Below are 72,089 nucleotides of genomic sequence, written 5' to 3'. Positions count from 1 at the left end.
GGGATATTCATACTTTTGACCGGTATATAAAAGAAAAAATTGTTCCGAGAAGACTTAGGTGGGATGTTCCCCCCAATGATGGTCTCTTGGACAAACAATCTATGGATGAATGGTTCCACTTTTATAATGATAAAAGTTTGGAAGCCATTCATTTTCTCCTTAAACGTAAACAAAAGAAGATGCGGGCCATGGATGCTATAATAGGAGAAACTAAAATTCTTTTGGAACCATTCAAAGATTCAACTGATTTCAAAAAATTATCCACTCAATTAAACAAAACATTAGCCACCAAAGATCGTGAAGTTCAATTAAGAAAAACTAAGAAATACCAACGAGACATATCAGATTACAAAGTAGACCAGGTGTTCAAATGGCAGGCAAAACATACGCCTCCATTACCTACTTCAACATATTCGACACCTGAGAAAGAAGAGTATATTGAAGATTTAGGGACAAATAGACCTGACAAACATTTAGGTTGGCAGGATCAAGCTCCTCCACCTGTAAGAGGAGGTCAAGAGCAAAATAATGGTGAAGCACAACGTCACCAAACACCTCAAAATGCACGTTCAAAAAAACCTTTTTAAAAAGCCTTTCAAGAAACCGTACTGGAATCGTCGTAACTCGGAGAGGGATTATAGGGATAATAGGGGGCCAATATACTATCCACCGCCCCATAATTCCAACCCTCACTATCCCCAATATTACAATTATCCGCAACGGAGTCCTATTCCTACACATAACCGATTTGAACCTTTGTGACAATATCAAGACCACCACTACCATGCACCTTATTATGGGCACAATTCCCATGAGTCCTTTTTAGACAGGGATCGGAGGAATTATTCTCCGAGACGGTACCCCCAAGACCCTTACTTATCTCCAAGGAGGCAGACACGGGAGGATCAATCCCCAAGAAGAACAACGGAATATCAAAGATCCCCAAGAAGACCTCACAACGAAAAGGAAACCCGAATTCCCAAAGAAAACGGGGATGTAGAGGAGGAAAGAGATCCAAAAAGGAAAAGAGTGGAAAAGGGGAGGGGGTCTTCAACCTAAGTGGCAAGGAGCTTACTGCAGAAGAAATTATGGTATTAGAGGGTGGTCTCAAACATGCACCTGTGAAGAACTTAAATAAATTTGAAACCTTTATAGGCATACAAAAGTACATTAGGAAAATGAACATTAAAAAGTACTTTTTGGGTAATCCAATCAAACATGGATCATCCACATTGACATCCATAAATCCCATTCAACATAGTACACTGCGCAATAATTCTGTGTTTAATCCACAGGTCAGCAATAATCCAAATATTGAAGTTTTCAAAAAATTAGTCCTACAGGACCTTGATGGACTAAAGCTGAAAAAAGCGAGTGACCCTATACATCTTAAAAAGGGAATGCAGTCCCTGAAAAAACACAAAGACATTGTAATTAGACCTGCCGATAAGGGAGGAGGAGTGGTGGTTCTATCTAAAGAACAATACAATACAGAACTCCTGAGACAATTGGCAGATACTGAGACCTATACTAAATTATTAGGAAATCCCACCTCTAAATATAAAGAACAATTGAAACAACTTATTCATTTGGGAGTCAAAAGTGATATCTTAAACAAAAAGGAATCTGTATTTTTATTACCGGAAGTTTGCAGAATACCGATAATATACATTATTCCGAAAATACACAAGGACAAGGTCAACCCACCCGATAGACCCATCATCAATGGTATTGACTCACTCACAGCTAGGATGGGTCAATACCTTGACCAATTTTTGCAACCAGCTATTCAGCAAACCCAAGCTTACTTGAGAGACACCAAACATGTTTTGCAACTATTGGAAGAGGTACCTGTTGTGGAGGGACAAACTTGGATTGCCACGGCAGATGTATCCTCTTTATACACAATAGTAAAACATCACCAAGTTTGTAGTGCCACTAAGTGGCTTCTAAGGAACTACACTATGCTGATTTGCAAGCAACGGAAGTTCCTCATTAAGTGCTTGGAATTCTGTCTGAAATCTAACTATTTCTGGTACAATCAATCGTACTATAACCAAAGAACTGGCATAGCCATGGGCGCAAAATTTGCGCCCTCAGTGGCTAATGCCTTTATGGCACAGTGGGATGAGAGTGTTATTTATTCAAACACCCCCACTCAATTAGTATTCTACAAAAGATACATCGACGATGTGCTCATGGTTTGGAAAGGTACCAAGGAAACATTTGAAGATTTCTGTGCAGAATTAAATATTAATGATCAAAACATTAATTTGGTGTTCAATATTAGTGATCAATCAGTACATTTTTTTGGGATCTTGATATCACTATATCATCCAACAAATTGATTACCAAAACACACTTTAAAAGTGTTGATTCCAACAGTTATTTGTCACTGAATAGTTGTCACCATAAATCATGGTTGCTCAATATCCCTAAGGGTCAGCTTGTTCGTATTAAACGGAATTGCACAAACAATACAGATTTTTTTGACTCAGGCAGAGTTTATAGGTGCAAGATTCAAAAATAAAGGTTACTCAGATAATTTTATCGATGAACAAATCCAATCAGTTGCGGGTCTAGATCGAAATACGATGTTACAGGGAAATATGAAGAAACAGCGGGATACGATGGCTGCAGCCATCATTTTGGATTATAATATTCAGCATAAGGATGTGGAAAAATTGATCAAAATACATTGGCATGTTTTGAAAGGAGATAGGCATTTAAAATCTATATTGTATAAAAGAGCTCCTACTATAAGAGACATCTTGGTAAAAAATGTGGTTGACCCTCCACCTAAGAGTGGTTACACGTTTTTTAACACAAAGGGTTTTGTTCCCTGCAAATATTGTTATGCCTGTAAACATTCTAAAGGTCCTCAAAAGAAAAGGACTGAGTTTATCTCCACCCACACAAATGAATGTCATACCATTAATGACTTCATCAGTTGCCATACTGAAGGGGTGGTTTATGTTCTGCAGTGTTCCTGTAATTTGCAGTATGTAGGAAGAACAAAGAGAGCTCTAATGGTTCGAATAAAGGAACACGTTGTCAATATAGAAAATGGCTTCCCTAAGCACAACATGAGTAGGCACTTTGCGGAGAAACACAATAAAGATCCTAAACAGTTATCGTTTTGGGGGATAGACAAATTCAAAAAGCCATGGAGAGGAGCCCATCTGGTTAGGACTATTAGCCAGAAGGAATCTCAGTGGATCCACTCCTTAAACACATTAGTGCCCAATGGGTTAAATGTGGAGTTCGACGTAAACTGTTTTTTAAGCAATTTTTAGTTGTTTTAAGTTATATGTTTCGGTTTATAATGAATTTCATGACTAATTGATTGGAGGGGTGTATATTCGTGATGTAAACGCAAGGGGTACCACTCACTCCAGTCTAGTCCAGTACCTTATTTGGTCATATATATATTCATTAATTTTATATTTTAACATTTTAATTTTTTAAATTTTATCTTGAAAGGTTATTAGAATTCAGACTACTATTAATTAATTATATACATATCTTTAGGATCCCGTCAGTTATTGGTTTAGCTACCTTTATTAATTGATTGTAAGTATCCGTAGTCTGTAATCTTGTCATATTATTTTTACTTTGACAAGTTTTTAATATGTTTCACATATGTAATATAAATTTTGGCATTTTGAGACTCTATTTATGTATAGTAAACTTATCTAAGATGATTGCTCATTTAATCTAATATTTTCTGGTCCGTATTAATGTTACGGTTACTGGTTTAAATTTAGATCAAATTCTTTCCCTTTTCTTTGCCCTTCTAAAAAATGGCCGTACCTTAGTCTTGTGTAAATGGCGTCTTGAAATCCAAAATGGCTGCGGACCCATTTCCTTTTTGTACCTATATAAGACAGCATCCGTCAGTCACTCAGTAACCTCTGATGAAGTCACGTGACGTGACGTAACGCGTAAGGTTAGACGTGACCGGAAGTGACGCGATACCCTGACCGTCCACCGGAAGTACCGCTGTTTGGCGTTTTTACCCGTTTTCTTGATGTAAGCAAATTTTTTTATCTTCATTAAACTTAAAAGTGCTTACATACTTCACAATGAGAGCTTTTTATTTCCATATTTGCTCCTGATACATGGTGTGGCTATCCTGCTGAGTTGACTTCGCTGCTGCCTGGACCTGTACTGCTATTGGACACAGAGAACGTCCCTCGACTCTATTTCAACACTTGGAGGATTCTGTGGAATACGAGTTACCCATTGTTTGGATCCTGTCCCAGGCTTTGGAGGATTTCGTTGATGCACATTACCCAGTGACTGGAGGTAAGCGCTCTGTGTAAGCGAAGTGTATCCAAATTCTTCACATTGATGTCCCAAGGGCAGAAGACTTGTCTATCACTGACACAGCACATTTATCCACTCAAATTTTAATTTTGGAATTTATTATTGGATATAGCATCAGTTTTTTTTTTTTTCACTTTTAATGCACAGCCCATTGGTTTAGTTTATAAATAGATTGTTATCAGTCCCTACGGACTGTCTTGTTATTCACTGCTAGATTTTCAGTTTGCGCTCATCATCCTTTATTCATACTTTAATTTGTTGTTAGCACATTTCAGATTCGAGCAGCATTTTGTTTTGTTTTTTCACTGGTTACATATTAATTTTCACATTTATATATTTATGCTGGATGGGAAGTGATTAAATGAAAAGTCCTATGCACCAGGGCTTTTTTTTCAGGTGGAACTTGGTGGAACTCAGTTCTACCACCTCTGGCTCAGACCCTTTGGTGCCTGCTCACCACAATCACTTGTAAACACAGAATGCAATGCAATACTGGTATTTAATGCCCCTTTAAGACCCTCCTACTGTTTGGGAGGTGTGTGGGAGAGTTTTTTTTTGGGGGGGGGGCTTCGTGAGTTCCAGCACCTATTGTTTGATAAAAAAGCCCTGCTATGCACAAGTAATAAGTTAACCCCTTCCTGACTTGCTGTAAAACAAATGTTAATGCCTAAGCACAATTTTGCAACTTTAACATGTGTTAGTGAAATTGTACATACAGTATCATCACAACTACTTTGTGTATCCAGGTGAATTATATTTAGTTTTTTTTAGGACAAATTGGGCTTTCATTTGGTGGTAAATGGTAATGGTTAGCTCCTGTGTTTTTTTTTTATTATTATTATTATTATCAAATTATAAATGTAACTGTATATTTCTTGCAATTGCCATAATTTACCACCAAAGAACAATCCAAAAAAAATAAAAATCCTGCTCCTGATGATGGCAGGGTTACCACATACGTGTATGTTAGTTGACCATAACACTAACCTTGCGGAACCTTGAGCTTGATATTTTTTTCTTTATTTTTTATTTGTATTCTTTATTTATTTACTTTTTGCTCACTTTTCTTACAGCTCTTGCAAGGAGAGTAAGATACAACTTATCTCGCTCTTCATTCAGAAGAGGAAGTAAACACAGGGGTGGGCTCACAGTTACTGATCACTGTGATAGACAATCAGAGGCTATTATAGCATTAGGTGACCCAGAATCAGGAGTCCTGGGTCCCGATTATTAGTACGAGACTCTGGGCTTTTGGTGAGAGCCCGGTATTCATGCTTTAGATCATTAAAGCTCAGAAAAACTATACAGAAAATAAAATCTCATTTATTTTAATTCCTGTAGAGGAATCTAATATTTTGGAACCTCAGCAGAGTATCAAAGCTCAGTAAAGGCGCTGTAGAGCAGGGGTCTCAAACTGGCGGCCCTCCAGCTGTTTCAGAACTACAAGTCCCATCATGCTTTTGCCTATTGGAGTCATGCTTGTAACTGTCAGCCTTCCCTTGTGGGAATTGTAGTTCTGCGCTAGCAAGAGGGCCACCAGTTTGAGACCCCTGCTGTAGAGTATCACATATTGCGGAAATTCTAATTCTAGCACATTAAGGTTTCTAATCTTGGTGAATCTCTGTAGAATATAAGTATAGCTAAAGACCAAACTATTTTTTTCGCTTTGGATAGAGTGGAGAGGGATGCTTCATGGACGCACAGACCAAGCAGCTTACTATGGGCACTAGTAAATACATTTCTGTAAGGTTTCTTATCACAGTGTATCAAATCTAAATAAAACTCTCTAAAGAGAATCCCTGTAAAGTATCAAATTTCAGTGACTCTCCATATAGAATTAAATCTTAAATAATCTCTGTAGAATATAATATTATTGTCAATGCCTGCAAGGTGTCACATCTCTGAGAATCACTTGAAGAAAATGTATAGAATATAAAATATCAGTAAATGTTACAAAATGTATTAAATCTCAGTGATATTTTGTAGAGTATTAAACCTCAGTGAATATTGGAAGAATATCAAATCTTGATGAAAATCTCAGTAAATCTCTGTAGTGTATCAAATCCTAATAAATTTAGCATATCTCAAATTATCCCTCCTGAGTATCGTATCTAAATGAATCTTTGAAAATAAAGTATTTTCCTGTATCGACAGGCGTAACAAGATTTTCACACTTTGTGCATCATCGTATTTTCACAGACTCCAGCATCTTCGACATTGTGTGACTTTAAGTTGCATTGTGTAACGTAGAAAAAGAGAGGTACAGTATTAGTTTAAACTGATGCAAATTGGTACAACATATTATTCTTCAGTGAAGTTCGGTTTTCCACTTTGCGCTATTTCTCATCACTGCCCTGCTAAATCTCCAGTAATGATGAGTCGAACTGCCTTGAATTAGGTTTGAGCTGGCCAGCAGCCAGCTTCAAAGAAGTTTGGATGCTGAACTGAACCTCATTGAAATCAATGAGAGTCAAATCTGTCAAATTAAAATCACCCATTTTCTGGGCTGATTTTGTATGGGGTTGTCAAAAAATGGTATGGACTATAGACCCCCCCCTCCCCCATAATGGTCTTCCTCCTCCATCACGTATCTTCACTCCTGATGGAGCCGCATGCATCTATTATAATACAGAGAAATAATAGGAGGAAAGTAAAAAATGTCAGCCCCCTACCTCCCCATCACCATCCCCATGTCCTTTTTATTTTCCTTTCTCTTTGCCTTTCTTCTTCTCTTTCATACAGATTAGTGGAGTGTTTTGCCATGGAAGATCCCCCCTGGCAAAGCGCCTTGTCTCCATTCTGACGAGAACAAGGGCCTCATCCTCACAACCCTGGCTGGTGGTTGTGGGGGTCTGTGAGTGAGGGGCTTCATGGGATCTACAAGCCCCCTTTAAAAAGAAGAGACCCCCAGGTACTGCCCCACCATGTGAATGAATATAGGGTAGTATGCCTACTCACTCACAAAAGAAGAAATGTAACTGTCACTGTCCAGGGACAGGCTTGGAGACCAGTGGCTGTAGCAGTAGAGAGGTTCACAGGCAGTCAGCTGGAATGTACATTCAGATCCCCCTAGTAGATGATGCAGGCTCACCTAAGGCATGAGGTCTAAGCATCAACTGGTATTTACCAGAGCTCCTGATAGTGGAAGTGGTTTTTGATGCATGTTAGGATCAGGTTGTGGCCCTCAAGATCCCCCCACCAAGTCGGGGTCCAGGAGCAGACTTAGCGGATAGGGATCAAGCAGAAGTGTAATCAGTGAACAAGTAGTGGCTGGATGGGCTCAGACAGAAACGTAATTGATGAACAAGCCAAGGGTTGGTAATGAACGGGATGAGGTAAGGACAGCAGCAGGTATGCAAGGAGCAAGATATCTGCTGGAAAGAGCATATTAATCTGGCAAACAGGACATGCAAAGACAAGATTTAAATCAAAAAGTTAATGGGGGAGCAAAGAGTTTAAGGTTCAAGAGAAACAAGACACAAGGTAAGATTGTGCAAGGAATCAGCCAGGGAGCTGTCCAGCATCCCTGGTGGCACAGTGAGAAGAGCCACAGAGGTTGTAGGTTCATACCCAAGTCCTGACAATAACCCAAAAATAAAAACATCCAAAATGTTGCCCTTTATCAATAAAATAAAAAACCCCGAAAAAATGTCCCTCATTGTAAATCCATTCTCAAACACAATGCCTGCACCTAAAAAACCTGACCACTTGGCGCACATAACCAATCTCGGCGGTACTGTTAGCTCAATGAGTATACAAGTGAAGGGGTGGGGATAGTGATGACATTACTGACCACATGTGGCCATTCATTTCCTTATCTTCTCAGTGTAGTGTTCACAAGTTTGCCGCTGTCAAAATCCTGGCTAAAAAGCCAGGGGCACAGCAAATCAAGTGAATCAAGTACAGTCTGCAATTGCAGCAGAACATAGGGGGGAGACATTAGGGATCTAATAGAGCCCTATTGTCTTCTTAAAGAAGAGCTGTGTCAACTTTCCAATGCTATCACATAGGGGATTTGTTATCCCTCTTGTGATATCAATAAAATAAAATCATGTAAAATAAAATAATAAAAAATGAAAAGCATCATGTTGTTCTGGATCCCCCATAAGCTTTAATTGATAAGTAGGCATTTAAGTGTGACTAAAATTTTTTAATTTGTTTTAAGGTTTGCCATTTTTTGTCTCTATTTATTCTAAACAATAAACACTAAAAAAATTTAAAATAAATTAAAAAAGTTTTTGTGTGCTCCAAACTTCAATTTAGTGTACTTTTTCTTGAAAATAGATGTAATAAACAGTTGCTCAAATATTGTGTGACATAAAAAATTGCAACTACCATCTTTTTATACAACAAAGTCTCTAGGTTCAGCAAATATATAATTCTCCAAGGGTTTTAAGTACATTTATAGCCAAAAATGCTTATTTTAACGTGTGTGTGCAAAAAAGGAAATAAAATGCTTTAGAGTGAAAGTGGTTAAAGGGGTTGTAAAGGTTTGTTTTATTTTCTAGATAGGTTCCTTTAAGCTAGTGCATTGTTGGTTCACTTACCTTTTCCTTCCATTTCCCTTCTAAATTTTTTTTTTCTTTTTCTGAATTTCTCACTTCCTGTTTCTCCTCAATAAGCTTGCTCCATGGGGGTTAGTCAGCCAGAACAGCTTACTGAGGAGGAACAGGAAGTGAGAAATTCAGACAAAGAAAACAAAGAAAAAAAACATTTAGAAGGGAAATCAAAGGAAAAGGTTAGTGAACCGACAATGCACAAGCTTAAAGGAACCTATTTAGAAAATAAAAACAAACCTTTACAACCCATTCAATATTCTACCTGGAAGTTGACTTAAAACATAGTTTAAAGGGGTTGTAAAGCTTCGCGTTTTTTCACCATCCTATGCATTAAGGTGAAAAAACATCCAAAGTTTACATACCCCCCCCCCCCAGCCCCCTGTTTACTTACCTGAGCCCTCGAAAGTCCTGCGTCGGCCCTTGCTTCTCAGCTCTTCATTGGATGATTGATAGCAGCACAGCCATTAGCTCCCGCTGCTGTCAGTCAAATCAATGACACAGCGTGCTGGGGGGCAGGGCCGAGTAATACAGTCGGTGGTTTACAGGGCCGCCATCAGGGGGGTACAGGCAGTACACCTGTAAGGGCCCCGGAGGTCCCCAGAGCCCCGCATGGCAACCCCCACTTTTTTTTTATATAAAAAAAAAGAATTTATATATTTTTTTTCTTTATTATTAAAGGGCCTAGTGGTCCCCAGGGGCCCGGAGGTCCCCAGGGTCCCGGATGACAACCCCCCCTTTTTTTATAAAAAATAAAATAATATATATATTTTTTCTTTCTTTTAAAATTTTTTATTAAAGAGCAAATGACAGAGTACAGAAACAATTATTTGCATGTTACCACACAAATGAAAACATACTGGTACAATCCACCAGAGGCAAGTATCAGCTTAAAGACGATTACAAAATATATAAGGTGTGGAGGGTCAAAATACAAAATGAGGATTGTCAAGTATATCTCGTAAATAAGAAAGGACCAACAAATCCGCAGCCAGAGAAAATTAACAGAAAAATCAACATAAATAGGGGGGGGGGGGAAAGGATAGGGGAGGTCCTGTATCATCAAAGGCATATATACCAAAAAAAAAAGGGGGGGTACTCTGTACATTATACTGGGACATAACGGGATGTAACACTAGGCAATAGCTAGTAGCCTTGCCCAGTGAACACAAACAAGAGCATTTCAATTAAGAACAGAGAAGGAAAAGAAAGAAAAAGATTAGAAAAGAGAGGACAAGGGGAATAAAAGGGGAAGAGAAGGCCGGAGCGGCCTGGAGAAGGTAGGAGGGGTAGGAGGGATGTCGGCTGAGTCTCGCAAACCCCAACGGGTTCGGATTCAGTGTGGTCGGAGCACACATCATGTCTTAAGATACTAACAGAGTTAAATCAAATCCCGGGGGCAGAAAATGTTCCACCCAGGGGGTCCAGGTTTTGTCGTGTTGAGCCATTCGGTCGAGAATCCTGGCCTCAATCTTACTATGGATCATCGCCTGAGTCACCCTATTCTTAACTTCTGCAATATGTATAGTTGGGGTCTTCCAAGCCCTAGCAATAGTTTGCTTGGCAGCAGTAGTCAGTTGAAGCAAGAGTCTAACCTGGGCTCTGGTAAAATCTGATTGTATATGATTCAAAAGGGCTAGGGATGGGTCGGGCGAAATTTTTTCTTGTAATAGGGTGGAGGCTATTTGAAATATTGCTATCCAGAACCGTCTCACTATCGGACAAGACCACCAGATATGCTCATGTGTACCCCTCTCTCCACATCCACGAAAACATCCCGCTGGGTAAGAGGGTAGAAATTTAGAAATCCTAGCGGGGACTAGATACCATCGCATCAGGACCTTATAATTGGCCTCAAGGGCTATAATGTTTTGGGATGAAGATTTTGTGCGATTCCAAATACCAATCCAATCCTCCCTATCCAATGTTATCTGGAGATCCTTGGACCACTGTGCAGCGTAGAGGGGGGGGGGTCAGTGGAGTCAGAGGTAAAATGACTATAAAGGCGGGAGATGATACCAGGGGCGTGGGGATCCGATTGACATATGTTTTCAAAGACGGACATACTGTCCAGGGAGGAACAGTCCCCTATAATTGAGCGAACAAAATGAGTTATTTGTAGGTAGTGGAAACATTCCCTAGGGGGAAGTTTAGCCTGAGCTTGTAAGTCTGGAAAGGACTTAAGGGACGTGTCAGTAACAAGGTCCCCTATCCTGTGTAGTCCTGCCCGGAGCCATAGATGGAAAGAGTCAGGTTCTGTGTATGCGGGATAGAACTGCGGATGGCCAAAAAAAGATAGTAGCGGGGCATGGGTGGACAACAGTCGAAAACGGCCACGTAAACTATCCCATAGCTTAAGTGAGTGGCGTGTTACCGGATTGAGAATTGGACTACGAGCCAGCGGGGGTAACCATAGGAGATTAGAGATTAGCAAGGGATAAATATCAACGGCCTCTAAACTAACCCAAATGGGCGTTTCCGATGTGGCGTGAAATAACGTAATTTGGGCAAGTTGTGCAGCCTGATAATAGCGGGCAAAATTAGGGACACCCAGGCCTCCACTAAGTTTATTACGCAGGAGTATAGATCTAAAAACTCGTGGTTTTATGGGACCCCAAACATATTTAAAGACTCTAGATTGAATGACACGGTGAAAATATGAGGGGACCGGAATCGGGAGAACTCTATATAAGTACAACAGCTTTGGGAGTAAAGACATCTTTACGGCTGCCACTCGTCCCAACCAGGAAACACAAAGCGGTTTCCAAGAATCCATTAAAGCGGTTAGGTGTGACAGCATAGGGAGGTAGTTAGTTCTGTAAAGGGAAGATAAATCCGAAGTTAATTTAATACCTAAATATGGGAGGGAGGTGGTAGACCAAGCGAAGGGGAAATACTCTTGCAGATGGGTGACTTCTGAGGGGGGAAGAGAGACATTGAGAGCCTTGGATTTAGATTTGTTCACCTCTAGGCCAGAGACATTGGCAAACTGTTCCAAAATTCTTACGAGGTTCGGGAGAGATGTACGGGGAGAGGTGACAAATAAAAGTGCATCATCTGCAAATAGACAGATTTTATGTGAGGTAGAGGCCACCTCCAATCTCTTGACATCAGGGCTAGCTCTAATCAGGGCTGCCAAAGGTTCTATAGCCAGGGCGAATATCAAAGGGGATAGGGGACACCCTTGTCTAGTACCCCTCCCTATCGGAAAGCTCTCTGAACGGAAACCTGAATATTTAACATAGGCCTGGGGATGGTTATAAAGGGAATTCACCCATTGCAAAAAGTGTGGACCGAAGCCCCAACGGGCCAGGATGTAATTTAGATAGGGCCAGGAGACCGTATCAAAGGCCTTCCTGATGTCAAGGGATAGTAAATGCATAGGGATCTTGCGTGTTCTGGCAAGGTGTTGTAGGAGAACAACTCGTCTTATGTTATCACTAGCCTGCCGGCGTGGTATGAAGCCCACCTGATCTTTGTGAATCAGTCTCCCAATAATGGGGTTAAGACGCAGGGCCATAACTTTAGCTAGTAACTTAATATCAAGATTTAAAAGTGAGATAGGCCGAAAGTTCGACCAGAGGGAGTTATCTACGTTGGGCTTAGGGATCATGGCTATGATGGCTGTCAGGGTGTCCCTTCCAAAAGACTGTTGTCGGAGTAATGCATTGAAGGAGTTAGCAAGGAGAGGGGCGAGGGTACCAGCAAATTTCTTAAAGTAAGTGCCCGAGAGCCCGTCAGGACCAGGTCGTTTATGAGATTTAAGAGTCTTGATAGCAGCTAAGACCTCATCCACTGTGACGGGTCTCTCGAGGCACTCACGATTCGAATCAGATAAAGTGGGTAAGGGGATATCCTGTAATAACGAATCTGCCATGGAGGGGGAGAAAACAGACTGGGTATTGTAGAGGTCAGATATATATATTTTTTTATTAAAGGTCCCAGAGGTCCCCAGGGCCCCGGATGGCAACCCCCCTTTTGTTATAAAAAAAAAAAATGTATATATATATTTTTAATTTTTATTTCCTTTTTTCCTTTTTTACATATATATTTTTTTATTAAAGGGCCCATAGGTTCCCAGGGGCCCGGAGGTCCCCATGTGGCAACCCCCCTTTTTTTATAAATGTTTATTTTTTTTATATATTTTTTTTTATTTATTTTTTATTAAAGGGCCCAGAGGTCCCCTGGGGCCCGGAGGTCCCCATGGCCCCGGATGGCAACCCCCCTTTTTTTTCATAAAAAAATTACATTTTTTTTATATTTCTTTTTTTTTATTAAAGGGCCCAGAGGTCCCCAGGGCCCAGGATGGCAACCCCCTTTTTTTTTATTTCTTTTTTATACATTTTAATTTTTTTTTTATATATATATTTATTTTTATTTTTTATTAAAGGGCCCAGAGGTTTCTTTTTTATATTTATTAAAGGGCCCAGAGGTCCCCAGGGTCCCGGATGGCAACCCCCCTTTTTTTGTAATTATATATATATATATTATTATTATTATTAAACGCCCCCCCGTTCTCTGCTCCAGGGGGCCCATACCTGAAGCTGTGTAAGGGGCCCCATAATTCCTGATGGTGGTTATGGCTGCCGACTGAATTACAGTTATGGCTGCCGACTGAATTACAGAAAGCGTGTCCGCAAGCTAACCCCCTTGGGAGAGCGTTTTCCAGAGGGGGTTATCTCTTGTGGGGAGGAGCCAAGACAGCCGACGAGGGACCCCAGAAGACTAGGATCGGGGGCCACTCCGTGCAAAACGAGCTGCACAGTGGGGGTAAGTATGACATGTTTGTTATTTAAAAAAAAAAAAAAGAAACCTTTACAACCCCTTTAAGGATAAACAGTTTTACACCCTGATATTCTACCACCTAAACTGTTGATAAAAGCCGTGTAATACCTTTCACCAGTTCCAAGCTCCCTTCAGCTGCTGGTACACAAATGCACCGGACATGGGCTCTCTGTCAAAGAATGATGTTCAGACAAGGTCAGCTAATCAGTGAGTTTGTCTGAACACAAATCCTACCTTTGACAGCTATTGTGTAACCTGCTGCCATAGCTGTGCACAGGTTGCTGGTGGGTAAACATTGCAAAGCTTTTATTATCATCTTTGGTGATGTAGTCGGAACGGGAGGTAGGTTTAGTGTAGGTTTTAAAGCATGTCTAAACTCAAGAAAAAAATTACTATATTGCAGCTTACTGTCAGTTGCATTTTTTTTTGTTTTCTCAGGCTTTTCCCCTTTTTTTGCCTGGTGATCTTGCCTGTGACACATTTTCTGTTATTGGGACAAGGCTACAGAACACCTCTCTGTCTCCTTTCTTTATAACATAGAGGGGTGGTGTTCCATACTCCACCAATGACAGTATGAAAACTGAAAGAAGACTTTGGGCAGAATCAACCGGTACTTTTTGCACGTATGTAAGAGATATAACAAAAGCTTTCAGGGGTATATTTACCAGACCAAGAGAGCAAATAAGAGAAGTTCATTGATATGGTTTACTTGCACCTGATAACAGTCATATATACACAGTATATGCTACTGTATATACGCAAAGTTCTTTTTCTCAGAGAATAGGTGCAGGAACTACCCACTTCTGGGTCACTTCTTGTCTCCACCCAACCCACTTCAGAACACTGCTCCTTGGTTCTATCCCATACCCACCTCCTAGAACCAACCCTTTTAGAGAACATAGAGTCGAGTTTTTTTTTTTTTTTTGGTGCTCAGTAGTTTGTATGGAATTTGCTAATTTTATTAGGAAAAGCAGTAAAATAGATCCACAGCAGTCAGCAGCAAGAGACCCTGTTCCCCAGCAACAATAGATTCTCATAGCAACAATAGACCCCCCTAGCAAAAAAATGATTTTCCAGCAGCCAGCATCAATAGACTCTCCCGCAGCCAGCATCAATAGACTCTCCCGCAGCCAGCTCAACAGTAGATCCCTTACTGCAACCTTGACCTCCAGATGCTATAGATCCATCCAGGAAAAGCAGACCACCCCTGCAAAAAGAGATCCCCTCCAGGAACAATAAATTCCCTTGCAGCCATTATCAATACACCCTTCAGGGCATCTCAGCACCCCTTGTCATTACATACATTCACTGCTGGAGGTGATGGAACTGCATTCCGCCATGTACCCACTGAAAAAAAAAACCTGTGTGCATATACCTGTGTAGGGCCTACCGGACAGTTTCCCGGCCTAGCGGACAGGTTTCCAGCGGACAAAAGTTTCTTAGCATGCTAAGAAACTTGTGCGCTGGAAGCCTGTCCATCGGACATGTCCGATGGTTAGTACGACTCATCGGCTCCCCATGTCCGCTGGCCGGAACTCCTGCGCATGCGTCAAATTGATTCGACGCATGCTTGGAAGCATTGACCTTCCGTGTCAGAGAAAGTCGGTGTTGTCTACATCACCGCGTTCTCTGTCCGCAGGGATTTTGGTCTGATGGTGTGTACACACATCAGACCAAAACCTCCCAGCAGACATGCCCGATGAAAACGGTCCGCGGACCATTTTCATTGGACATGTCTGCTCGTCTGTACAAGGCCTTAGGTGCCGCCACTTTGTGTCTTCGGATATGATGAATCCTCTGCTCAGGCCTTGGTAACGTCAGCCTTGGGATTATCTCAATGAACGCATATCTGCTTGTTGGTGGCACGCAGGGTGCTCCTGAATGCATGAATTCAACCCTCACCGCCACATATCCCAGTTGTGAAATAGGATTTACAGTCCCTGTTCTACTTGGAAAAGCTTGACACAATGATTCAGAACTTCAAATCTACGCAGCGATTTTTAAAAGAATGGAGACAATTCATGGAACACTCCTTCACTACAACAGAACATACACTTTTTATGAATGAATGAAAAACTTATATAGCGCGGCACATGCGAACTGAATCGCCTCTGGGCGCTTGATGTTTCGTGTCTCATGACATCAAAAGAGCAGAGTTTTAATCTGTCTTCTGAAAGTCAGGTGGTTTTCCTCCAACCGAACGCTGGTTGGTAAAGCGTTCCATAGTCTCGGACCTTGAAAAGCAAACCTTCTTTCTCCTTTGGACTTGTATTTGGTTTTTGGCACCTTGACCAGATTTTGGTCAGTGGATCGCAGAACGCGATTAGAATTGTGAGGTTTTATCTTGTCGCAAAGATATTGCGGCGCCTTCCCATGGATGCACTTATGTGTCAGGCAGAGTGCTTTAAATACAATTCTGTCTTTTACTGGCAACCAGTGAAGGGTTCTCAGCGAAGGTGAGATTGATTCACATGTTTTTTTCCCAGTCACCAGTCTGGCGGCCGTATTCTGTACGACTTGCAGATGAGCGATTTGGTACTTTGGGAGCCCGAGGTAAAGGGCATTTGCATAGTCCAGTCTGGAATTCACGATTGTTCCCACCACGACTGCTACGTCTTCTTTGGGGATAAATGGAATAAGTCTGCGTAGTAGGCGCAACAAATGGTGCGATCCGCTGACTACTGACCCTATTTGTGCGTCCATTGTCATGAAGGTGTCAAAAATGACTCCTAGACTTTTGACTTTGGAGCTAGGGGTGATGATTTGGCCCAGAATGGGCGGCGGTGTCCAGGTTGTTGCCAGTTGACTCTTTCGGCTGGCGTGAAACATAAGAAGTTCTGTTTTGGAACTGTTGAGTTTAAGATAACTCTTAGTCATCCAGTTTTCTATCGAAGAGAGACATTTCTCTAAACTGAGATGATGATCCTTTTTGTTGCAGATGCGAAAAAGTGATAAAGTAGTTCTTGGCTACTGATAATATCAAAGAGAGGGCGAAGATGGATGTTGAACAGTACCGGTGACAGGGGGGATCCTTGGGGGACTCCACATGGCACCGTGCATTTTTCCGACGTGAAAGATCCCAGTTTCACTGTTTGTGATCGGTTTTCAAGAAAGGAGGAAAACCATGGTAAATCACCTTCTGCGATTCTGGCTACCTCGGCCAGTCGCATCAGTAACATTTTGTGGTCTACTGTGTCAAAGGCTGCGCTTAGGTCCAGCAGAACCAGGAGACAGGATTCTCCCTCGTCTGCGGCCTCGAGGGCATCGTCCCATATTTTGAGTAAGGCCGTTTCTGTCCCGTGTCCGGGACGGAAACCTGATTGAAATGGATCGAGTAGATTGTGGGTATCCAGATGCTGTTGCAGCTGTTGTACCACTATTTTCTCCATTATCTTGGAGAGAATATTTAGGCCTGTTATGGGGCGGCGGTGAGTTGGGTCCTTGGGATCCAAGTTAGGTTTTTTCAAGATGGGCTGGATTGTGCCCTCTTTCAGCAGGGATGGCACTATGCCTTCCTTAAATGACTGATTTATAAGCTGTGTGATGGGAGGCGCCAGAATGTCGGCGCATTCCTTCAGCAGCTTGGTGGGAATGATGTCATTGGGTGCTGTGCTGTTCCGCAACGCACCAATGATATTTTTGGTGGTATCGATGGAGATCGGTTCCAGAGTGAACTTTGTTGATTGTAGAGCGTTTCTGTTGGTGTTTTGTAGTTGATTGAAGAGGGGGCTGAGGGGGGTATTATTTTGCAGAATACTTACCCGGATTCTTTCGATTTTGTCGATGAAGAAATCCGATAGTTCATTACAGAACTCTTGGGTGTCTGAATTGGGGACTTCAAGACATCCCGGATTCATGGTCTGGGTGACCATCTTGAATAGTTCTCGGGGGCGGTTCATGGCGCTGTTAATCGTCATAGAAAAATGATGTTTCTTAGCTTTGAAGATTTCTTTATGATATTGTGTTGTTATTGCCTTGTAGATGATGAGGTGATCTTCTGAAGGGCTTCTTTTCCAGGCGGCTTCCGCCCTTCTGCGCTCTTGCTTCAGTAGGGACAGCTGGTTGTTGAACCAGCCGGACTTTTTTTTCCGGATGCAGACTTTGCGTTTCGGTGCTACTAAGTCGGCTGATTGTAGCAGAGCTGCATTTATGGCATCCAGTGTATCTGAGGCTGTTAACTGAGGATGAATAGTTTCGATTCGGTTTCCCAAGGTAGATTTGAAGAGTTCCGAATGGAGCTTCTTCTGAGATCTAGCCCAGTGTACTGTCACCGGCTTGGGTGCTTTTATCACTGGTGGAATTTTGGAAATTATGAAACTAATTGCATGGTGGTCTGTCCATGGCAAAGGTTCATTTCCCAAAATGTTTATTTTCAGATTTTGTCTGAAAATTAGGTCGAGTGTGTGACCTGAAGCATGTGTGGGTCCGCATATAAGTTGCTGTAGTCCTAATCCTTCCAGGTGATCGATGCAGGCATCCGCAATGGGATCCTGTGAGGAGTTGGCCCACAGATTGAAGTCCCCGAGCAGCAAAAGATGTTTGCTGTTAAGGGTATAAGTGGATATGAACTCCGTTAATGATGGTAGAAGCTGCGATTTTGGCCCAGGTGGCCTATAGCAGAGGAGAATGTGAACAGTCTCCTGGGGGTTAGTTTGAAGTTGAAGAGTAAGGGTTTCCATAAATGGAAGAGGATTTTGAAGGACCGGCTTAGTGATTGCAATATGAAACTTATGGATCACCGCCAGGCCTCCTCCTCTTTGCCCTATTCTGTTTTCCGTTATAATTCGATAATTTTCTGGCACCAATTCTCCAAGAATGGTGTTGCAGTCGTCTGAAAGCCAGCTTTCTGTGATAAAGAGGCAGTCTAGATCGTTTTGTAGTAAGAAATCGTGGATTTCTGATCGGTGTTTTACTGCCGATCTTGTGTTGATCAAAGCACATGATATGTGCTTGAGCTGGGTTAAATGGTTGAAATTTTTGATGGTCGATCGTTGATCGAATCTCAAAAGTTGGTCTATTTTTAAGGCCTTTTTGGTGACGGCTGGTAATACTGTTGCGAATTGTCTCAGACCCCAAATCGTTTCTGCAGAGTATCGCAGTTCAACCATTGTTGCCAGTCACCGGGGGGGGGGGGGATTAATTGCAATAGAGGGAAGATTCGCTGAATCCTCTCGCTTGGCCTTGGTCCAGAGAAAGGCAAAAAAACCCTGGCAGTGCTAAGCCAATTTGCTGCCGCAGGGAAAAAAATTCCTTCCTGATCCCTGAAAGGCGATCGGACGAAACCCTGGATCAAGTACTGTTTGGAATGGGGGGGGGAAGAAGGGGGGGAGAAGGGTGTCACTGTAGCTGAGGAGTACCAAGATGGCCGCCGACCGGGCCACAGGCCTCAGGTTTGGGGGCAGTTTGGCTTGGTGGGTATGAGCTGGTTGTTAATCCAGGGGAGGATGGGATCCTCCAGGGATAGGGGGATGATCCCTGACAATTCCAGGAAAATTTCCAGGCTGTCAGTGCTCCTTTTTGCGGCGCGCCGCTAGGCCGCGGCTGAAGCCGCGGTCTTTCCTAATTGCGGCGGCCGCGAATAAGGCCTGGTCTGGCGCGGATGCGGGAAAGAGCCGCAGATCGCCAGAAAAAAACGCTGCTATGTGCGGCGGGTGGCTGGGGTGATTATGGGTGACTGATTGGGGTGCATGCGGCTCTAAGAGAAGGTAAACAGCCGCAATTTGGATCGCTGGAGTGGCTGTCCTGAAAAGGACGGTCACTAGCGATTCCTGGGGGTGGAAAGATGGCCCTGAAAGACAGGGTCTTACCTGAAGAGAGGGGCCCACGAAGGGAAGGAAGGAGCTGGTCCTATGGGCTGCAAGTTGATTCATGCAGCAAAGATTGTAGGAGCCTGCCTGCCTGTCTGCGGTGTCTAGCTGGCTATCTGTCTGGTCCCTGGAGAGAGCAGACTCGTCGGGAAGCATCCTACTCCCTCACTGAACTGACACTAACTGATTATCCAGCTAAGCCTATGACAACGTTTCAGTATATTGATTGGTATTTGAAAGTCGACCTCACCAAAACATTGGGATCCATGAAGATCCATGACTCTAGACAACCCCTAGATGCTGCCCCTTCATCAGCGTCAGCTGCAGCTGTTTAGTTACCCCCTGCGCTAGGGTTTTCCTGTCTGATGATTTTTCTTTTGCAGGTTGTAGTAAAGACGCTAAAGTTTTTTCATGACTTGTTCATTTTTTTAGTAGGATGCATACATCCACATTCCCATTCTTGCAATTATGTTATCTTTTTATATTTTGTCTGATTCTTCTACTCTACATTTTTATTTTCATTTTATTTGAGCACCAAGGGTATTGTGTTGTGTAATGGTGCCTTTTACTTTGTATATCTTTTGTACTCATTATTCTGTGAAAGCTGATATGCCACTTACATGAGGCATTTGTAGTATTTGTTATCCTTTTGTAATTTCTTTAAAAATTGTTAAAAAACACTTCTTTCCCCACCGCTTACTTAGCCTGTATACCTTGTGAAAAAGAGATTGATGTTCTTATGTTTTTTAATCCAGTAGCCTCACATGACCCTGCAACTCCGGCTCCCCTGTGTAAGAGAGCACTTAACAACGGCTTTAAATTCCGGGAGCCATGACGTCGCGCATAGGTTCCCATGGCCCAGCTGTTGCTGTCCCATGCAGCAACCGCTCACTGACACAAAAGGGTCTGGACCTGCAGGATTACGTGTCCAGACCAGAGCGAATTCAAACTCAGTAAGTGTACAGCCCTTTTCTATTCAGGGCATGCAGAATAAATAGGAAGAGGGGGGTTCAAATGTTTTTGAAAAATAATTAATGTTAGACTTTTTTCCACTTTAAGGAAAGTCTTGTAATTAAAATGGCTAAACATGGCTTTAGTTTGGTGTTCCATTCTCTACATGCATAATCCTACATGTCCTCCTGTCATAAACTCTACCACATTGATAAATTTCCTATCACTGGGTTCAGTAGGTAGAATTTCAGAGCTCCCTAACCTCTGCTTTGCTGAGTACACGTCGATTTGATTTCCCGAAATGTAATCCACCAAACCATGCATTTTCAGATTTTTGTTATAAGTATATTCACTTTGTTCAGTACATAAATAACGCAGAATTTACTTTCTTTGTACCGAAAAATTTAGCCAGTATGAGATTTGCTACATGCTAAAATGTTAGAGGCAACATATATACTTAGATTTTACAAACATAAAAAGAATTAGCACAAAAAATGCATGCCTATAACATTGTGATACATGGGGGAGGTGTGCAATGTATTTACTTTTTCATAAAGGACAACTATAGTTTTTAAACACATTAGTGTTTTTCTTCTCTTTTTTTTTTTTTTTTTTATAAGCAGCAAAGTCAAATTACTTTAAAAATACAACCTCCTACCACAGACCAGAGTAAACATAGCTTACATTGAGTCTCTCAATGGGTATAGAGCACAACTACCTGTTTTTGTCAATGTTCTTAGTGCTCAGAGTCATAATTGACGTTTTCTAAAGTGCACTGGTCAACACCATGGCTTATTGATTAGCACTTATAGAAGATGTCTCACTAAACTTTTGACTCTTTTATTTAACTCTCCAGATAACCAAGTGCATGTAGCACTTGGTCCCATGTAAATCCATCCTACGGTTACTCAGTAGCATGGTCAGAAAGTTTGCCCCAGCTGTCCGACAACGATGATAGAAAGGAGACAAATTTGTGAGTGACAGCTCTTGCCTCTGGCAGTGGGGGTTATATCCTGTTGCGCAATGTGATTTATCTATGGCTGCTTCTAAACATACACAGGCTCAGCCAATAGATTACTCAATGATCTTTCACTTTTATGAATGAACGATCAGTGCTGCAAAGCTGTGTCGTACACAGTGCCTTCCCTGACAGTACTGATTGTTTATTCGTTAAACTGAAAAATCACTCAGAGCTGCGGGGCTATGAGACCTATCTGCAGCTGCTTTGAAACATCCAGGACACCTGCAGATATATCACACAAACCCACAACACTGAGTGATCTTTCAAAATTCTAAATTAACAATCATTGCTGTCAGGTCTGTTCCATTTATTCATTTATATTAGTAAAAAAAAAGTCATTTTAGAAAAGGGGGGGGGGGGGAGGCAGTATACCTGACCCCCAGTGAAAGGCTCATAAATTTAGACTGAGGTGGGGCTACGGCCATATAAATCAAATCACCCACGCCAAAATCCAATTAAACTATAAAATTAATATAGAAGCAGCTGCCATTTAAAATTGAATAAATGAAAAAATGTGCACACTATCTATTGTGCAAACGGCTCTTGCCGAATGAATTGAATGAAAATAAATAATATGTGCTAGAATACAAATCTAACCTGTGTGCAAAAATAAATAATGAATAAAAGTGCATGAATTGAAGGGAATGTGTGCTAAACCAATGACAAACTAATGATTTAATATATGGGTGATTTTTTTTCTTTTTTTATATAGAATTGAAAAATGCGTGTAAGAAAGTCCAAATAATCGAAAAAGGCCCAAAGCGAAATCCTGGATGGTCCAGATGAAACTTCATATATCAATCATAAAAATGAATAAAGTATAGATGTCCACTCACCAGATGGTATGGATCCTCCTACCTTATGGCAACAAGAATCATAAAGGCCTGTGTGGTCTTCCCGACCTCCTGGGGTCTTTGAGCGAGTCCTCCAATGCCCTCCTCCTCGGGATAAGACATGGTTCCAGACAGGATATCACCAGCGGTGCAGAAAAAAATATATAAGAGAGGACAGACTCCTCGCAGTGTAATATCATTGGTAATTTATTTAAAAGCCTCAGTGGCTACAAATCAATACAAGTAAAACCAGAAATTACAAACAATGTATCCTCAGATACAGACAACCCCATTACACAGAAGGAACAGATGGAAGCCGCAAGACCCGCGACAGAGTCAGCCTGCGTTCCAACCAAACGTAAGGTAGCGCAGCGTGCATTCCAGGCTTACGTGTTTTGTCATCTATCGTGACATCATCAGAAGTCACGTTGCGCGTATCCATATATATCCTCCCAACCTTCCAAACCTGCCCCTCTACCCTCACATTCAAGACAAATAAATTATGGAAACCATATGGCAAATGGGATCACTCTTACTATAATGGATTTGGAACAAATATCAAACAATCATTTAATACTACCAAATAATAATGTATTAATGTGCCTAAGACCTTAAAATACGACCATCATTAACATTAATAAAGAGTTGCTTTTACTTCACAGCAGGGTTTCCAATCAGAATGGAATAAAGTGCTATGCACCCTTTGGAAATCTCATCCAGGACACTATCTGCATGAAGCTTGCATGTTCTAGCATGAGTTTATGCTGGGTACCCCAGTTTCCTCCCACACTTAAAAGACTCACTGACCTATAAATCAATCATAAGCAATAACTACATTTTCTTTCAAGACTTCTAGCGTACAGGAATGATGGGGAAATCTATTACATAAACAGTCCTGGTCTTACATTTATACAACCCCCCCCCCTTTTTTTTTTTTGTGTTCACCCCTTTATTGTTTTCCTCTAACCCGTTATCCCTGGTTCCCCGCATTACCCTAAAATAATCCACTCATGTAAATAAGCTTCAAATACAAATGAAAAAGGTGAAATACTTGACACCAATGAGCATGCTTTCAATCAACTGTACTGTACTGTAAATTGTACCTCATTTCAATTGACCTTGTTAACAGGTTCAATTGTTTACTCTTTTCTACTATGTTGCATTGTTGCATTGTTCTTTCATTTTCACCCAATACAATTTTGTGAAAAAAAAAAAAAAAGACATGATAGCAGGTTATTTGGCTCCTGTCTAAATTGGCCTTAGTATGTGTGTACAAATCGGCTGTGCATGTATGCTGACACATCCTGCATGCCAGTCACAATCCTAAGCAACTGGGGAGGGTTGAGGAAAGACCTGGCGACTTACCTGGAAAAATAATTACTAAGAAACTTCTAAATAAAAGGATTTCAAGCATAGCAGACATGGTGCCCAGAGATCTGGCCCATAGAATAGCTGAGAGTTGGATATGAATGAATGGATATATACACACATACAGTTGTGTTCAAAATTATTCAACCCCCCAATGCTGTAAAGGGTTTTAGGGAATTTAGTGTACATTTGTAATTGTATTCAGAATGAAATCCTACAAGGACTTCTTAAAGAACCATATGCAACTAAAATGACATCAATTGGTTTTGTAATACAGTAGTAAATGTTTCTTTTGTGAATTCTTCATTTACACAATTATTCAACCCCTTAAAGACTACCACTCTGAAGAACAGAGGTTCATTGAAGTGTTTTCAATCAGGTATTGAAAACACCTGTGGATGTCAGGGAGCAGCAATAAAGCCTAATAAGCACCAATTAGGCAGCTTTAAAATGACTGTGATACTCAGCTCCTTCTAGACATTTACTGGTGTGGTTACAAACATGGTGAAGTCAGGAGAATGGTCCAGGAAGACAAGAGAAGAGGTGATTACTCTTCACAGGAAGGGCAATGGCTATAAAAAGATTGCAAAGATGTTAAACATACCAAGAGACACCATAGGAAGCATCATTCGCAAATTCAAGGCAAAGGGCACTGTTGAAACGCTACCTGGTCGTGGCAGAAAGAAGATGCTGACTTCGACTGCTGTGCGCTACCTGAAGCGTAGAGTGGAGAAAAGTCCCTGTGTGACTGCTGAGGAACTGAGAAAAGATTTGTCAGATGTGGGTACTGAAGTTTCTGCTCAGACAATACGGCGCACACTGCGTAATGAAGGCCTCCATGCCAGAACTCCCAGGCGCACCCCCTTGCTGTCTCCAAAGAATAAGAAGAGTCGACTGCAGTATGCCAAAAGTCATGTGGACAAACCACAGAAGTTTTGGGATTGTGTTCTGTGGACTGATGAAACAAAATTAGAAGTGTTTGGGCCCATGGATCAACGCTATGTTTGGAGGAGGAAGAACAAGGCCTATGATAAAAAGAACACCTTGCCTACTGTGAAGCATTGCGGGGTGTCAATCATGCTTTGGGGCTGTTTTGCTTTTGCAGGTACAGGGAAGCTTCAGCGTGTGCAAGGTACCATGAATTCTCTTCAGTACCAGGAGATATTGGATGACAATGTGATGCAGTCCGTCACAAACCTGAGGCTTGGGAGACGTTGGACCTTTCAACAGGACAATGATCCCAAACATACCTCCAAGTCCACTAGAGCATGGTTGCAGATTAAAGGCTGGAACATTTTGGAGTGGCCATCGCAGTCACCAGACTTAAATCCGATTGAGAACCTCTGGTGGGACTTAAAGAAAGCAGTTGCAGTGCGCAAGCCTAAGAATGTGACTGAACTGGAGGCTTTTGCCCATGACGAATGGGCAAAGATACCCGTAGATCGCTGCAAGACACTTGTGTCAAGCTATGCTTCATGTTTAAAAGCTGTTATAACTGTAAAAGGATGTTGTACTAAGTACTAAGATTGAATGTCACTTGGGGGTTGAATAAAACTGATAATGATGTGAGCACAGAAAAGACATTTGTGGTTATTTCATTATAAATGTTATGTTATATTTGTCTGACCTACACGTGCCTCTTTGATTTAATTGTAAGCAGGATGACTGAATGATCAAAATCAGTGTCAAACTGGCCAAAACAATCAATTTCAGTGGGGGTTGAATAATTTTGAATACAACTGTACATACAGTTGTGCTCAAAAATTTGCATACCCTGGCAGAAATTGAGAAATGTCGGCATTGATATTGGAAATCTGAATAATCATGCCAAAAAACTGTCTTTTATTTAGGGATAGCATTCTCATGAAGCCATTTATTATCACATTGTTTTTTGGATCCTTTTTAAATCATAATGATAACAGAAATCACCCAAATGGCCCTGATAAAAAGTTTACATACCCTGGAATGTTTGGCCTTGGTACAGACACAGAAGGTGGCACACACAGGTTAAAATGGAAATAAAGGTTAATTTCCAACATTTGTGGCTTTTCACAATTAGTGTCTGTGTATAAATAGTTAATGAGTTTGTTAGCTCTCACATGGATGCACTAAACAGGCTTGACACTGAGCCACAAGGAGGTAGAAAATAACAGTCAAAAGACCTGCGTAGAGCATCTCCTCCCAGAATAGCCTTGGACCTCCCTGGGGTTGCTGCAGCGGCACATCCACGCCCTCCGTCTGCCACAGGGTGGGCCTGCGGAATCAGCCTACCACCCGGAGCGGCGTCTGACTTACGAATGCCCGGCGGAGGTGTCAGTGGGATCTGCGGAAGTCCCTGGCTACCCTGAGGCACATTTCCTCCTGAGGGCCGCTCCCACAATATTTGCGCATCCTACAACAGCATTGGGGATTGCGGTTTAGGACTGACTGCCGGCGTAGCGGCCATCCTGCTCCACTTAGCGACGGTCTGATCATCCACAGCCGGTAGCGGTAAGAGAACATGTCTCCGCCAAAAAGGACCTCCGAGGCGGTGAACAAGCTGGCAAAATTTTGCCATCAGGATCCAGAATCACAGGCTCAGGATGGTGCCGGTGCGGGCTCCGCGGCAGTTCATCAAGGCGCAGATACAGCCAAGGTCCTGGAGGCCATTGCGACGCTGCAGGGGACACTCATCGCTAAAATAGATGAGGTCAAGGTAGACATCTCCCTCCTGCGCCAGGATTTATCCAAGGTAAAAGACAGAGTCACTGAGGCCGAGACACGCATTGGAGTGGCAGAGGACATCCTGCATTCCTTTACTCCATACCATGGAAGACCTACAGCGCCAGGTCCACCAGCTGCATGCACACCAGGATGACATGGAGAACTGGTTGAGGCCCTGCAACCTCCGATTCATTGGTCTACCTGAAAAGGCTGAAGGTACCAACCCTGCTGAATACTTGGAATCCCTCCTGATCCAACACTTTGGGAGAGAGGCCTTTTCTGTAATGTTTGCGGTGGAGCAGGCGCATCGCATTCCAGCTAAACCTCTGCCTGCGGGAGCCCCCCCCCCAGAACCTTTATCGCCAAGTTCCTTAATTTCAGAGACAGAGATAAAATCCTTAAGCTGACCAGAGAGACAATATCGGCATGGGCAACGGCCACGTTGCAGTGTTCCCTGACTTCTCCAATGAAGTCCAAAAGAAGCGTGCACAGTTCCAGGATGTCAAGCAGCGGCTTAGGGTGGCCCACTTTAAATATGCCATGTTGTTCCCAGCCAGGTTGAGGGTGGAGGAGGATGGCAGGGCCCTATTTTTTGAGGATCCGAGGGAGGCGGCGCGGTTGCTGGATCAGCGCGGACGCCCGGATGGATGAACGGTTGCATGGCCTATTGCTGTGAGAACTGTTACCAATTTCGGATGATAGCAGGCCCCACCTTGCTTCTATACGTCCACTCTGCTGCGGGGGGATAGCCCCCCCTTTTTTTTCTCCTCATCAGTATTGTTGCTCTCACAGGAAAGCTCCCCTCAGTTGCTTATCCCCCCTCCCCTTCTATTTAGTCTGAGCATAATGCTGCATACACACCATCAATTTATGTGATGAAAAAAAACGACATTTTCTGTGAAGTAAAAAACGACGTTTTTGAAACTTCAATTTTCAAAGACGAAGTTGCCTACACACCATTGTTTTTCTCACAATGTTCTAGCATAGCAAGGTTACGTTCACCAAGTTTTTCCATTGAAGCTCGCTTCATAACTAGCTTCTGGATTCACTTTTAAACGACGTTTTTTGCTACACACGGTCAATTTCTGTGAAGTAAAAAACAACGTTTTGAAAAACGACACATAAAATTGAAGCATGCTTCAATTTTTTTTTGTCGTTTTTCAGAAGACATAAAACAACGTTTTCCCCCACACACGGTCATTTAGGCCCCGTACTCACGACCAAACATGTCTGCTGAAACTGGTCGGCAGACCAATTTCAGCAGACATGTTCCCTCGTGTGTACAGCCGCGCGGACAGGATTCCAGCAAACAATTGTCTGACAGACCGTTTCTGAGCAGACAACTGTTTCCCGGACTTGCTTTAACTAGTAGCCGACCAGCCACCGTCATTATACGGCGGCAGGTCGGCTCTCCTGGGCGAGAGCCCGTAGCTATACGTCCTATCGTATAGCCGCCACTAGGGGGCGCGTGCGCGCCGCCGGAGGCGCGCGCGCGCGCTCCCCGCTCGCCCCCGACTCCCGTGCGTGTGCCCGGCGGGCGCGATCGCCGCCGGGCACACGCGATCGCTCGGTACAGAGCGGGGAACGGGAGCTGTGTGTGTAAACACACAGCTCTCGTTCCTGTCAGCATGGGAAATGCTGATTTTCTGTTCATACAATGTATGAACAGAAGATCAGTGTTTCCCCTAGTGAGGCCACCCCCCCCCCCCCCCACAGTAAGAACACACCCAGGCATACTTAACCCCTTCCCCGCCCCCTAGTGTTAACCCCTTCACTGCCAGTGGCATTTTTATAGTAATCCAATGCATTTTTATAGCACTGATCGCTATAAAAATGCCAATGGTCCCAAAAATGTGTCAAAAATGTCCGAAGTGTCCGCCATAATGTCGCAATACCGAAAAAAAAATCGCTGATCGCCGCCATTACTAGTAAAAAAAATATTAATAAAAATGCCATAAAAATACCCCCTATTTTGTAAACGCTATAACTTTTGCGCAAACCAATCAATAAACGCTTATTGCGATTTTTTTTACGAAAAATATGTAGAAGAATACGTATCGGCCTAAACTGAGGAAAAAAAATGTTTTTTTATATATTTTTGGGGGATATTTATTACAGCAAAAAGTAAAAAATATTCATTTTTTTCAAAATTGTCGCTCTATTTTTGTTTATAGCGCAAAAAATAAAAAACGCAGAGGTGATCAAATACCACCAAAAGAAAGCTCTATTTGTGGGAAAAAAAGGACGCCAATTTTGTTTGGGAGCCACGTCGCACGACCGCGCAATTGTCTGTTAAAGCGACGCAGTCCCGAATCGCAAAAAGTACTCTGGTCTTTAGGCAGCAATATGTTCCGGGGGGTAAGTGGTTAAAACAGTCCGCTGGAAACCTGTCCGCCCGGACATGTACGGTCGTCTGTACAGACCTACCGTACATGTCCTGCCGCCCGCCATCCCTCACATGCGTCGAATGACTTCGACGCATGCGTGGAAGCATTTTCAAGGCAGGCCGCCCACGCCGGCGCGTCATTGTCGCGGCGACACCACGTCATCGACGCGTCGACACCGTGGACACGCCCCGCGTATTGTTTACGCGCGGTCTTCTGTTCGATGGTGTGTATAGCCATCGAACAGAAGTCCCCGGGCAGTCCCCGGCCAGACATGTCCGATGGAAACGGTCTGCAGACCGTTTTCATCGGACATGTCCTGCCGTGAGTACAAGGCCTCAAAGTGACGTTTTTAAAAACGTCGTTTTTTTTTCATCACATAAAGTGATGGTGTGTATGCGGCATTAGTGTCCTGTGTGTGGAGGCCCCCCAGATTGGGGGAGGTAACTCAACGCTTAAGTTCCCCTGGGGGAGCAGGGACTCAGTTTGTTGATACTCCTGGGAACTCGGCCCTTGGTCGGGAGCTGATTGGAATGCAGAGACTAACACCCTATGCCTCATGATACCCCCGCAGCATTTCCATGGAGATACCAAGGGGCTAACGCCCCAAAAACTTTGGTACACAAAGATAAGTATGTATCCTTGCAGTGTGAGTATCACTCAGAAAAAGAAAGAGACGCGTAGGATATGTTTAGTGCCCTACTCCTGCGCTACACAGTGAATAATCGCCCCCGGTTTGTTTGCAACCCCTACTTTTTCCTTAGTATTTTGAAATGTTTTGTTTACCATTTCCTAAGCACTGTACTTCCGGCTGAAGTTGATGCCTGGAAGACAATTCACAATAAGGTTGCAAGGGACTGCATGCTTCCACCGAGTTGAAGAGGTGAAAAGCTGGGAGGGAAGGAAAATGACGGATCTTTTGATCAGAGCATTGGGAATGTCAGCACCGTTGTGCACTTGTTATTTACTTGGAATGATTGTGAGCGAGCACTTACCATGTATGCACCATGTATGTTTAAATCTGTGACGAACAATTCAGCACGTCTACTGTTATTACTTCTATGCCAAACACTTTGAGAAGCCCATGATAACAGCATAGAGGACCTCAAAGTGTTTGGCATAGAAGCCATAATGAATAGTTTAGATAATGGCAAAAATATCAGATTCTCTGTAAAAGAGAGGCTTTCTGGATCTTCACCTTGGGAACTATGGCTCCACAGGGCCTCAACGAGGAGATTGAGTTACACAATATAGCGTGATCCATTGTAGAATAGAAGCGCACTCCCCAGTGGGGACAGTGAGGACCATAGAGGATTTGAGCCTTAGGCTCTTATCAGATAGGAATGGGTAGCTCCAATAAGTTAGTTTAGTATGTAGTACATTAGGGGATTGCTAATAGTGGGGCGATTTTTATTTCTCTAATCTTCCACTGCAAAATATCTTTTTAATGGGGGATTGTTTGTAACATTTTAATATACTGGGTTGTTTTCTCGGCAGATTATTGGTATGATATGGCCTCTCCATAGACCCATGACATTTTCAGGTTGGCCTGGGTTGTGTGCATAGTGGGTGGATGGAGGAGCATGTAGTGTTGCCTGGAAGTATATAAGTTGCATCAATAGCTGCACTTGGGTACCTTTTTTAACCTAAATCAAGTGTTTTTAGTGATTTTATCCATTTACTATTAGTATAAGTCTTTCACTTGGAGAGAGCTATATCCATTTAATTCTACATGAGAGTATGGGTGCTCTCCCTCTCTCTGGTTCCATTAATGAACTATAGTTGATTGGACCCTTGCTGAGATGTTAGATTTATATGAGTCCTTCTATTGATGTACCTGGCATTAGTATTATGAATCATCATACTAATTTTATCGATTGTAAATGTTAAAATTTTAAAAAATTTGGAATTTCAAATGTTGGGTTTTGTATTTAAATTTTGAGCAATTTTTTATACATTCTAGAAAGGTTTATCTAATAATTTATTATTTTATTAATCTATTATATTATATTCTATCTGTATTTATTGAGTATTAGGCAATACTGGATGTTCCTTCTTTCAGGCCCCACCCACTGTGTGCATACCGTATAGCTTTAGCTATAGCTGGAGTTTCAGATTTGTGATATAGTACACTATTATATGGCTATGTTGCCCTATGCCTTTGTGTGTGTAGCTATGCACTGAGGGCCTGCGAGTTAGGTTTTACCTGATCTCTATCGGCTTCCCCTCCCCTCCCTCCAAAAAAAACCCCTCTTGGTTTTATTGTACCAAAAATTCATTCTTTGTGTAGCCGTAGCTATCTATTTATATATATATATATATATATATATATATATATATATATATATATATATTTCTCTCCCCATATCCGCTGTTTCCCTGTTTTTTTATCTTCTGGCCACTAGAGGGAGTATTGGCGATAGTGGTGAGCCTGGATCACTGATCCCATTGTATCGGAGGAGGTGGGTGTAGTGTCAATACACCCAAAGCTCCTGATAGCGCAGTCCCAAACCGGAAGTGCCAGTACGACTGGAACGCAGGAGCCACTCGCACTTCCTGTTTGGGACAGCGTGCGGTCCAGGAGTGGGGGACGCTAGAGGAGACGCTGTTTACAATCGAGGTGAGTGCAGTGGCTGTTGTCTCCATAGCTGGGCATCTGCTATTACACTTTAGGGAGGCATATTTTTGCTTCCCTTTAAAGGGAAAATTTGGGGGTGGGATTTGCTAACTCTGTGCAGGTGCATTTCTATACACATACACACATATATATATACTGGAGGGCTTTCTGGAGAGAGCCATAATAGACCTCTCAGGCTCTGAAGAAAGGGGTGTGCCCCAGAAACGTTGGCTGTTTCGCTGCTAAAGGGTACCATTGAATCCTCCGAATTATCAAGTCTTGCTGGGAGGGACCAAGAAGACTGGTCTGATCAGTTGACAAAGCTGTATTCAGACTCTCGTTTGTGAGTATAAATTACCTGTTTTTACTTAAATAAAAATCTAGGCACTAGGTCGGTGCGCCCTCCCTCTTTTGTTTTTTCTTTTCTCTTAGTCTGTGAACACCCATAGTTCAGAGGAGGGCTGCAAGACCTGTCATTTTACCTTACGATTGGACTGCATTACCCCATAACAAAAACACCAGAGCGCAGGAGAATTTTTTGTACTGTTTTGTTAATCTGCATTGGGTGACTTTTCATGTGCTGCTGTATATTTTAGGTTAATATGGGAGTTATACTATCCTCCAGCCACAAGATGGCGCTATAGTCCTCGGTAGTTATTAAGGATTATATAATTAGTATTTTATATTTAAACCAGTAAAATTAGGTTTTATATAGGGTTTTAATATTTCTTAGGCAATCAATTATTTTTGCTGCTCTCCATGTGCGTAGACTGCAGAGTTTGTGTCCATCTTTCTCCTTTGCTGACGACCACAGCAATATGGCGGTTGGTTTTGCCTGTTGTCGTTCGGCTCTGTTTTGCTGCCATGGTAACGGTTGCCTTTTTAAGTCGATTGGGTGACGATTTTGGTCACTCCCCCCTGAGGAAGTTATTGAACGTAACGCGTACGGGGGACACGGCCGCACGTGACGTCACCCGCCTGCTGCTCAGTCCACTAAGACTTGTTTACATGCCGTTTTTGCTCATCTATATTGTGAGTAGCCTGTGTTTTAACATTAAATGACCCATGTTTTAAGAAACGGAGAGCACTTAGATCATTTCTTTTGTTCCCTTATTTATGCTGCCTGCTGAGATATTAAGAAATTTAGCTTTCTCTGTGGATTCAGTAATCATTTGGAGGACTCCATTTGAGGATTTGGTCTTTGGCTTATTCTGCTTTGCATGACTTCCTGGTAGTTCAGGGGTCCATGCTGGGAGGTGAGAGTACCCTGAGAGACTGTGGGTGGAGGGGATTGACACTTTTTGTGAATCTTTCAGCACTGGTGGATCATCTTTATGGACTTACAGTAATTTCACTTGCCACATGCTTTATTCATTATTAATAGGATTATATATTTTCTCATTGTATTTTTTTATAGAATTTTGCACATCATTTTTATTAATGGATTTTTCACTTGCTACATGCTTCATGTATTAGTATTCGGGATTTACTCTGAACATTGCACGTAAAAAAATGATCAATTTATTTATTTTTATCAGAGTAGAGTTATGACCTTGGCTTTTTTGGTACCCTATAGTTAAAGGTTTTAGAATTATGCTACATAAACAAGAAGGTTAATAAAATCTTCCTCATTAACTGTAGAACGGAAATATCTATATTTATAGCAGCTGGCCAATAGCCTCCTAATCATTTATGAATAATGGCCAACTAACAGTTTTTAATTGAAATAGGCATTAAATGTTGACTTCATCTCTTAGAAGCGTTTGTTAAGCACTTTTCCAATAAGGAAATAGAAAATAAACCTTCCAAATACATTATGATAATGCAATAAGGGTTTTCAGCTCTGGAACCCATGGCAACTAAGGACGGCTGTAATTGCTGGTCAGTTTTACGATACGCTTTTAACTGTTGTTCGGCTTTAAAATGGGAATTTAATTGACGGTCAGTTTTAAAATGCACTTTTAATTGTCGGTCAACGTCAAGAAATATGTTTTGCAAGATTGGATTCGTTCTCTTTGTAGACTTTATCGGTATAAAAATAAAACTAGGCGGAAAAAAATCAATAGCAATCTGATTAACAAGACGCACTAAACTCAATGCCTCCTTTTTTATTCCAGCTGTGCAATTCAGTTTAACATGAATGTCTCTATAATTAATGCAAATTATTTCAAATCAATATTTTAGCAAGTGTGTTGAAAGTAGCTGGAAGAAATTATTTATAAAATAAATTTCACCTTATATTTTCTGCTTTTACCACATAATTACACACAATTTACTGTCAGTGTGCTATTCACATTTTGCATTAAAAGTGTATTATATATTTATAGTCTGCTCAGTCTACAGACTAGGCTATGCAAAATTAACACAATCTGTCTCCTCCGAATTACTAATTACCTCGCTGCAATCATCAGGTAAGAATGCTCATTTGTGTCATTATGTTGTAATTATATTATAGTTTGGAACCAACCAGCCTGTATAAGGTCTGATTTACTAATGTCCCATTTTTTTTTTTGATAATTAAAAAAGCTAATTACCAGCACATTTGCATATTTGAATATATGTGCTTCCTAAAATCCTAAAGCTTATGAAAAAAGCAATGATTATATAAAAGTTACACTTATCAACCCAAAAAAAAAAAAAAGTGGTTACATTTTATCATGCAAATTTTCAAGATTCATAAGCAGAAATAAAATTGACTGACCTTATGCTGTGGAGATTAACAAAGTACTTGAAGACACACTCAAAACTCTAGTTTTGAGTGTGTTTATGTACATAATTTTTTTGGCATAATTCCTTATGCAAACACCATCTATGCTGAATGACTGGAAAAACATCTTGTTAGGTCATCTTTAAAAGAGGGAGGAGGATTTTTCCATCCTCTGACTCATTCAGCTGTGTGTGTAATCTGATTTGTGTTTTTTCAGTTCTAATCATAACTACAGCTATTTAAATCTACTTAAAATGTATAGTTTACCAAAATTCAAATACTTTGGTGTACCAGCCTTGCCTATTAGACTTGCTACCTCCCAAGAGGAAAATATGAAAAATATATATGCAATATGTTATATAATATGTGTGTTGTGCTGCACTGTTACAGGTAGGTGGAACAGACTTTAAACATATAGGGCCAGATCCTCAAACGAATTACGCCGGCGTATCTATGGATAGGCCGCGTAATTTCAAAGTTCCCGCGTTGTATCTCTGTTTTGTATCCACAAAACAAGATACGACGGAATCTGGACTCGATCCGACAGGCATACGTCTTAGTATGCCGTCGGATCGTAGGTGTATATTTACGCTGGCCGCTAGGTGGCGTTTCCGTCGAATTCGCGTCGAGTATGCAAATTAGCGAGATACGGCGATCCACGAACGTACGTCCGGCCGGCGCATTTTTTTATGTCGTTTGCGTTCGGCTTTTTCTGGCGTATAGTTACCCCTGCTATATGAGGCGTATCCTATGTTAAGTATGTCGTTCCCGCGTTGAATTTTGAAAATGTAACGTCGTTTGCGTAAGTCATTCGCGAATAGGGCTTTGCGTAGAATGACGTCACCGTCGTAAGCATTGGCTTGTTCCGGTTTAATTTCGAGCATGCGCACTGGGATACCCCCACGGACGGCGCAAGTGCCGTTAAAAAAAAACGTAATTTACGTCAGGTCACGACGTATTAACATAAAACACGCCCCCATCACATACATTTGAATTGCGCGCCCTTACGCCGGGAGAATTACGCTACGCCGCCGTAACTTTAGAGGCAAATGCTTTGTGAATACAGCATTTGCCTCTCAAAGTTGCGGCGGCGTAGCGTTACTAGGATACGCTACGCCTGCATACAAATTTGATCCGCAACGTGGATCTGGCCCATAATGTACTTATCAGATAAACAAAATACTGTAAAGTGTTAAGGCAATAAACTGCCAAAACACACATAAACATAACATCATCTGGCTAAAAACCAACCAATGACCAGGTATAAAGTAGAAAAATGTCCAAAAGTGCAACTTCTGCAAGTAAAATTATGCAAATGGTGATAACACGTATACAGTCCTAAGTGACAGTGCTGGGGGTGGGTGGAGTGATATAATCCCTCTTTCACTCTGTGCAGATAAACAGAAAAGATGGGTGCATTTTCTTCCTATATAGTGACACCTAAGTTTAGGGTGGCCTCTCACCTTACTGCTGTAAGGTAACAGCATATGTGGATAACATTAGAGATCCTAGATGATGTGATCAGTCTCGATGTGGATGGATAAAACAACTTCCTCTTTCCATCAACATGGGGACAAGGTGCTTTGGGATGGGGGGGCAGAGTCCTTTTTTTTTCTTGCATGTGAACGAGTAACCTTTGCAAATTGAAGATTTACCTAATTTACTAAGCCCTGGAGAAGCTGCACTTGCAGAGCGAAACTGCACTTTGCAAAGATCATTATCTATTTTCTTTAAATAAATCAACCCTGTAGGATTTTATTGAAGTGCGTTCAGGGGCTTTAGCAAATAACGCCTAACAGGTAATAGAACTAACCCTGCCTATCACTTGGTGCTCATGTTTGTTAAACAATTTTGACAAATATATGCCTCTATTAAATCTGTTATATAGAAAACTAAGGCCTTGTACACACGACCGAACATGTCTGCTGAAACTGGTCCGCGGACCAGTTTCAGCAGACATGTTCAGTCGTGTGTACGGCCGACCGGACAAATCGGACAGGTTTCCAGCAGACAAATGTTTCTTAGCATGCTAAGAAACATGTCCGCTGGAAGCCTGTCCGTCGGACATGTTCAGTCGTCTGTACGACTTACCGCACATGTCCGCTGGGCCGAAAGCCCTCGCATGGGTCGAAGTGATTCGACGCATGCGTGGAAGCATTGACCTTCCAGGGTCGCACACGTCGCCGCGTCATCGTCGCGACCACGTCGCGACACGTCACCGCGTTTGTTTTCCGCTGGGATTTTGGTCTGATGGTGTGTACAGCCATCAGACCAAAATCCGGCAGCGGACCTGTCCAATGAAAACGGTCTGCGGACCGTTTTCATCGGACAGATCCGCTGGTGTGTACGGGGCCTAAGAAATACATTTAAATGCATCTTTTTCTGCAAAACAATAGGCTTGCTTTAACCCATCAGTCATCCCTGTATATACCTACTTCTCCTATCTTCCCCCACAGTTCCATTCGGTATTGGGACGCAAAGGAAACACTCAGTGCTTTTGAGTATGAACAAGCATGTGACTCACACAAGCCTTTCCTCATTCCTGGGAGCTGAACTGAGCAGCAAACAACAGTAAAACCAGTCTGTATATTCAGTAAAGCATGCTCACTTTGGAACCTAAGGTGTTAATCCTCTGCATTGTGTAAAAAGGCTGTTTGATCCTGTATGCACAGATCCTCCCTCTTTTGCATTTCCCCCAAAACATGTCCGCATAAGAAAGTTAGTGGAGTCAGGCTGCACATGCTCAGTTTGGTGTGTATTGCTAGAGTTTTCTTTTCTTGAGAGGGTACATGTGATCAGCACAGGGCCAATCAGCAGAGTGTCAGGGGTCCTGCATCCTTAAAGGACAGACAGTGCAGTATGAAAACTCTTCTGACAAGCTTTAACCAGGCACTGATAGAAGTCACAAGACTGCTATATACTGCTGATGAGAAAAGGTATTTAGCAGTTTATATTTACTGAATTGATTAACACCATAAGTGTCCAGCGCATATACCACCACCTAGATGGGGAGAATGCAGTCTGCGCTCTGCATAGGTCCCTGCTATTCCAAACTCATGGACTGATGAGATTAAAATAGGAACACAAATGGGAAAGAGCGATGTACCATAGCAGAGCCATAAACCAATCTTGAATGAATAGAAACATGTCTATTATTTTAAACAGCCCAAGGCATACAGTGGTCAAGGAACATCCAGTGAGCAGCATGGCTGACCCAAGTGTGTTACCTGGAGGTGGAAGCCGCATGAGTGACCAGATGGTGCTGGGATGATAACTTGCTGGGGACAGACTGAGCTGTCAAATGGAGTGCGCACAGCAGGGCACCAGGGAAGAGATTCATCGTAGTCTGGCTAAATGGATGAAGCAGTGGAAGAGCCAGACAGGGACACCAGCGTGAATGAGAGTGGCCGGGGAGCCCTGGTAATGATGGTCTCACCACGGGGGAAGTCACGCCCCTCACCCAAAAGTGATGTCACAAATTGGTGGAAGTGGTAGTTGCTGGGCCTCAAACTGTGGGCAGCGCTGGGATTGGTGGGTGATCCAAGGCAAACTGTAGCCAAACGAGCATAAGATAGGAACAACATAAGCCAGTAGCTACAGACTGTATTTTTTGGGTGTGGCCCCTTCTTCAGGTCATAAAGTGCTACTTTTTAAAGTGATTGCAAACCCTTACATATAGCCAGTAAACTGACTGGCCCCAGGTGATACCCAGAGAAGCAAATCCTCCTACATAAGTTGTACATGTTTGTCTGCATTCTTCTATTCTCTACAGCTGTTCAAAGTCCCGAATTTATAAAGCTTTCAGAAAACAGGGTGGAGAGATGAAGTTATACTCTGCAGAGCTCAGTGGGGAGGGCTCTGAGAGCTGATTGGATAAAAGGCACACACCCCTTCACACAGCATACAGGAACAGAGCTGAGGCTGTCAATCACAAGTTGTGTGCTGGAGCTCCCTCCCCCGTCATCTTTTTTTCTCTTGATATCAGGAAAACTTGTCAGAAGTGATTCAAGCCAATAGCAGATGAAGGAAGCAGTAGATAGAAATAACACTTAGTGCTGTGAAAGTACACACTATAGAGGGCTATGCTTTGCTCATATTTCATGTCTGAAGATTACAACCAATTTAAAGATAATGAGGCAGATCCACAAAGAAAGTACGCCGGCGTATCTACTAATACGCGGGCGTACTTTCAAATTTCCCGCGTCGTATCTTTGTTTTGAATCCTCAAAACAAGATACGACGACATCTGGGTTAGATACGACAAGCGTACGTCTTCGTACGCCTTCAGATCTTAGATGCAATACTTTGGCATCCGCTGGGTGGCGTTCCCGTCGTATTCCGCGTCGAGTATGCAAATTAGCTATTTCTGACGATCCACGAACGTATGAGCGGCCGTCGCATTCTTTTACATCGTTTCCGTTCGGCTTTTTTTGGCGTATAGTTAAAGCTGCTATTTGGTGGCGTACGCAATGTTAAGTATGGCCGTCGTTCCCGCGTCGAATTTGAAAATATTTTTGTCGTCCGTGAATGGGGCTGGACGTAATTTACGTCCACGTCAAAACAATGATGTCCTTGCGACGTCATTTAGCACAATGTACGGTGGAAAATGTAGGGACGGCGCATGCGCAGTTCGTTCGGGGCAGGGGACGCGCTTCATTTAAATGAAACACGCCCCCTACTCGCCGATTTGAATTACACGCTGTTACGCTGCGAGAGATACACTACGCCGCTGTAACTTACAGTGCAAATTCTTTCTGGATTCAAAGCTTTGAAAAGTAAGTTACAGCGGCGTAGCGTATCTCACATACGCTGCGCCCATGCAATTGTACGTGAATCTGCCCCAATTAGTCTTGACTAGGCTTGCAGTATGTAAGAATATGACTACTCAGTCCTATATGAAATGTTTACAGCAGTTCCGGAATATGACCTGCTCCCCTTACAATTCAGAATATTCTGATAGTTAAATCAAACGTTGCACAGTTACACCAGATATATACTGCAGTTGTTTGTATTGCCTTGTGTATTGTACAGCAAATTTGCTCCTGGTCTCTTGTTGGAAGGTTAGACATGATCATTTCTGCCACTATAGTTATTATGTAACTAGCCTCATGTACGACTAAATGTAACTAAATATTGAGCTTGCAATGATAGGCTGCAAGGATTTCTTAAACCAGTTAAATAAACATTGTATTCAGATGTCACATTGTGTCAGCCGGGGAGTTCTGTTGAACCTTTTATCTTGGTGTCAGAAAATGTCAATTTATCTCAGAGGCAGCGTCTACCTTTCAACAAGAAATAGAAAAACGTTCAATTTGTAAAATGAGTCAGAGCTCCAGACTGAGTTTCACTGTCATAAAAAAGGGAAGATTGTCAGACAGAACTGGGAATAAAACCTAACGCAAAGTGATGACGAGTCCCACAGCAGCAATGTGTAACAGTGTCAATGGTTCTCGACCACATATCAACATATCACTCAAAGAACTCTGCCAAAGTGTTTTTTGCTCTTGTGACCATATCTGAACTGTATGACTTAGAAACATAGAAGAGTGACGGTAGATAAAAGACCTAGAGGTCCATCGAGTCTGAGCCATTTTGTTTATACGTTTTTATATTTTTTTCCCCGTCTGAGTATAGATTTATGTTCGTCCATAATACACAATATTACCAAAAGTACTGAGATGCCTGCCTTTACACGCACAATAACTTTAATGACATCCCAGTCTTAGTCCGTAGGGTTCAATATTGAGCTGGCCCACCTTTTTCAGTTATAACACCTTCAACTCTTCTGGGAAGGCTGTCCTCAAGGTTTAGGAATATGTCTATGGGAATGTTTGACCATTCTTGCAGAAGCACATTTGTGAGGTCAGGCACTGAAGTGGGCAAGAAGGCCTGTATCGCAGTTTCCACTCTAATTCACCCCAAAGGTGTTCTATGGGGTTGAGCTCAGGACTTTGTGCAGACCAGTCAAGTTCCTTCACCCCAAACTCAGTCATGCATCTCTTTATGGACCTTGTTTGTGCACTGGTGCACAGTCATGTTGGGACAGGAAGGGGCCACCCCCAAACGGTTCCCACAAAGTTGGGAGCATGAAATTGTTAAGAGTTTACTGGAACTAAGGGGCCATGCCCAACCTCTGGAAAACAACCCCACACATAATCCCCCCTCCACCAAATGATTTAGACCAATGCACAAAGCAAGGTCAAGAAAGACATGGATAAGCGAGCTTGGGGTGGAGGAATTTAACTGGCCTGCACAGAGTCCTGATCTCAACCTGATAGTAAACACCCTTGAGATGAATTAGAGCGGAGACTGTGAGTCACGCCTTCTTGTCTACATCACTCCCTAACCCCCCCGGTTCGGTTCGCACCAGAACTTGCGAACAGGCAAAAAATGTGTTTGAACATGCGAACACCGTTAAAGTCTATGGGACACGAACATGAAAAATCATAAGTGCTAATTTTAAAGGCTTATATGCATGGTATTGTCATATAAAGTTTTTGGGGACCCGGGTCCTGCCCCAGGACATGTATCAATGCAAAAAAAAAAGTTTTAAGTTTATTCACAATCTGAAGTAATAGCATAAAGTGAAGTTGGCCAGTAATACCGTAACCCTAGGAACGGGAAAATATCTGTCTTAGTCCCAAAAGGTTATGACACAAACCTATTCTGACCCTACTTAGGTGTAAGGTCATACACCTCAGGTGAGAGTCCATCCAGTGGAGGGAACACAAATCACATGCAGTTTGTCGCAAGGGATGAATAAACACCACGTGTTGAACACTGAAGATTGAGATATTTTTGTGTATTGCATAGTTACATAGTTACATAGTAGGTGAGGTTGAAAAAAGACACAAGTCCCCCAAGTCCAACCTATGTGTGTGATTATATGTCAGTATTACCTTGTATATCCCTGTATGTTGTGGTCGTTCACTTTACAGCACAAATTTATATTGGATTGACGGGACTTGATATTTCTTTGGTTTGGTTTATTTGATTTACTGTATCATTCATTTTTTTTTATTTTTTTTTCCTTTTTCTTTGGTGTTGTTAGAATATTATTACAACAATTCTGTAGTGCTGAACTAAAAAGTATGGAGAAAAAGATACATTTTAGACTATAGGCCAGAAATAGGAAGACAATTCATGAAATGCTGTTTTTATTTGCTTTCAAGAACATCAGTTTACTTAAAGATCAATAAACTTTTATTTTGAATAAGCCAAATATAGTCCAAGTGCATCAAATCAAAAGGCACTTTTTTTAAATAAGGCAGACACAGCTTGAGTAGAAAAGTCTGCCCTCTGCCAACAACTACCGAGTGAGGCCTCGTACACACGGCCGAGGAACTCGACGTGCCAAACACGTCGAGTTCCTCGGCGAGTTCAGCCCTGAAGCCGCCGAGGAGCTCGGCGGGCCGAGAGCTCCCATAGAACAACGAGAAAATAGAGAACATGTTCTCTATTTTCTCGACGAGTTCCTCGGCGGCTCCATCGGGCCGAAAGTGTACAGACGACAGAGTTTCTCGGCAGAATCAGGCTCTGACCGAGTTTCTCGCTGAATTCTGCCGAGAAACTCTGTCGTGTGTACGAGGCCTGAGACTCTTGCTCTCTGTATGGAACCTGTGGTATCTCTGCAGATATCCAACACACCCCTTGCTGAGTGAGACCTACAGGTCTGTAATCGGCAAAGCTTATGCTCTCTACTAATTGGAGAACTCTGACTCAACAGGATGTGTGTCTGTCCTGTGCAGACAGATCACTCTCAAATATATTAAGACGGTACACAGTTTTCTTAAGTACCTTGTTTATTTTGTGAATCTGTTGCAATATTTCATAGCAGGATACTGCACTGGATATTACTCTTTGTTGCAGGCTTCCAACTATTTGCAAACAGTTATGTCAGCCTGCAATGAGTGCTTCCCCAGTTTGGCCATTGAGCCTACACCAGTGGTGGCTGGTGACTTTTTTTTGGGCACAGGTCACGCTGTATGGGGCACAGGTCACGCTGCATTGGGCACAGGTCACGCTGCATTGGGGACAGATCACGCTGTATGGGGCACAGGTCGCGCTGCATTGGGCACAGGTCATGCTGTATGGGGTACAGGTCACTCTGTATGGGGCACAGGTCACGCTGTATGGGGCACAGGTCACGCTGCATTGACACTAGGACGGCTGTGTGGGGGCCCCATACAACATTTTGCTATGGGGCCCTGTGATTTTAAGTTATGCCCCTGATGATAATAATGAAGAAACCTGCACCCCCCATGGGGGGTCTCACAGTCGATCATCCAGCACTTACCCTATCTATGTTTCAGATAGGCAGCGTTGTGACGGGCGACGGACAGGCATCTCCTGCTCCTCTGCATCACGGCGGCTTCCACAATGCATCTCCACCCTCCTCCTCCTAGGTGTCCAATAGGATCGCCTGTCCTTTCAGCCAATCAGGTGACGGGTCTCACGATCCGCTTCCTGATTGACCGGGAGGAGGATCAATCTGAGAATAGTGAATATTAATTTGCTATTGTCACACAACTGGGTGGGCCCAGTGCTCTGCGCCCCAAGCTCAACCTATTTTGAAGCCTATTAGAGCCTTTGGCTCTAATCACGTGCTTATAAAAACACCCCCATTGGAATCCATGCATCCAGTGCCCCGAATGTAGATTAGGTGGCTGGATGCATGGATGGGGGGGGGCAGCACCCCTAATGGACAGGCCACCACAGCTAGGCAGCCCAATAGCCAACTGACAGAATGTGCATGGCAAGCTGACCATGCCGCTGCTAATTATGAGGGAGTTGCTTAGTGTCTTTTTGAGTTTTGGTCCACTGAAGGTGGTACAATTGTCAGGTAACTTTGCGCAAAACCTGTATTGGAGCTTGGACAATTTCAGGTCAACATCTGTTCGATACATACCCTTCTAACAATGTAATACTCACTCACATAGAATAAATATAGCCTTTGTTATAAGTACGTCACTATATCAAAAATAGAAAATGTAAAAAAATGAGCTTGCATGAACAAGAGATTGAACATTTTCCTCCGCTGTCTTGCTTTGCAATATTTGCTCCTTTACCAGTAATAGGTCCTTTTAAAGCTGATCTCCTACTATTGTAAAAGGGTACAATTTGCAGTGTCAGTGTCACTGGTAGTGTGGATGCTGTCAGTTGGATGTTGACAGAGTTCATGACAGGTTTGTCATAAAGTCCTCACAGTGTACTTTTAGGGTCCAAAAGCCTTCAAGCATGATTTCACAATACAAAAAAAGGGCAGGCACAAAACTGAGCAACAGAGAATGCAACTTTCAGTCACTGGTCCTAAGATCTCATTGCAGCAGATTTAGGTAAGTTTAGTGGTAGGGTGGGCTGACAAAGCTCCTTTCAGTCTCTGGTTCTAAGATCACATTACAGAAGATTTTGGCAAGTTTTGAGGTGGGGTTCCTCTTTTTTAAACCTAAATATGCACTCTACATGTGGGTGGACCAATTTTGATAATGAAACTTTCAAAAAAAACAGTGTAGCATAAACTATCATTGTATAGTTTTACTTATTATTTTTTTTAAATAAAGTTGCAGAAAAGTATTATTATATTTCATTTATGTGTGTTTTATTGAAGGCTGCTTTTTAAATTGCTTCGCCTGAAGCCATTTGTATTCTATGCAAATTCTAGACAAATTAAGGAAATGCCTTTTTTGCTATGTATTTTTAAACAGCAATTTATTTCCACCAGCGAGCTGTGTTAAAAATAAGAAGCTGACATGTTGATCCCCAAAGCTATGTAACTCCTTGTTAACTTATTGTTGCTTAAGTAGGGAATTATAATTATGCTTAAGAAATCGTAAAGCAAAATTAATAAATCATGACCTCTCCAAAGTTGAGATTTTCACCAACAGAATTAGATATACTTGGTGAAAAATTGCCAACACATACAAAGTTTCAAGTTTTAAAGAAGAACTGCACCTTTCATCTCAGTGCCTTTATTATATCCATTTTTTCATAGAATTTTTTTTGGTCAATTTTCCTCAAAGTAGGTTGCCAGGTCTTTCCTCAACCGTTCCAATTGCTTGACGTCTGGCACGTAGAATGAGATAACACATGTGCATGCATAGCCAATTGGTACACACATACTAGGACCAATTTAGACCGGGGGTAATTAGCCTACTTGCATGTCTTGGAGTGAGGGAGGAAACCAGGAGGCCTAAAGCAAACACGCACAACTACAGGTTTAAAAATAAAATATTCTACAATTTTCCTACCCCTGCTTTAATTTGACAGCCATACTGCAATCAAAAAGGTCCCATTTGTAGGCAGATATAGGCTTTAGTATTTCTTCCAACCTGAAGGTGGTGCTACATAATTTCTTTAATTTCTTATTCAGGCTGTCAGGTGCTCATTGACGAATAATTGTCTGCTAATGGCTCCAGGCAGCCATCTTGGGGAGGACAGGAATCCTATTGGATACCAAAATCCTGCGGTGTGCAGAGTGAATCAGGGCTGAAAAACTGTATAGTCTACAAAATATGTAGTATCATTGATGTATCTGCCTTGTTTTGCTCATGCAATTTCTACAATATATAATCAGGGCTGCGAGTGCACGTGGTCTGCATGTGCATGTAGGTCTGAGAGTTCTCGTGGTCCGTGGGTGCATGCGGGTCTGCAAATGCACACAGGTCTGCGAACGCAGGTGCCGACAGGGGCCAGCACATAGGCGGGTGGAGACAAAGAGGTGCAGGCACTAGAAAAGAGTAGATAGGTGGCAGTCAGGAAAGGGAAAGTGCCATGGAGGCCGATCCAGGGCTGGAGCATCCCAATGAGTACGCTCCTTTGAGTAACATTGGTGAAACCAGTCAGGGACCAGCACTGCTGGAGCTGAGGGACTCTCCTTGCTGCCAGGGGAAGAACTCCTCCAGTGAGAGTAGGGGGAGCGAAGGGAAAGGATAGACAGATTCTGGTGGTAGGGAACTCAATTTTAGATGGACAGAGAGGGAAATCTGTGACAAAGACCTGAAGCGCCGAACTGTCTGCTATCTACCGAGCGCAGAGGTTTGGCACATCATGGATCTGGTGGACAGTTTACTGAGAGGGGAAGACCTGGCTGTCATGGTGCACGTTGGAACCAATGACAAAGTCAGAGGCAGATGGAGTGTCCTAAAGAACGATTTTAGGGACTTAGGAGTCCAATTAAGGAAAAGGACCTCCAAGGTAGTATTCTCAGGAATACTACCAGTTCCCCGAGCCACACCAGAAAGGCAGAGGGAGATTAGGGAAGTAAACAAGTGGCTGAGAAGCTGGTGTAGTAAGGAGGGGTTTGGGTTCCTAGAGGACTGAAACGACTTCTCAGTCGGTCACCAGTACTATGGAAGGGATGGACTGCACCTAAATGAGAAGTGTGCAGATCTGCTGGGAGTAAAGATGGTCAAAAAATTTGAGGAGTTTTTAAACTAGGCGACGGGTGGAGGGTCCAGAGGTAGAGATAGTCAGCGTGGATCATATTCCAGAGGGTAGTATTGGTGGCATTAGTGGTAGGTTGACTAAAGCACATAAACCCAAGGTAAGTATAGTAACAAGTCCTAGTTGCAATCTCGGAACACCCAATAGGAGGATAGTATGCGACCAGTCTAAACTATGTGGCATGGTCACCAATGCCAGGAGCCTGGTGGACAAGATGGGTGAACTAGACATACTGTTGCACAAGGAGGATCTAGATTTTGTGGGAATTTCAGAGACCTGGTTCAACAGCTCTCATGATTGTCTGTCAACCCTTCAAGGGTATATTCTTTATCTCAGGGATAGAGAGGGTAAAAAAGGGGGAGGGGTATGTCTATATATCAAGAATAATGTTCAAGTGAATGTGAGAGATGACATCACTAAGGGAGCTAGGGAAGAGGTGGAATCCTTTTGGGTAGAGCTCCAAAGGGATGAAGCTAAGGGGAAAATAATACTGGGCGTATGCTATAGGCCCCCTAACCTGAGGGAGGAGGGGGAGACGGACCTCCTATCACAATTTGGATTAGCAGCAAGGATGAGAAGTGTTATTACAATGGGGGATTTTAATTGTCCAGACACAGACTTGGCAGAGGGAACCAGTCTAAGGCTTGCCAGTTCCTAAATGTCTTGCAAGACAATTTTATGGGTCAGATGGTAGACGCACCGACTAGAAATAAAGCGTTACTAGATCTACTGATTACCAATGTAACGGTCACCACCGTTTACGATTTCCCTTCCATCAACCACGACAGCTTATCTGACACTCCAACCAACAGGACCCCGATCCATCCTCTTTCCCAGAATAACCGAGACACACAGCTCTGGGTTCTGGTTTCAAATTAAAGACATTTTTAATGGTAACTTAGCTTTCTTATATACAGTACAACAGGTTACAATAATCAAAGGAACAACGAACTCTCCACCCCCAACATCACTCCATGGGCTTCAATCACATTCTTTTATCAATAGAATTCAAACAAAACACCATCACACAATGAGTTCCCCTCAATCCACATCTTTAGACAGACGGTCTGTCTCCGACAGAAAGGTATTCACACCTGATCATCAATAGGCTTTAAACAGTGTTATCACACAATGAAAGGTCTTTCAGGAGCCAGCCTTAAACCTTAAACCAAAAGCCAGCCTTAAACGTCCCAAAAACGTGTCAAAAGTGTCCGATGTGTTCGCCACAATGTCACGGTGACAGTAAAAAATCACAAATTTCCCGACGTGCTTTGTGCGAAATTACGGCGCGCCGACGTGTTTGTGAATGGCGACGTGCGTAACGTACTTACGCCGAAATTTTTTTTTTTCAAATTGGACGCGGGAATGACGGCCATACTTTAACATGGGCTGTGTAAAGTTAAGGCATGAAAAAACATGACTAACTTTGTGATGGGAAAAAAAGACTTGCGACGACGTAACAAACGCACGTACCTTCATGGATCGCAGTAAAACCTCATTTGCATACCCAACGCTGGAAAACGACGCGAACTCCACCCAGCGGCGGCCGAAGTATTGCATCCTAAGATCCGACGGTGTAAGTCAATTACACCTGTCGGATCTTAGGGCTATCTATGCGGAACTGATTCTATGAATCAGCCGCATAGATACTCTCAGAGATACAACGGTGTATCAGGAGATACGCCGTCGTATCTCTTCTGTGAATCTGGCCCTATGACTTTTGCGCAAACCAATCAGTATATGATTATTGCAATTTTGTTTACCAAAAATATGTAGAAGAATACGTATCGACCTAAACTGAGGAAAAAAAGTTTTTGTTTTTTTAAAATTGATATTAGTGATTATTATTATTGATATAAGTGCCCGGTATGGAAGTGGTTAAGGATGCATGCTCTGTATTGTCACCATTTAGGGAGGCCACAAGGATGGTGAGCCGTGACAGTGCATGCATCAGTAACACAATCCCTGTTGTGTTCCTGCTGGTGCAGACTCTACGTGGCATTGTTGATAGGGCACTAGAGGCAGAGCAGCAGGAGGAAAAGGAGGATTTCCTTTCCTCTCAAGGCCCACTTTATCCAGACACCATCATTCTTATGTCACAAAACACACAGGAGGGATGAGGAGGAGGGTTCTGGCACTTTCATAGGCCTCAAAGAAGAGGAAGACATGCATCAATCTGTAAGCAATGGCTTTCTAACCCCAGGACCCTTGGGAGTAGTACATTGCTGGGAGGAGGAAGTTCCAGATGCTGTCATCCTGAGTGAACATTTTCTTTAAAGCAGGCCTATAATTTGTCATGTGATCCCATTTAAAGAAAAGATCAGGGTTCATCCTACCATTTAGCAGAGATCAATACCTAGGCTTTTGGTTAAGTGAGTAGACTTTGTAGGATACTGCAGTGGCATATTCTACATTGACAATAAGTACTAGATTACATGTTATGACTTTTTTGAGTGGGATGGGCATCATATTTGACTACTGGTATGTCTGAAAGCAGAGTTCCACCCAAAGTGGAACTTCTGCTTATCTTATCCCCCCCCCCAGGGGGCTACAGCCCCCCTCCTCCTTCCTTCTACTTTCCCTGCTGCCAGGCCAGTAAAAGAGCACAGTGCAAGGCTTCACTGCCGGGTTTCCCTTACTGGCAATGGCAGTGGCAGCACCCGACAGCCGAAGTGCCAACATCGCTGGATTCCAGGACAGGTAAGTGTCCTAATATTAGAAGTCAGCAGCTACAGTATGTATAGCTGCTGACTTTTAATTGTTGGAGGGGGGGCGGAACACAGCTTTAAGATAAAAAAAATGGAAGCAGCAATGGTAACAGAAAGTTTATGTGATCTTTAATTAAATATATATATATATTTTTTTAAGGAAACTGCTGTGCAAGTTTGCTAACAATGTAAGGCCGGGTACACACGGACAAACATGTATGGTGAAAGCGGTCCGTCGGACCGTTTTCACCATACATGTCTGCCAGAGGGCTTCTGTACGATGGTTGTACACACCATCGTACAGAAGTCCGCGCGTAAACAATACGCGGGGCGTGTCCGCGGTGTCGCCGCGTCGATGACGCGGTGTCGCCGCGACAATGACGCGGCGACGTGGGCGGCCCGCCTTTAAAATGCTTCCACGCATGCGTCGAAGTCATTCGACGCATGCGAGGGACGGCGGGCGCCTGGACATGTACGGTAGGTCTGTACTGACGACCGTACATGTCCGAGCGGGCTGAATTCCAGCGGACTGTTTTAAAACAAGTCCAGGAATATTTGTCTGCTGGGAAAAGGCCCGGCGGGCAAATGTTTGCTGGAATTCGGCCCGCTCGCGCCCACACACGAGCAAACATGTCTGCTGAAACTGGCCTGCGGGCCAGTTTCAGCAGACATGTTTGCTCGTGAGTATGGGGCCTTAGAGTTATATTTTCCCAATTTTCCTTGCAAAGGAAAATAAGCTAATCATCAGCTTTCAGCAGCTCTCCAGCATGAAGAATTCTAAAGATAATTGTAAGGATAGGTGCTCATTATGGATTGGCATGCAGCTTTCGTTTGTGGCAGATTGCAGTTGTGTTCATGCTGTTGGCCATTGTCTCCTGTGGAGCCATGTAGAGATAATTCATCTCCATGGTGGAGATAGGTGCCAGTCAAACAAAAGAAAAGCAATCCTCTGCATTTCATCACCAAATAATGATTTCTTCAGTGTCAAACAATGATACTGATAACTACAACATTTATTCAGAAAAATAAGACAATAAACATATTACATGCCATGTGAACTGAACCAGATGAACCCTTCGACACCCAGTAATAACTTGAGACTAAAGCCTCGTACACACTAGTATTTTTTTTATTTTTTCAATACAGCAAAAAACCTGACAACTCAGAAGCAGCCACTGTACTAACTATCCAATGTTAGCACAATGATCTCTGCTATTCTATTGCGTTCTAAGGGGGAGGCACTCCCCCGCCAGAACACTCTGGTCAGTGCTCTCAGTCAGAGCACTGATCGGGGGCCGATCAAAATACCTTTTTCAGTCATACCTCTTTGACAGAACCCGGCTGAACAGCCAGCCTCTGTTGGACTGTCTCCAGTACACATGGGCCAAATGTCCAATGCCGTCCGACATTCGGCCCGTGTGTACTACTGAGGCTTAAGATGCCTCCTCGAGCATTGGCAGTAAGGCATGTGGTCATAAGCAGTAAGTCTAATTCAACTCATACCATATAGGTTATGTCATTAAAGCCTAATAAGGAACAAAAAAGGCTAAGAAAATGACAGAGTGTGGACTGCTCATAAATCTAAAATAATATTTATTGATAACAAATTGTAAAAACCACCAATTAGGTGGATATGTGTATGGATCTCATTCCCAGGTTCACTTGATACTGCATGAATTCATACTACATAAAACAAACACATAACTGAACTAAACACATAAACAAGCTTGTCCAGATGCCAAAGGGTGCTGGCACACAGAGTACTGCCACGGCCAATGGCCGTATGTCAGTAAATGGTGGTAGTATTCCCGTGTGTCAGCCCCCTTGGAGGCTCGAGCTTGCTAGTTGACTGAGGGGTTACTCAATGGCTGCATTGCTGGGTACCCTGTGGACATTACCGCGTACATGTGATCAGAAATTCCGACAAGGAAACCGTGGATTTTTTCTGACAGAATGTTGGCTCAAACTTGTGTTGCATACACACCGTCACACAAATCTTATCGAAATTCTGACCGTTAAGAACGCAGTGACATACAAGACATACGACGAGCTGAGATCAATGAAGTTCAATAGGCAGTGCGGCTCTTCTGCTTGATTCTCAGCATGCATGTTTTTTTTGCGCATCGGAATTGCATACAGACGAGCGGATTTTCCGATAGGAACTTTTTCCATCGGAAAAATAGAGAACCTGCTCTCAATCTTTTGTTGACAGAAACTCCGACAGCAAAAGTCCGATGGAGCATACACACGGTCGGAATTTCCGACCAAAAGCTCACATCAGACTTTTCTTGTCGGAATTTCCGATCGTGTGTACCCAGCATTAGACTTATTTAATCCACTAAACAGTTTTTAGTTTCTTTACCAATGGTGTAGCAAACTAATTATTGTTCTTTACTGTCTCCAAACAAGGCAGAGGATAAAAGGTCAACAGAGACTGCTCATGTAGATTATTTGCAATTCACAAATTTTGTAAACGTTTGTAAATTGGAGAGGGAGATGTGACTGTCCTATAGAAAGTTTATAGGTTTGGGGAAATTCTTTAGGTCCTAGCAGAAGCAACATAGAAATGTAGTAACTTTTACTCAGTAGTTTGTACCTAACCCAAGTAGTGGTAGATAATAGCAACAATTTAAAAAAATAAATAATGAGATGCCATGGAATCTTACAATGATAGTCTGTTTAATTTTTTTTTAGATATAATATTAAAGGAGTTTGGCTTAATATACACAATATTATCAATAATCACATTAATTTCCTCAATCTACATCAGTACATTTGAAATATGAAACAGAGAATACAGGCCGATTTATGAAGACTGGAGCTAGCATGGACACATTGCTCACAGCAACTGGAATATTTGCATAGTTTTTTGAAACATGTGAGAAAATGGAACTTTGATATGTATAAGTTCCAATTTTTCTTTTTCTACAGTTATTATTTTAACTGTCAGGAGGAAACAGGTTTACAGTAGTCTGACAGCTGGTAGACTTGGGACTTGATAGTTATGCTGGTCACTCAGAGAAGACAACTCTTTATGGATTATCCTGCTATATACAACTCTACAAGAATACAGATGGTGATCCTTCACCAGGTCTTGAGACAGCAGAATATATATATGAATGCAATGCCTGTAGCCTTGCTAAGAGCAGATGTTTTATATTACCCATGCCCACCCCTGGGATGTACAACAGTTACATGTCTGTAATAAAAAACAAACATTTTCTTTCTGCTGCATAGAAACAAGAAGAGCTGTAAAGTCTAAAACATAGTTACTACTGTGGAAAAGTCCATTATATTCAAGATATTATAAAATGTCAGCTTGCAACGATATGATAATTTTTCATCATTTATAGCCACCATTATATTTTCCCTTCCTAATTTGCATCTTCAGTGCCAGAATTGATCAGCTGGAGTTGGGCAAAAGAATGGGTGGCATGCCTAACCTGGCCTTGATCTCAGATGACCGGATCTATAAAAAAATTATTTACTTAAACAATGAATTTTCATAAGCCCCTATAGTCACTTTACTATATAAATATGGTCTTTTGTAAATTGGGTAAGTGTTATTCTCTATCAACAGTTTGTACTTAACCTTAGGTAGATAATAGCCAACAATTTAAAAAAATGGAATCAGATTCCAAAGAATGGGGAAGAAAAGTGAGTAGCCGTTTAGGCTCTCCTTTCCTTATGGGATCATGGCAGCTGCATTTTCCAATATTACGTTTAGGTTAGTTGTAATTAGTTAGTGTAGTTCAGGTGCTACGGGGTTAGAAAGTGCAAGGGGTCATTTAAATTCAGTAAAGGTGAAAGTTCTGGAAAGATAGTGGCGAGGAAAGGGATTGGTTAGCACAGGTCAGCTGAGGCTGTGGGTGGAGAGGAATGGATCCGGCAGTGTCTCACCTTACCTGTCAACTCGGAGTCAGGAGCGAGCAGCATGGACATCATTTCGGGAGTGGGAGTGAGCGGAACAAGCACGAAGGAGCAGCCATGTCTCGAAGCGGAGGCCGAGTTCCCAGCGTTTGCAGTTCCAGAGGTCGGGAGGTCGGAAGACGTCACCACGGAGGAAGACGCAGGGTGGAGACGAAGCAAGTGGATGCGCCTACTGAGGGGGAGCAAGAGTCCGGCGCCACCCTCGGCAGGCTATGGCAGCCCAGACATCTCTTCTTTATCTTGCAGGGGTCGGCACGCAGGCACAGTAGCGGATGCCGGAGATCATGGATGGAACATTTGGAGGGCGGCATTACCAACCAGAGGTCCGCCCCCTCAGCCTGTCATGCCTGCTACTCGACAGGGGTCGAACAGGGGAGGAAGAAGTGGACGCAGGTCTGAGAGAGTCAGGCAACGCAGCAAGAAGAGCGACAGACCGGCAGTATACCTGTGTGGTGCACATCTCCTATTGCAACCCCTGGAGTTAGTCCAGCTCAGGAGATGGTTGGTGAGTGCAATACAGCATCTAAGCTGTCTGCTTTATCTGCTACTTTAGAACAAATAATTACTGTAATGCGGTCTCAAGCTGTTCCTTAGCAGGTTACTAGAAATGAAGTTAGCAATATGAAAGGGGTCTGGCCAGCTGTGTCAGCCGACCCTACATCCATGCCGCAACCTTCTTTTTGCGCAATAAGAGATAATAATAATGATTCAGCAAGGAGTGGGTCGGATAAAGTGGCTAGGGAATGCATGACATGTTTCCTGTCACCCTTAGGTTTTCATTTACCTGTTTCCACTAAAGAGAGGATTTGGAAGGAGGAATATATTGACTTAAACACTATTCTTCTTCCTTCCAAGGAGACATCCAAATATGATAGGAGAGATGAAAAAAAAATACAAGCATGAGTGTGCTTTTTGCTCGGGTAACCATCTGGTCTCTAAGGCCCCGTACACACGAGAGGATCCATCCGCTGGAATTGATCCGCGGACCGCCTCCAATCCGTCCGAAGGGATCCCCCGCATGCGTCGTAATGATTCGACGCATGCGTGGAATTCCTTATATGACAGCGTTGCGCACGTCGCCGCGCCATCATCGCGGCGACGGCGCGACACGTCATCGCGAGGGGATTTCGGCGCGGATTTCGATCCGATGGTGAGTACACTCCATCGGATCCAAATCCTCGCAAATCCTCGAGAGGATTTATCCGCGGAAACGGTCCGGTGGACCGTATCCACGGATAAATCCTCTCGTGTGTACTAGGCCTAAGTGTTTTCGAAAGTTGCATGCACATCCAAAGGAGGGTTTTTCAAAAGGCAGCCACACCGGTGATACTCCCAAACATGTTTCCATGGTTACGAGTCTATCCAAAGCAGCGGTTGGCTTCCCTACTAATTGAAGGTTTCACGGTAGGTTTCGTTTTACCAAGTTTCTCAGGTATTGGTTGTACAATTGAAAAAAATGTAAAGTCTGTTAAGGATGCACCTCTATTGGTAAAAGCAAAATTGATGAAGGAGATCAAGGCTGGTAGGATGGAGGGTCCTTTTGACCTACCACCTTTTTCAGACTTTAGGATTTACCCGCTTGGTTTAGTCTCGAAGAAAGAACAAAATTAATTTAGTTTAATTCATCATTTGTCTTTTCCTTTCGGAAGCTCTTTGAATGTTTAAATTGACGCCGATAATGTGTCGGTATCATATTCATCATTTGACTCAGCAATTGATAAAATCCGTTTGTTAGGTAAAGGGGCATTAATGTCAAAGGCGGATATTCAAATCGGCCTTTCGGCTCCTCCTCTTAAATCCAAACTGTTTTAATTCACTGGGAATTTATTTTGAAAATCTATTTTATTTTGACAAAGCATTACCAATGAGCTTCTCAGTGTCTTGTTTTTATTTTGAAGCATTCTCAACCTTTTTAGAATGGGTGGTAAGTATGGTAACAGCTTCCACTTATCTTATCTATTACTTAGATGATTTTTTGTTTTTAGGGCCTGAAGGCTCCGACAACTGTTTTTACCTTTTATCGTTATTCCAATTGGTGTGTAAACATTTTGGAATCCCTTTGGCTGAAGATAGGATGGTTTTTCCTATAACGTATATTGATTTTTTGTGTATAACCCTGGATTCGGTCGCTATGGAATTTAGGTTACCCAACGAGAAAATCTATAAGCTCAGTCTTTAAGGTTATTTATCAGGAAGAGTAAAGTGACACTAAAAGAAATGCGGTCCTTGTTGGGAAAATTAGCGTTTGCAGCGAGGGTATTGGCAATGGGTGGGGATTTTCTAGAAGGCTGTATTCAGCTATCTCAGGTTAAAAAAATCCCTCAGCGCATGTTAGGTTGTCATCAGACATCAAACAGGATTTACTAATATGCGACCATTATTCATGATCGCATATTAGTAAAACTTTATCTGGTATCTATTTTTTCTTGCGCCTCTAAAATCTGCCTCTTTGCCACAGTTTCTTCTCTGTCCGGCAGGTTCTAAAGGGGTATAGAAGGGGTACTTTTAGGAAGGATGTCAGGTCACTTATTACCCCGGCCATCTTAGCACAGATTTGCGGGTCAACTTCGCTAATCTGCTTTTCTGAATATGAAGCTGCCTTGTTTAACTCTGTTTACCCTTGTGTTCTTTGGGGCATTCAGGATCTCCGAGATCCTTCCTGCTTCAAAGAGATGTAGCTCGGGGGTTTTACTGTCCAATACGAGAATTTTTGAAGAGGGTTTAAAGTTATTTTTAGGTTTTAGTAAAAAAGATCCCCTGGGTGTTGGGGCTTGGGTGGAATTAAAAAGGTATGTTGATAACAGCATTTGCCCAATGGCAAATCTTCAAGCCTATCTGAGTCTTCGCCCCCCCCATTGCATCTATCGGACAGGTCTAGATATTTCCTTTATGGATCTGTAAAAATGCATAGAGTCGGCCGCGGTCTGGGGTGGTGTTGACAGAAGGGTAGCTGTAAGCCCCCCTTCTGTCGGTTGGGAGAATTAAGAAAGATTTAAAGGATCACTAAAGGAATTTTTTTTTAGCTAAATAGCTTCCTTTACCTTACTGCAGTCCTGGTTTCATGTCCTCATTGCTCGTTTTTGCTTTGAAGTAGCTGTAATTCTGCTGTGATCTCCACACTTCCTGCTTGTCTGGCTCCTTATGAAAAATCTAATGGGAGCTTTTCACTGTGGTCTAAGCTGTTTGTCTAAAACTCCTCAGAACCAATCAGATTCATTTTAAAACAAAACACTGCCCTGGATTTGTTTGTTTTTGTTCTGTGGGTCTCTTTACTTCACATAAACATGAAACCAGTTTAAAACCGAAAGTGAAACTAGAGGTACATTATATGATAGAATTGTATCTATTTTTAATCATTTTTAAAAGGAATCAGTCAACTTTTATGTCTCTATACACTGTAAACAGTCATTTCAGCAAAAAATGTTTTTTCCTTTAGTGACCCTTTAAGTTTAAATACTGGTCAGCTCAAGTCTCAGTGGCTGGGCTGTGTATGGTTATTTATAAATATTTTGATTGAAGGTATGCAGTTACTGAAATATGAGTTATGGTGTATTATTAAATAGATTTATTAAACCAATGAATCAGGCCGTGGCCAATAATTCCCCCCCCCCCCCCCAAAAAAAAATTGTACATATCAAATGTGTAATTTAAATAAAGCATTGATAAGAGATATGTTGTTTGTGTTTATTTTCTGTGTGCATGTTTGCAGTGTGCATGATGCATGTGATCCCATCTAGAAGGGAACATATAGTCTGTTTAATTCATTTTTAGATATACTTTTAAAAGCATGATTACTTTAAATTATATTATTATATTATTAAGGTGTATTATGTTAAAGAAAGAAAAAAACTTTTATGCATATGTTGCATATGTTGTTGTATATTTTTTTATCATCACTTAAAAAAGCCCTATACACACGGCAGAAATTCGGCAGAAAAAAAAAATACTGGCCGACATTCTGCCTGTGTGTATGTCAGTCTGTCCGACAGAAGCCGGCTGCTAGTTCTCCAGCGGTCGGCTTCTTTCGGACAGACCGCATACACATGACATACACCGAAATACATTCTGTCAGACAGAGGACAGACTGACTCCCGAACACCAATGGCAGAGAGTGCTGATCAGAGTGTTCTGGCAAGGGGGCAGCCCCCCTATCAAAACACAACAGCTCAGCGGGGGAAATTGCTGTACCGACTTGCATGATTAGTACAGTGGCTCTCGACCGGAGCTGACAGTTTTTACCAAACTAGTAGTGTGTACCAGGCTTAAGGCTCTTTTTTTATGGTTTATACACACAGTTGTTCTGATTTACTGCTATTTTTCACGCTGCAAGTCTTGGAGGCGGTTGACTAATTGAGAACAATGCACTTTCCATGTGGCTAATCTGGTATGGCAACATTTGTTAAAGTGTAACTCAACTTTTGTTGAGAAAAAAAACATTCCCCTCTGGGTGATCTATGTACATTGCAATGAGTATAACAAACTTGAGGCCCCGTACACACGAGAGGATCCATCCGCTGAAAAATCTTAGCGGATCGGTTTCAGCGGATAGATCCCCTGGTGTGTACGTTCCAGCGTATATGTATCCGCGGATATTTCCGATTTCCAGCAGATAAAAATTTGTAGACATGCTTACAAATCTATCCGCTGGAATCGGAACCAGCGGATCGATCCGGTGGTCTGTACAGACTCACCGGATCGATCCGTCCGAACCCATCCCTCGCATGCGTCGTAATGATTCGACGAATGCGTGGATATCCTTATATGACAGCGTCGCGCACGTCGCCGCGTCATCATCGCGGCGAGGGCGCGACACGTCAACGCGATGGGAATTCGGCGCGGATTTCAATCCGATGGTGTGTACACTCCATCGGATTAAAATCCGCAGAGGATTTATCCGCGGAAACGGTCCGGCGGACCGTATACGCGGATAAATCCTATCGTGTGTACCAGGCCTAACAGTTATCAATCCCAGCATTTCAGGAATGTAACTGTTTTTGGAACTCTGTAAATCGATGGATTTAGTTCGCTTTATGGATTCCACAAAATGGCAGCCTCCAGGAAGAAGAAACAGGAGCAATGCTGGAAGCAATTTACAGCACACACTAATTTTGGTAGCATAATTATTAATGTGGAATGTATGTTGCTTGCTAAAGAACATACATTTTTTATCAAGCTGTTATGGGTAAAGTTCCGCTTTAAGCAGAGAGGTAGAACAAGGCTAAATTGAATGCAAAGCTCCCTCTAGTGACTAAATTCCAAACATCTATATTTAAAACAATAGTGGAGACCACTTAAAAATATTACTTTAACCAGTAGTGCATTTTGATTACGTTTTTATAGCGCAAATGTAGCACTTTAAAAGTGAATTCTGCATCTGCCCCAAAAAAACATAATTAAAGTGGTGAAGGTGAATGTAACACTTCCTTTCCTTCTTCTAAATTTTGTCATTCCCCCATGTTAGCAATTCCTGGGACTTGCTGTGTATTACAGCAACAGTTGGAGCTTCTGTTGTCAAAATAGAGTTTCTGATCAGTGTTTATAAATACTGTTCAGAAGTGTGATGGAGGGATAAAATGCAACATTGTTGTTACATTGTATTTACCCTGTTATAGTTATGTGCAGATCAAAAGGGTGACCTATGCTCTGCATTTGATGTTGGTTAAACAGTAAGGCACTTATTAAAAAGCAGTCCGCCATGTCAGTATGAAAACCTAATCAATATAGTGTACTCTATATAATTATTACAAAGATGTTATTAAAAATTACAATACCATTTTGATCTGAAGCCAGTTTTGATTTTACAATACATTCAAACATTTTAATTTCTCTTCCATGCAACTACAGCAAGACTACTCTGCTTTTCTAAAAAAGAAACCTATCCCCTAGCTCATAGGTTTGGTTTGCTGCGCTTCATAAAACACTATACAACGCCTAAAAACAAAATCACAGACATCCTCACCAACAGGAATTCATCTTTTGCCCTGTACACAGGACCGGTTTTCCCGTCGGAAAAACTGCAATGAGAGCTTTTCGTCTGGAATCCCGGCCGTGTGTATGCTCCATCTCACTTTTTCCTACAGGAAAACTGCCGGAAAAAAAAGAGCGCAGGATCTCTTTTTTCCCATCAGGTAAAAAATCCTAGTGGGAAAACCGTTCATCTGTATGCTTTTCTGACGGGAAAAAACATGCATGCTCTGAAACAATTTGATACATGCTCGGAAGCATTTTGTCGGCTCGTCGTAGTCTTTTACGTCACCGCGTTCTTGGCAGTCCAAAGTTCACCGGACTTTTTTGTGACCGTGTGTATGCAAGGCAGGCTTGAGAGGAATTCCATCGGGAAAACCATTGTTTTTTTTCCGAAGGGAAAACCACTCATGTGTACGGGGCATTTGGTGAGATATTTCCCAAGAGTCTTGTGTCAATGGTATGATAGGTCTGCAATATGCAATGAACGCCATTGGTAAAATATCCTGAAACCATAAATGTTGCTGTTCCAAACAGTTCAATCTACCGCAGAACAGTAGAAACATGAAACAGAGGATACAGGCATATTTATGAAGAAATGAGCTAGCATGGACCCATTGCCAACAGCAACTTGAATCCTTGCATCTTTTTTGAACATGTGAGAAAATTGAACTTTCGTATATAAGGAATATTTTTGCTTTCTCTCCAGGTTTTTTTTTAATAAGCCCATCTGACATTTCATCTGTCAGTAACTTTCATAAAATGATGTCTGAAAGAAAACAAGTTTGCAGTAGCCTGGCAGCTGGTTAACTTGGGACTTGATAGTTATGTTGGCCAGTGAGAGAGAAGACATCTCTTCATGGATTATCCTACTATATACTGCTCTACAAAAATACAGATGACCATCCTTCTCTGTATTTTGAGACAACAGAATTTCTATATGAATGCAAAGCCTGTAACCTTGCTGAGAGCAGAAGTTTTATATTACCCATACCCACTCCAGGGATGTACAACAGTTACATGTCTGCAATAAAAGACATTTTCTTTCTGCTGCATAGAAACAAGAGGAGCTGTAGAGTCTATAAGAAATGTATAACAGCGGAAAAGGTCCATTATATTCATGATATTGTGAATTGTCAGCTTGTAATGTTATGCAATTTGTTTTATTAACCATGGCCTCCATTATGTAACCCTTCTTAATTCATGGCTCAGTGCCAGATGGAGTTGGTCAAAAAAAATGTGAACCATGCCTAAATTGGCCTTTATCTCAAATGACCAGATCTTTAAAAATATTGTTAACTCACCGAAGTAACACAAATATGCAGCCCCACTGCACTGTTTTTTTTTTTTGCTGCGGGGCCGCATATTTGGTTGTGAGTGTCACCGGCGCAAAAGAAAATAGATAAATAAATGTGAACCGTGATCTGCTGCAGTACTGTGTGCCCTTAGTGGGGGTCAATAGTGCTCTAAGAAGAAAAATGTTACTGCGCTGATCTAATTATCCAGAGGTATTTAATCTCTCCTGACGACGCAACTAGCGAAACGCGTAGAGGCTGTTTGGACACACACATTGAGGGTGCAGCACACCAGCGCGCACGGACCCCTTGTAGCAATACATGCGGAGCACAGCGGGGCAAGCACACCTCTTAGGACGCCACTTAAATGCTGGTCAGCGGCTTTTAACGGTTGACACTGCCAAAGACACTCAGTGCCGGTCAGAGGCACTTTATATTGTAAGTGTTATGTATTTATTTAAAAAAGGTAAAAAAATATATTTTAATATACTACACCATGATGAGCCCCTTGTTTTTGAGGAATAAAGAACAAATACCTAGTTGTGATCTAGGTCAGTGCCATGGCTTAGTGTTTGAGTCAAGTAAGGGTCAAACGTCAGGGTCAGTATATTTTGGGCAGGATTTAAAAAAAAAATTAATTCGTATCAATGTCAGTGTGTTTTAGGACAAAAAATAAATACATTCTGCACTATTGTTTCTGGGCTGTACTACACCCGTAGTATAACAAATAACAAATAACATTTTTTTTCATGAAAAATCGCTTAAAGTGAGGTAAAGTGAAATTCCCTTGCAAAGAGAACAGCCTATCTGCCTTTAGTAACACATTCTTCAGTATTTTACCAATATCACATGTCATACATATGGGTAGCATGCAGATGTAGGGGTGAAGGGCCTGGACAAGAGAGTTTGGACACTTTTTAGCCCTGACTCATTAACCAGTTGGCCACCATGCTGAGCTGATTTACAGCTACAGTGCCTCGCTCTAGTTGTGGGTAGGCATCTCTTGACATGGAGGGTTTAGTGGGTATTTTAAAACCCGGAGTTCTGCTTTAAGTGCAAATGAAGCTTGATAAATCAGGGACTTTGTCAGCAAACTTTCACCCTACTCAGCCATCAGTTCAAGTCTCAGATATGGATCCAGGATGGATGAACTATAAGTGCACAGTACACTGTTCCACCAAGAAAAGTTCATATAGGGATATTAGTAATAATTCCCAGTTGTAGTAGGTAGGACAGAATTCCTTAAACATTTATTATACACAAGACAGGGTTGCTGACAGGCAGCAACATGATTTGTGGGGATTGGGTGGCAAACCTGCCACCCTAGGCCACATTGGCTGTGCAGATATCCAGACCTGGTTGTGGCACAGGCCGTGCTGTATTTCCCCTTTTGCAGTTAAGTTGGGGTAATACCTACTTTTTTTGTTACATGCCGGCCGCACGAGTGTCTCCCTCCATAGCCCAAGTAGGCAATGGTCTGCCGAGAGTGAGTGATAAAAGCGACATAACAAATATAACAGAAATCGAAACCCAATAATTAAAATTATTAAAAGAGGGAACGACAATCAGTGACGTCACACGTCCAGCCACACCCCCTACCAACGCTGTATCCTGGTCTAGGGCAGCACTTTGCAGGGGGGCATCACTTTGCAGGGGGGCAGCACAAGAAAGACTCTCCGCCGTCTTGCACTACACTGTTAGGCAAATTAGTCTAGAGCCCCCGTCATGCGGCCTCACTGCTTCCAATATGCGGGCAGCCGGCATTTTGCAGCTGTGGGGGGGTGACTCTTCTAATTTTGACTGTCCTATCATCCTGGACCACAAACCTTCCTCACTGTGCTATATGTTTCTGCTGCACCATTGGCATGATTATATCTTCTTAGTCCTCTCCATAAAATTATCAGAAATTTGTACTTAAAGTAGAACTATAGGCAACACTCTTTTTTTTCCATTTTGGATAGAGTAATGAAGGGTTCTAGCCCCTGCCAGTTTATTTTTTATCATCCCTGTCCCATTGCGGCGCTTTCCCTTCACTTCCTGCCCCATAGTCAAACAGGAAGTGAGAAGAAATCTATGCAAATTAAGGAAATAGTCCCGGTCTTAAGTGGTTAACAAAAGCCACAACATTTTGCGTTTAAGTTGGTCAAATGGCAGGGCAGTGGACCTCCAGTTTTTGGCTATTGTTATTTTAACTGAAATGAATATGAATGTAAGAAGCCGTCTTTGAAATCTAGAGGCTTCCGCCCAGGAATGCGTGTTTCGCTGATTTCGTCAGGTTAATCCGGGTAATAATATATATAAAAATGTAGACCCTGATCCAATATCTCCTGACCTTGGGGCATGTCCACCATATGTGATAGGTGGATCCCACTTGACTGCATCATCTAAAGCATCCAGAGGAGGCTCCGGGTACAAAGGTGGCCAGTCTGGCCGGTACCATATACCATCTCATTAAGACCTTATAGTTAGCCTCTATAATAGAGGTATTGATGAGCGATCTAGATGCTGTCTCTGATATCGCACGCCATTCCTCTAACTCAAGGGTTTCCTGAAAATCATGTTCCCATTGGAGCATATTGTTCAATTTAGATGAGATATACATCAAGATTGTATATATATCAGAGATGTTCCCGCTGAGTTTATTGTATTGTCTACACAAATTTTCCATGGGAGTCATTGTCACTAAGTCACCCTTATGAGCTACCATTTGTACATGATGATGTATTTGGGTATATCTATAGCGTTCAGAGGATGGCATTTGATATTTTTCTACCAGAAAGCTTTCAGATTGCATACCCTTGTGATCACAAAGATAAGCTATCCATATTAATCCCTTATTGGTCCACCATTCAAATGTGGGGGGAGTGAGGCCCCGGGTGAATTCCTTATTTCTCAATAGTTATAGGTGCTAATGGATTGTGGGGTGACTTGAATTTCTGAGTCCGTGAAAGTCTATCCCAAATTTCTATTGAGAAAGAAAGAGTGGACATAGTATAATTGGTCTCTCCTTCATTGGGAGCCAAGTCCCCCTTTTCTTTTTGGAGTGTACATTGTCCCTTTGTTCACCCTAGGCCTCTTATCTCCCCAGATAAACTGGAGAATTACATTTTGAAAGGCTTGGAGGTCGGCTCGAACTAATGAAACTGGTATGGTCCGAAACAAATAGAGGACCTTTGGTAATATGTTCATTTTTATCGAGTGTAGTCTACCGAACCACGATGGGGGGTGAATCTGCCATCTGGCGAGGCTGCTGACTTTTAATAATCAGGCCCTCACCTGTCCCACGGTCCAGCAATGCGGACTAATGAAGCCCAGCTCCTCTCCCTCTCCTCTCCGCAGCACCGACATTCTAACTGTGGGTGCCCGGCTGTGACTTAACAGCCGGGGGCACACGCTGCACGCTGTGACTGGCCTCGCAATCCTCTGGGACCTGAGACATGTACCAGAGGATTGCAGGGAGGGAGAGGGGAGAGGTGAACTTCCTTCTGGCGCCATGGAACCAGGGGAGGAAGTGGGAGCTCTAAAAACAGGGTACCCGCTCCTCCCCCAAAAAAATTACATGCCAAATGGCATGTCAGGGGGGGTCACCATCACTTAAAGTGGAAGTTCCATTTTTGGGTGGAACTCCGCTTTAAGCAATATTAAAGGTGTGCTTTCCTATGCATCTCCTATGTCATATCATGTGACATCACACTTCCACAGTGTCACATACACTAGTGCAGGGGTCTCCAAACTTTTCAAACAAAGGGCCACTTTATTGCCCTTCAGACTTTAGGAGGGCCGGATTGGGGCCAGCAAGGGAAGAAAATGTCACGGGCCCGGCATCAGTGAGAACAAATATGGCCTCAGGGTTGGTGGTCAATAGGAAGAGGAGTATTTCCCCTATTAGTAGGAGGAATAGTATCCCATCATTGGTATCAGTGGATAATATAGTGCCCCATTGTTGGTGTCAATGGGAGGAATAGTGCCTCATGTCAGTGGGAGGAATTGTGCCCCAAGGGCCGGATAAAAGCTAGCAAGGGCCACATCTGGCCCTCGGGCCTCAGTTTGGAGACCCCTGCACTAGTGCATTGTTGCAAAAACTAGCACTGCTTCCAGAAGGCAGCACTGTAATGAAGCATTGGCTGTTTCAGAGTAAATCTTTCTTTTTATTTCAATATTTTTTATTAGTATATAAAGAATCATATACAAACATATCTAACGTGTAAGTTCCAACAAGACTCATATAGATGTACATATCGTCTATTTGCAATTCTTATAACATTAAACTGCATAACAAATTATTTCTTTGTTTTGTAGAAAAAATTAAGAGTCCTTACTTATAGATAAAACAACTATTTTCATGTACAGCAGATATATTACTATTGCTTATACTACCGGTATAAATAACAGCTACATTACTATAACTCCACAGAATTATTACATACCCATGCAAAGTTTGCATGAAAGTAACATATTGGAAAATTAAGATTATAAACCAACATATATTACGATCCCTTGTATAACTCTCAAATGTTTTGGTTGACCCATGTTTTCCATGGTGACCATGCAACATCGAATTTGTGTAAGTTGTTTTGGGCTAAAGCCCACAGTCTTTCATATGTCATATGAAGATTTGTTAAGTCTACAGCTTCCATCACTGAAGGAGGACACGGTACTTTCCACCTTCTGGTGATTGAAAGTCTAGCTGCTAGGAGTAAATTGATGGCTGAAGTTCGTTTATTAGCCTGAATACATTCTACTCCCAGGGATAGCAATGCCAAAGCTGGGTTTGGTTCTATAGTAGTATTAGCTAAGCTATTTAAGATATCGAAAATATTTTCCCAATATTCCTTTAATTTGGGACAATTCCATAGTATATGGAGGAGATCACCTTTACCATCACATCCTCGCCAGCAGGCATCTGAATGTTGAGTGCCGAATTTAGCCAACACATTAGGTGTGTAGTACCATCTTAAGTTTATTTTAACTGTCAATTCCCATAACGTAGCACATCTGGATACTGTTTGATTTATTACACAAGCTGATTTCCATTGATCGTCCGTAAAAGAGAGATCAAGATCTTTCTCCCATTGTATGAGTGGAGCAGATTTAGTAAATTCTCTTTTTCCTTGAAGCGAATTATAGAAAAAAGAGATACCTTTAGCTTGTATGTCTATGGAATTGAAAAAATTCCAAGCATGTTTACAGATTTGGAGTTTCGCAGGATTAAAATTTTTTAAGCAGTTAAATACCTTTTTGTAATAAACTTGGTGTGTTTGGGGTAATCGAAATTCCGATTTAATCGCACTGAAAGATTTAATTTCGTTTTGAACGAAGAGGTCCTGAATTCGTGTTATCCCATGAGAATACCACACATCAGTTATCTCCGATGATGAGATTACCTGTATGACTTTCAATGGAATATCAATTGTTACTCTAGGGAAGGAGTTCTCAGTGCATTTTATAAATTTCAGCCAAGATGATATGGATATTTTCATAGGTGGTGGCAAGTGTGAGGGAACTTTTAACCCTATAAGTGCTCCTAATAGCCAATTTTTTGTTGGTTTTTGCAAGCAATATGAGGATTCTATGAATCCCCAAGATTTTGTGGGAGAGGCCTGAAACCATTCTCTAAGTTGGGTTAGTATAGAGCTGTGATAATAATCTAGAAAATCTACATAGCCCACTCCTCCCCACAATCTATGTTTTATAAGTTTATGGTGAGCGCACCGAGATCTTTTCCCCTGCCATACGAATTTAGAGAGAAGGGATTGTAGAGATTTGAAATAGCTAGCCGGAATTGGAATTGGAATACATCGAAATATGTATAGTACTTGTGGTAGGTGTATCATTTTAAAAGCAGATAATCTGCCCCACCATGAAAGTTCTTTTTCACCCAATTTGGACAGTTCTAACTGTAATTTTTTCCTCAGCGGTAAATGGTTCTTCGTAAATAAATCTTTGGTATTTTTTGTCAATTGGATACCCAAATAATGGATTTCAGATTCCGCCCAGGCGTACGGGAATTTGTGTTGTAATACAGCACTATTTACCGCGTCTATATTTATATCTAGGATCGAAGATTTGGAAGTGTTCACTTTATAATATGATATTTTGCTAAACCAAGTCAGTAAGTTATCTATTTCTATCAGGGAGTTGTATGGGTTGGTTATCATCAGTATAACATCGTCAGCGAATAAGCTGATCTTATGGGATTGTTCTCCTATAGTTATTCCAGATATATTTTGGTTAGACCTGACATGTTCAGCTAATGGTTCCATTAGGAGATTAAATAAAAGGGGGGATAAAGGACACCCTTGCCTAGTCCCGTTGGTTATGGAAAAGGATTGGGAAATAAAGTTAGACGCCAGTACTCTTGCATTTGGAGAAGAATATAGAGCTAAAATTGATTTCAAAATAAATCCTTCAAAACCGAACTTTTGAAGAGTCATACTTAAATAAGTCCAATTAATTCTATCAAATGCCTTCTCAGCGTCCAAAGATAGGAGCAGAGAAGGCGTTCCTGTAATATTAATGTTGTGGATTATGTTAATCATTCTTCTGGTTGCATCAGATGCTTGGCGACCCTTCGTGAATCCCGTCTGATCCAAATGGATCAATTGAGGAATCAAATTAACTAGTCTGTTCGAGATTGTTTTAGCAAATATCTTTATATCTACATTGAGTAGGGATATAGGTCAAAAATTTGGAGGTGATGTTGGGTCTTTACCTGGTTTGGGAAGTGTCATTATTAATGCAGACAGCATTTCTTTAGGAAATTTCGATTTTGAGGCCGAATGATTATAAAGTTTTGACATATGAGGGACCAGCAACCTTCCATACAGTTTAATATATTCATTAGTGAATCCGTCAGGCCCAGGTGCTTTGGCTTTTGGCAGGGAATTGATAGTTAGTAATAGTTCCACATCTTTGAAGGGAGCATTGAGCGCTTCTAGATCACTGTTAGAGATTTTTGGTAGATTTAGATGTGCTAGAAATGATTGTATTTCGTCTATAAAGGGTTGATGTGTGTTTCTATCTACGTTAAGGTTGTATAGGTTCTCATAGTATAAGCCGAATTCGTCTGCGATTTTTTGTGGATGTAAGATTTTCATTTGAGTAATTGGGTCACATAAAAAGGGGATTTTAGTTTTGGATCTATATCCTTTAATTCTGTGTGCTAACATCTTACCAGCCTTATTGTTGGTAGCATATGAGTTTGCTTTCAGTCGTCTTAATTTAATATCATAAGAATCAATGAGTAATGCTCTTAGTTCATGCCTTAATTTAAATATAGCGTTTTTGATTGTAGTTGAGGGTTTAGTTCTATTTAGTGAATCTAAGGATTTTATATTATCCATTAATTCATCTAATTTCCTGGATCTCTTTCTTTTTTCTCTAGATCCCAGTTGTATGAAAATACCTCTAATATATGACTTGTGCGCGTTCCATAATATTGCCGGGTCGGATACAGATCCCTCGTTATTCAAAAAGAATTCTTTAAGTTTACTATGAATATAATCTATATTTTCTTTCTGTTGCAGCAGAAAATTGTTCATGCGCCATATATATGCTCCTTGGTGAGAGTTCGAGTTTTTAACCTTAATGCTAATCTGGGCATGATCCGACCATGTAACATCATGTATATGGGATTCAGAAACATTTTGAAGTAGCCCTTTATCAGATATAAATAAGTCTATACGGGAATAAGTATTATGGCGGGGAGAATGAAATGTGTAATCCTTCTCTGTTGCATGGTAACATCTCCAAACATCGTATAAATCATTATCAGAGAGAAATTTTGACAATGGGGAAGCAAATCTCTTAGTACCTGAAGAGGAGTCTATAAGTATATCTGGTACCATATTAAAATCTCCACATATTAAGAGTTGACCTTTTTGTAATTCCTTAGTTTTCTTTAAAACTTTTTTTATAAAATTGTAATTGCTTAGAATTTGGTGCATATATATTTACTATAGTATACGTTATATTATTCAATTTACACACAAGTATAATGTATCTACCGTTCGGGTCCTCATATAAACTTAGCAAGTCAAACAACAATGTATCCTTAACTGCAATCAACACACCTCTTTGTTTACATTTGTAATCTGCTCTAAAAATATTAGGAAAATCTCTATGTTTAAATTGTGGTACTTTGTCTACAGCAAAATGGGTCTCTTGAACACAAATGACATCATACCTGCCTGAAAGTGCTGTTTTCCATAACGAAGATCTTTTCGCAGGATGGTTGAGGCCATTAGCATTCAAGGATAAAAAATTGATGGACATATTAACAGAAACCCGGGTACAATATTAAATACTCACAAATTTAGGTATTGTCGTAGTCAGTAAATCCCGGTTGTCAAATTGTAGTATGTAGGAATGCTCGAAAAGAAAAGAAACTTACACCGATATGGACCGATGTGTATCGTTCGTAAACTAAATAAAATAAAATGAATAAAATAAATAAACAAAATAAATAAATAAATAAATAAACAATAAATAAATCAATAAATTCAAAACAATATAATCAATAGAACTAAATAAATATAGTAAATAAATAAATAAATAAAATGTCCAGCAAAATAAGAATAAATAAATAAATAGTCAAAATGAATAAACAAAAAAATAAAAGTAAACAGATACTATTGAGATAGTAATCCCGATAGTATCTATAAGGTCGGGTATAATATCACCGACCAAATCAGGGGGAAAAGTTCAGAAAGGTTGTCTGACTAGGAAAGAGAAGCTCTCCAGACACCTAGGGGTAATATGCAGATAATATAAGACATATAAACATTAAAGAATAGGAGGAAAAGAAGATAAATTAGATTATTTTCTCTGCTTATGAATTATTTTCCTGTGGGTAGGAGATATCCTCTTCTCATGTTGCTATTTTGTCCTGTGTTTACAAATCTTCCTTGATCTGAAGGAGATGTTATGGGATTAATTCCCCAGGAATGTAGCAGTCTTAGTCCTTCTTGTTGTGTAGAAACAACTGTAGTCATTTCACCTCTGGTAATGAACAATGTAGCAGGATGTTTCCATTTATACAATATCTTGTGTTCATACAGAGTTTTTGTAACAATATTTAATTGCCTTCTCAGAGAAAGAGTGTGCTGTGAAAGGTCAGCATAAATGTGAACATCTTTGTAAGGCTCTGGAAGTATCTTTAATATTCTTGCTTTAGCTAGCATTTTTTCTTTTGTGTTAAAAAAATGAACTTTCATCAATATATCTCTGGGAATAGATGGATCCAGATGTCTAGGTTTAGGTATTCTGTGGATTCTGTCTATCATGCGCTCAATTTGCGGCAGATCAGGTAATAATGCTAGTATCAGATTGTCAGCATATGTAGGAAGATCTGCTGTGTTAATGGATTCAGGTACACCTCTCAATTTCACGTTTTCCCTACGTGATCTGTCCTCAAGGTCCGCTAGTTTCGTTCTGAACCACAAATTTTCCTCCATTTGAGCTTTGCAATTTTCCACTATTTCATCAACAGTATCAGATTGTGTCGCCATTTTGTGTTCAATAGTGCACACTTTGTCACTTAGTTCCCTCACTTCTACTGCCACATTGGACATCATATTAGATAAGCTTGACATAAGCGATGTTTGTAATGAAATCAGCATGTCCTTCATCGTGGTGTCAATAACTGGTGCGCCAGACGTCGGGTAATTGTTAATAGAGGAAGCGGTATTGGGGCCTATTATAAAATGATTGACACCTGTCATTTCTTGATTTTGGTGTAATTCTCCGTCATCCATTCTCCTTTTAGCCTTAGCAGGACTATGGGCAGAAGGGCTTTGTATATTTGAAACAGGGATTACATCTGTGTTAGAATTAGTAATCTGGTGTGCTGTGTCATTATCAGGCAGATCCGTGTAATGCGCCTGTAATGTAAGTGCGTCATTACCTCCGCCATGCAGGGACCTGTCACTCGCTGCTCCAGGAGCTTCAGGCAAGACTACTGCTTTTTTAGCTTGCTTTTGTTCCTTCCTCTTCCTTTGTGATGACGGGTCCATCTTCCCGTTTTCTCCGGTATTACAATTTCCTCCGTTAGTCGCGTATTACACGATCTTTTCACCGTTAACCCCTGCGGTGTGGAGGAACAAAACACTTAGGCAGCCATCCTCATCGCGCGCAAGCCACGCCCCCCCAGAGTAAATCTTTCTTGACAGGTTCCCTTTAATAGTTTTTCCAGAGATGTCAATTGAAAAATATTGTTGAGAAAGAATGTTTTCTTGTATTATGCATTTTATTAAGGACATCAAACTAAAATTTCAATCCAGTACTACCACCATGAATGTCTAAATAAAATGTAAGATGGTTTTCATATGTAAAGTAGAGTGTGTGCTGTGAGACTTTAGATGTTGAAGTGGTGTGTTTACATAAAAGCAGGAAACGGAGAGCTAAATGAAAAGGATTTGCTACATGGGCGATTCTTCAAATGAACTGTTTTGCAAGTAAAAATTGCCCGTATTCCTTCATGTCTGATTGCAGTTTGAGAAAACCAACAAGCATAAAACGTTTAACTGGATTTGACTTGGTATTCAGAATGCAAGGACCCATAAGCGTCACAAAGAGTCACTCAATTTGGCAACTGTTTGTGACTACTGCACACTTCTTCCAACTGGGTTCTAGAAGGACAATTCTTTTTTTTGCACCTAAATCCCCAAGTCCTTCTTTGTTCTTCAATTATCCTCCTTTATGTCGCAATTCATTTAGTGTAGATACCTCCAGTCAATAGCCTAAAATTCATTCATAAACTACAAGTGTGAGTTTTTACTGTGCGCTTGTCACTAAAAACGTCCTACTTTGCAATTTATCTTCCAAAAGTAAAATTCTTTGGTAACATTAGACCGAAGTTCAATATTTATGGCCAAATTTTGATAAGGTATGTAAAAGAAATGATAGATCAATAGATCGATCGATAGATGGAATTTTATTTAGTGTTTCTTGAAGCCCAATCAAAACTATATTTTTTTCACATTAACCACTTTAATACCAGGTACTTTCGCCTCTTCCTACCCAGGACAATTTTGAGCTGTCAGAGGCTTCTTACCACGATCGGAGATGCAGTGTGTCAGACTGACACGCTGCACTCGTGATCGCCGTGCCGCACGCCCCCACAGGAGCGCACCGGCATGATATCCTGCTGGACATCATATGATGCCCAGTCAGGATAACAGAACCACTTCCCGGCCATCATACTGCTATAGGCTGGGCGGGAAGTGGTTAAAGGTTTATCGAAATAGCTACAGTACAGAATAGAAAAGAAAAACAAATCACTTGAGTATGTAGCTTTCAGGCAGTGGGGGCTGGTGCTGAATATTTTGGGGGGGGGGTGGGGGCGGCAAGCCAACGCCCCTGCAGGATACGGATTAGAAGATGGCGATTCTCCAACCCTCCCCCCCCGCCCTGTGGGAGATGTATGTGAAGGCTGTGATCAACCCCCCCCCCCACCGCAGATAACAGGGATCGTGTTCCTCGCTTCGGGGTCATTGCCTCTCCTCCCGAGTGAACAGGAAGTGGACCCGATTGGCCGGGAGTACTACGACTTCTATTAATTCGCTACTGTCACACAACTTTGTGGGCTCAGGGTGCAGAGCACATGTTCACAGTCACACATTTCCTCAGTAGCCAGTCTAGTCTGTTGTTTTCTTTTTTTTTAGAACTTGGATATGGTTGAGGGAATTGAGTGGGATACTCCAAAACAGAAGCTATGTACAGATTAAAGACAATAAGCTGAAGCAGAAGTCATTGTTTATAGAAAACTGTGAACTTGGCTTTGTATTGAAATACGTAAATGCAGACTTCCTCTGCCACAAGAGCAGAGTCCCTTCACAGAATCAGATAGACACCAGTAGATGTCCCCTTTAGAAAAACACACAGCTGACTCTCTAGCACAAGAGGGGTGGTGGCAGCTCAAAAGCCTCTAAGATCACTCACATAAGTCTGTACTCACTAAACTTCTGGGAACAGTTGCTTGCCTCCATCCAATTTCCAAGCAATGCCTTTCTCCAGTGATGCCAGACTATCTTCATCAGACAGCTCCTTAGTCAGCTCTTTGTAGCTTCAGCATCCAGGCCCCCCCAGGACACCCACCTGAGGCCTCACGAACAGCAAGCACATGACAGCGTTGCCCTGGAGGCAGCAGCCCTCAAGGTTAGTCTGATCCTCTGCAGAAACTCCCAGCAGCTTTCAAGGCCCTGCTCCCTGGGAATGGCCAGGACTGCATACATTTTCCTACTGCCATCTGCATAGCTCCACACCTATGTTCCAGAGAAGTATATAGCTCAGAGCAGTCAGACCAGCAGCAGCTAAATGAAAACACTTAACCAACCTAATTAATCAGAGACAGCACAGTGAGCACAACAACATTTTCCTAACACAATAATTACAGGCACGATGGTTACAGTGAGGCAAGCTAAATTCACCTAACAAAAACACATATCCACTGAACATAGTGAGCTGCCTCTAAACCTAACTAATCCTAATACCTATCTAACAAGGTGCTACACATCATTGAAAAAAAAAGTCAGATCTCATATTTACACAAAAATGCAATAATAATAAAAAAAAAATTATGTCCCCCCCGGTACATGCGGCGGTCGGAAACCCGCGGGGAGCGATCCGGGACGAGGGCGCGGCTATTCGTTTCTAGCCACCCCCTCGCGATCGCTCCCCAGAGCTGAAGA

The sequence above is a fragment of the Rana temporaria genome, chromosome 4, assembly GCF_905171775.1.
Source record: "Rana temporaria chromosome 4, aRanTem1.1, whole genome shotgun sequence".
NCBI lineage: Eukaryota > Metazoa > Chordata > Amphibia > Anura > Ranidae > Rana > Rana temporaria.
Note: the sequence above shows the minus strand (reverse complement) of the source record.